The 72,089-nt window shown below is 34.5% G+C and overlaps 3 protein-coding genes, 1 long non-coding RNA gene and 2 other non-coding genes across 7 annotated transcripts; 4 read left to right on the forward strand and 2 right to left on the reverse strand.

Annotated features, from left to right (window-relative positions):
• The first annotated feature begins 4,677 nt into the window (after window positions 1-4,677).
• Window positions 4,678-37,414, forward strand: Gr32a (Gustatory receptor 32a). Its single transcript, XM_073968879.1, has 4 exons — window positions 4,678-5,837; window positions 36,812-36,874; window positions 36,935-37,024; window positions 37,095-37,414. Exons 1-4 carry the CDS (start codon window positions 4,743-4,745, stop codon window positions 37,239-37,241), a joined length of 1,395 nt encoding a protein of 464 aa, XP_073824980.1. The 5' UTR covers window positions 4,678-4,742; the 3' UTR covers window positions 37,242-37,414.
• On the reverse strand, window positions 18,857-28,517 carry LOC141393025 (endoplasmic reticulum transmembrane helix translocase-like). Of its 2 annotated transcripts, none has more exons than XM_073965975.1 (2): window positions 28,381-28,437; window positions 18,857-19,240 (listed from the first exon to the last, which is right to left on the reverse strand). In XM_073965975.1, the coding sequence occupies exons 1-2, from the start codon at window positions 28,402-28,404 to the stop codon at window positions 18,863-18,865; spliced, it is 402 nt and encodes a 133-aa protein (XP_073822076.1). In that variant the 5' UTR covers window positions 28,405-28,437; the 3' UTR covers window positions 18,857-18,862. The 2 variants fall into 2 exon arrangements, 1 of the variants encoding a protein (XP_073822076.1); XR_012409979.1 differs by lacking the exon at window positions 18,857-19,240 and adding an exon at window positions 28,206-28,317 and having other exon boundaries at window positions 28,381-28,517.
• LOC141394474 (endoplasmic reticulum transmembrane helix translocase-like) lies at window positions 37,239-43,246 on the reverse strand. Its single transcript, XM_073968865.1, has 8 exons — window positions 42,025-43,246; window positions 39,878-40,830; window positions 38,840-39,812; window positions 38,577-38,773; window positions 38,300-38,442; window positions 38,082-38,214; window positions 37,875-38,018; window positions 37,239-37,813 (listed from the first exon to the last, which is right to left on the reverse strand). Exons 1-8 carry the CDS (start codon window positions 43,037-43,039, stop codon window positions 37,694-37,696), a joined length of 3,678 nt encoding a protein of 1,225 aa, XP_073824966.1. The 5' UTR covers window positions 43,040-43,246; the 3' UTR covers window positions 37,239-37,693.
• Window positions 43,247-49,482: 6,236 nt separating this feature from the next.
• Window positions 49,483-52,616, forward strand: LOC141394480 (uncharacterized). The gene is made up of 6 exons (XR_012410440.1): window positions 49,483-49,664; window positions 49,835-49,929; window positions 50,819-50,860; window positions 51,046-51,088; window positions 51,274-51,347; window positions 51,693-52,616. It is a non-coding gene; the product is annotated as an uncharacterized lncRNA (long non-coding RNA).
• Window positions 50,667-50,743, forward strand: LOC141396011 (small nucleolar RNA Me28S-Cm2645). Its single transcript, XR_012411107.1, has one exon. It is a non-coding gene; the product is annotated as a small nucleolar RNA Me28S-Cm2645 (small nucleolar RNA).
• On the forward strand, window positions 51,132-51,209 carry LOC141396010 (small nucleolar RNA Me28S-Cm2645). Its single transcript, XR_012411106.1, has one exon. It is a non-coding gene; the product is annotated as a small nucleolar RNA Me28S-Cm2645 (small nucleolar RNA).
• Window positions 52,617-72,089: the final 19,473 nt, after the last annotated feature.

Raw genomic sequence — 72,089 nt, forward strand, 5'->3', positions numbered from 1 at the left:
CGTTGGGGGGCATTCAACTTCCCACCTAAATTTGTCGGTATAAGTCCACACCTTCATATAACCCCATAGAACGGTACCTCCCAATTTTCGGCACTTTGAATGTTGTGGCCTCAATATTCCACTGAAATTTGGTATTTACACGCAGAGAAAAAATATGATTCATGCCACCATATTTTGAAAGAAAAATATATATTATAGATATATGGTAACCTCTATCATATTTTAATAATACAATTTTTGAAATATTTTAAAATGATGTGGTAGCCGCCGAAACATGTTGTGGTTGGCTGTAATAAGTAGTATTTTTATTGGAATTATATGGCCTGTTCCCGTACTTTATAAAGTGGTAAAAGTCGTAAAAGTTATAAAAGTCGTAATCGATTTTCATATAAATTTGAATTTGAAGAATGTACGGGAACGCAAAATGTGTAAAAGTGGTAAAAATTGTAAAAACTTTTTAGTTCTGGAACAGAGCTATACTGTACCTTTGTGATTAATTGCGCATTAAAAGATTTTTCTAGATATTTTAAATAAAAGTTTTATTTATTTAAGAAAACTTTGGATATAATAGAATAAATAAGTATAATATATAATACACTTATACTTTATAACATTAAAACACTATGCAGTTCTCTCTGTTGTCTCTACGTTTGTTCCATACCTATACCGAAGACATGTTTATGTTGGAGAACATTACGGAACAACAACAGATGTTTATGTTATACATACATTCTTTTTCTTGTGATGTCGATCACTTGCATACGATTTTTATTAATTATTAAGTACAAAATGAAATAATGCGCAAACTTTGCACGAAACATTCGGAGTTTCCTTTTATTTAACTAGTAAAAGAAAATGAAACACAACTCAGGCACTGATATCTTTTTGTCACTTTTTGATTTTTCTTTCTACACATTTTCATATCTTCATTCACAAATAAATTGTTGTCATTAATACCGTCAACAAATACTCGAACTATTTCATTTTTTGTTTGGAATCTGTTTTTACTAATTTTATACCATTCTTTTAAATGAAAATTAAACAACATTTACAACCTTTTTACTCAGCGACAGAACAACTAATGAGAGAATATGTATTTGTTTTTGGCAGTGAACAGCTGTTCCTAGTTTTTGACACTTCATAAGTCAAAATGAGAAAGCTAAGCAGATTGTGATTGGATTGCCCATCAGATAATTATGAAAATGTTACCATATATCAAGATTTTGCGATTTGTTGTTGTTTTATATGGGGAACAGAATCAAAATTGGCAATATACATTATCGCCTTCAAAATAATATGTGCTCCACAAAAATTATTTGGTGCCAGCCAAAATAAAATTTTGCCCACCACCAGTTAAAAAAATATTTTTTCTCTGCGTGTAGTCTTCGTTTGGGGGTATACAACTTTCCCTCAGAAATTTGACGGTAAAGGTCTACGCCTTCATATAGCCCCCATAGAACAGTGGCTCCCGATTTTCAGTATTTTGAAGGTTGTGGGCACAACAGCCCACCGAAATGGCTAAAATTTGGTATTTACCCTACGTAGGAGGTAAGAATCTTTCCAATTGAAATTCGCCGGTAGAGGTCCTCGTTTCGGTATAGCCCCCATAGAACGGTACCTCCCGATTTTGCTAATTCTGAAGGTTGTGATGTCAATATTCCACAGAAAGACTGATATTTGTTATTTAGTCTTCGAAAGTGTTTTAAAATATTCCAGAAGAGAATTATCAGTATATTATAGCTGGCAAACTGTCGATATCCGTAACATTTGATAGTTTCGATATTTTCATTTCAAACTATGCAGAATTTGAAGAATCTATTAATTTTTACTATTTTTTCGAATTATAAAGAACAACAATTTTATCGTAGAAAAATTACCCATTCTTACCCCCATTATTATAAATCCCCTTTTGTTGTAGTTTGGATTTACCGAACAGATTTATAGCTTTCCGGTTAACTTAAAGTTAAAAGTGATGATTGAATTTCAAGGAGGAGCTTCTTGGCATAAACTTTCAATGTAAAAATCATATTTGTAATGCCTCCAAATTGGTTTATTTTGGGGTTTAAAATCCATGAGAGAGTAAAAGAACACATATAATAATGGCCTCTAGTCTGCTCTACTATTTTGAAAAAAAAAAAAAAATAATAATCTGGATCTCAAAACACTGATATGCATTCTGAGATGTTGTCTTATAGCATGTTTATATTATAGGTTTTTACCGGATTAACCTTCTTTTTGAGATTTATTTGATGTATACGCAAGGGAAATTTGAAAGCCAGTGGGTTTATTAAATCCGGTTAAATTTAAACGTGCTATTAGAAAAATTAAATACTAACACTTTTGGTTTGGGTGTATCCATGAATTCTAAATAAATACCATGGCGGAATGATAAATACCCAAAAAATACATTGGAAATTTAGCCAATTCAGTTTTGTCCGATAATATCGATAGTGCCATCGATTGTTTGCCAGCTCTACAGTATAGGTCCACGTCTTCCTATATCCCCCATAAAAGCGTACCTCTTGATTTTTGGTATTTTGAAGGTTTAGACCGACGTTTTTATATAGCCACCATAGAACGATAACTCCCGAAATTTGGCATTTTGAAAGTTAGTGAAATTGTTTTACCGAAATTGATGAAATTTGGTATTCAGTCATTTTTATAAACGAAATTAAACTAATTATTACATTTTACTTGAATACAACTCGTGGTTGAGGGTATAACAAGTTCTGTCCGACCGAACTTAACGCCTTTCTTACTTGTTGTAGTTACATATAAATATTAAAGTAGGTTATATCTAAGATTTAGCGATAAAAAACTAATTAACATAAAAGGTTATTTTGTTTGTACTAGTACATAGTGCAATAAACATGGCACTTTCATTTCATGGTATATGTTTAACCCTTTATATAATGAGTCTTCAACGGCTTTTACACCTAACAGGTTTTGTAAAACATAAATCATTTAAATTGTCAATTCCATAGTATACAATTCCATAGTATCTGTCAAATAAATGACGTAAAAACACCTTTTTTAAATGTAAGTGTAAAATGCGTCTTTCTCTTACAAATGCTATTATCGTGAGTTGTAGCCGCAACAACAATAGTTATTAACACAATTGTTATGTTATAGAATCAAGAAGAATTTAAATATTTTACAATTTGTACAATATTTTCCGTTAAATATTATTTTTTTTGCGTTACAGTTTAGTTTACCGTAATACTCACAAGTTGGAGGATATTGTTTACAACTTAGTCACATCCTAATAAAAATTGGTAAATAATGGAAACTATGTTTTGCCCTGCTCCAGAGAAATGTTATTAGTGTAAAGTTGTGAAAAATGGCAAAATCGGCCTACATTGATATGTTGGCCTAGCTCCCGATTTTAGCAGTTCTTAGTCACATTTTCTAAACAAAATTGCTTTTTCGTTATTTCAGAAAACCTCCTAATATTTTTAATTATATCTACTATGTCAATGTTTTTGTGCTAAAGCCCTCAAGTTACGTATTTTGTATTTTGAAGATTTTAAATACATGTTTCAACCGAATCAGTGGAAATTTTGCATTCTAGGTTTTCAGTAGTCAGAAAAATTCCCTACAGAAACTTGTCGACATAGATCCACGTTTTGGCGCAACACCTATATAATTATATCCATTTTCAATTTATAAATCGTTTTACGTCGACTTCGCTGTACTGTGATAAGGTCAGGCAACTTCCCAAAATATCTGGGTTCTCCATTGGTTGAAAGAATTCATGCAAAATCTTTTCAGAATAGATGGACTTTTTTAATGTTTTTAAGAGTCAGATCATACCATGGGTCTTAGATTTCCGTCTAGGGTACAATAAATTCAGCCCGGCCGAACTTAACATAGTTTTTTCTGTTTTGATTTTACCTTGCTTATGATACATTGTTACAAACGTTTTGCTTGGCTTCAAGTATGTATGTCATTCAGTGCAGTTTATCGTGTGAACAATCACATTCTTTTATTCCATATTTGACTACACCATTTTCACATGTAATTCGAATAATTTCAGTTGTAATTCGAAACAGTTCACTTGTAATTTGAGACTTCCAATTGTATTTCGAATTATTTCATTTGTAATTTGAGAATTTCATTTGATATTCAAATTATTTCATTTGTAATTTGAATTATTTCATTTGTAATTCGAATTATTTCATTTGTAATTCGAATTTTTCCATTTTTAATTCAAGTTTTTCAATTGAAATTCCAAATGAAAAACTTCGATTTACAAAAAGAAAAATTCAAATTACAAATGGAAAAATTCAAATTACAAATGAAATAATTCGAATTCCAAATGAAAAAATTCAAATTACAAATGAAATAATTCGAATTACAAATGAATTAATTCGAAATTCAATTGGAATTCTCAAATTACAAGTGAAATGTTTCGAATTTCAAATGAAATAATCAAATTACAACTGAAATTCTTCGAATTACTTGTGAAAATGGTGTAGTAACTGTTTTAACAAATGTGAGTACGACTATAATCAATTCCTAAAGACTTTATGGGACTTCATTGCTTAATTAATTTGAACTTTTGTACATATGTATGTACGTATGTATGTGTACAAATATTTTGATCCTTATCGCTCTCAAATAATAATAAACAGATACATACCTACGTACGTTATTCAACATTCAATTCAATATTATTTTTTCAAAAGTAGTTGGTTAATTCAAATCGTCTACAAAGCAAGCTCATCGTCATCGAAAAAATAATGTGTCCCGGGCCATTGAGTGTTACAATGAAAGGAACAAAAATGAAACCATCACCGATACTTCAAAGGCAGACTGATACAATTGTTTTGAATGACGCCACAACCAGAACTCCCAAGATGAAAAATTTTCTCAATGACATTACGAGTATACTGTTCATCCTAAAGGCTACTGGATTGATGCCATTGTATGAGACGGTATCCGCGTATGAATTGGCTCCACCTAAAACACTTAATCGACTATATTCGATTGTAGTACATTTCATGGTGCATGCGATGACAATCTTTAATATGTACAATTTATTCTCGGGCGGCTCCAATCAACTTTTCTACTCATACCGGGAAACGGATAACATCAACTATTGGATAGAAATCCTTTTGTGTATTGTGACCTATACTACAACAGTTTTTATGTGCTCCAAGAATTCTAAAGCATTCCTAAAGATACTCAATGAAACGCTCAAAGTGGATGAAGAAATAAAGGGACAATTTTCAGCCACCATTACTAATGACTGTGGATTTGCTGTAAAGTTTATTATCCTTATTCTGGTATTTCAGTGGTATATTGTTCTGCTAAAAATTCTACTAATAAACGAGCCATTGACTGTCACATCGTACATCATTATTTGTGTATATTCGATACAGAATGCCCTGTCGTCTATATTCATTGTTTATTCGTCGATATTGTTGCGATTGCTGTCAGTTCGGTTTGCCTATTTGAATTCAATAATAAATGGTTATACCTACAAGGAACAACAAAAATCCCGTAAATTCCGTACACGTATACCAAGTAAGGATCAGACGGCTCCACCACCTCCTATGAGCAATTTTCCCGAAGATTCGCTGTTTGCTTTTCGCATGTACAACAAGTTGTTACGCCTTTATAAATCGGTCAATGAGAGTTGTAGTTTAATATTGGTTGTCTATATGGGGTACGCATTCTATTCGATTACAACAACGACGTATAACCTCTTCGTACAAATTACAACACAGGTGGAGATGTCATTGAATGTTCTTCAGATATGCTTCGCCCTTTTGTTATCTCACACAGCCATGTTAGCGCTATTATCTCGGTGTTCAGGTGAAGCCACCGATCAGGTATGTATAATTGTAATACATATCTTTAAAAGCTGAAAGTTTGTAGAAGTAAATTCTTGTACCAAGGCCTGCTTGTGTAGACCTTTTAAAATGTCCTCCAACGCCTACACAAGCAATTAATTATGTCAATTACAAAAAATGTAAACGAGATTGCCATTACATACGAGCAATCTTTAACATTTCCAATACGTGTCTCTCCTACAAACAGAGACTTATATTACTTTTACATTTACGAAATCCACTCGATTTCAACTGTCAATTCCTTCACGTATGTATGTATATGTCAAATGAAGACTCAGCAATAGAACTGACAGTTGAAATCAAGTGGTAAGTAAACTTGCCTGTGGATTGGGACTTACTGCATGATCATGTCACCGACATTTATAATTTCATGGAAATTGTCCTCCTTTGAAATGTACGTAAAAACGGTTGTAAATGTTTATAGTACATTTACGAAATAGAGTGGATTTAATCTAATAGCCCATTTAGATATGACTTCATTAGCCGGATTTAGCACATTATCAGGTTTTATGTGCTAAATCCTTCCAAAATCTACCAGATTTCCCATACAAAAATAAATCCTCGTATTATACCTGTCTGCGTACTCGATAATTTGTAATAATAGCTGTTTCTTTTTACGTGATAAGTTGTAATAATTACACTGTGATACAAAAGTGGACAAAATTTTTTTGCAGGATTTCTGATGCACAAATTCGGTTTTGTGGGAGTCCATAGAAGACGAAAATACCTTTGGTTTCTTTGGGTCACTTCGGGTTTTGATTTTATAACGGTAAATGTAGTGAAAAATGGGCTTTCTTGGATTTTCAAATTTATACGGACATTACTTATTTTTCCACAACCGATTTGCACACACTGTCTTTCATTATAAAGGGGAGAGTAATGCCTTTCGAACAAGCCATAGATTTTTAAAATCGGTTAACAAATGGCTAAGTAATAGTGGTTTAAGTGTGACAAAAACGCATTAAAAATAGTAAAATGTTTTTCCTTGTGCTCTAGGCTGCGTAAACGACACCTAACAGTACAATTATTTACTGTTAACAAGTAGGAAATTTAGTTGGCTTTCCAAAATGGGAAAAACCAACGAAATCGGTTGAAAAATTAATGCGTTGTGACATTTTTTGTGTTTCAACTTTTTGGTTTTTTTCATATTGTTACGAATGTAACTGATAGGTTTAAGTTAGTTTAGTTTAATTTCCGTTAAAAATTTGAATTGTAACGTAAAGTTTTTATTACGCAGTTACTTTATTTAAGCAACAACAACTACCATGTAGAACTCTCTTCATTATTCTAGATGTTACTTTATCTTTCATTAATGTGCTTTTATTTTGTTTTGCCATAATCATGTAATTATTGTTTAGTTTGTTACTTCTTTGCACTTGTTTGTTGTTGTTACGTCATTACTGTGCTTGTCGTCCAATTGTATTCCCCCATGTATGTATGTGAGTATGGTTGTTCGCTTAGTGCGAATGTGCGTCTGTGTGTTCGCTGCACAGATTCGAGATGTTGCCATATGTGTTCTGGAGGACTCTAGAACAGGGAGACTTTGGGGTATAAATACCGGGGAAATGGCAATGACGGAGGAGTCGTGTTTTAAGCGTTGAACTGAACAGATCGGTAAAAGAGTAGCTGCGTGCTAACTAGAGACTTGCTGTGTGCTTAGTAATTAAAGTCGGTTCTGAATAAGTGTAATAAAGTAAATAAAGCATTGTAGAAACGTAATCTAAAACGAACCCTGTTTTATTTGGTACAAATCGTATCGGGGAATAAAACAACGTCTACACGGACATTAGTTAAATCTAATTCCGTAACAATATTTTCCTTTATAAAAGATGGGTATCTTAGCATGTATGATTCTAATTGTGATTATCCTGCTTAACAATTACGCACAAGGTATCAATGTTTTATTAAGGAAAATATGAAAAAAACCAAAAAGTTGAAACACAAAAATTGCGATAACGCATTAATTTTTCAACGGATTTTGTTGGTTTTTCCCATTTTGGAAAGCCACCTAAATTTCCTACTTGTTAACAGTAAATAATTGTACTGTTAGGTGTCGTTTACGCAGCCTGGAGCACAAGGAAAAACATTTTACTGTTTCTTAATGCGTTTTTGTCACACTTAAACCACTATTACTTAGCCATTTGTTAACCAATTTCAAAAATCTATGTCTTGTTCGAAAGGCATTACTCTCCCCTTTATAATGAAAAACAGTGTGTGCAAATCGGTTGTGGAAAAAAAGAAGGAATGTCCGTTTAAAGTTGAAAATCCAAGAAACCCCATTTTTCACTACATTTACCGTTATAAAATGAAAAACCGAAGTGACCCAAAGAAACCAACGGTATTTTCGTCTTCTGTGGACTCCCACAAAACCGAATTTATGCATTAGAACCCCTGCAAATTTTCACTGTAGCACAGTGTTATTACTAATGTTGCAGATTTTGACAGTTGCATAAAGGAAAAGTTGCTGAAAAATTGTTTCAGCAACATTTAGTAAGTAAAAAAGGCACACCTAAAACCAGCAAAATTTTATTGAAGTGGTTCCATGAGATGCTATGATTTCACTGGATCTTTTGCATTGGTTCAAATGAAGTCCTGAAAGATCCGATCTTTTCATCAGCATTAGAACCCATTCCATCGATCCAATAGAGATGAATTTTGTGTTTTTATTTATACACATGTACATATGTATACCTATTTTCTTTTACTTATCTAAGGTTTATTAAAGCTATGTAAGATTTATTACGCTAGGAAGTCCCTATCATTGACCAAAAAATAGAGTCGGACTGCAATCTTTGTTATTATAAAAGTTTCCTTGCCTCTAGAGAGCCCTGCTTTACAAGTCGATTTGTAGATCCCTACAAAACAAAAAACAAATATGTAAATACAGTTTTAACCCCCAGTTTTTGTAACTTATTTTTGTTCGTTCGTCTGTATTCGCAATAATTTAGGCATTCATAGCTCAGCCCCCAGATGACATACACATCTAATTTTTCGTATACCCGTTCCATATATCATTAAGGATTCATCATTTAAAAATCAGCGCTCTAAATTTGCGCTAAAGCGAGTAAATCGATCTACAAACTTTGACAATTCGTGTGAGAAGAATAAATATTTTTACAAAAACTGGGGGTTAGTCTTTGAAAAAAAATTACATTTCCAAAATGGTCGTAAACTAAAATTCACGAAATAGTAATTTGCAGTTAGAGTACACGTCGCAATCTGTACTGGTGATGGGAAATGAAAAACTTTTGTAAGATGAATCAATCAGTTGCGGAGAAATTAAACTATGTTGCGAGTAGCGGCGGTGCTTAAACTGCAACAGCTGGACGGCCGAATGTCAAGTATCTCTATAAAGTTCTCAACCTGTCGCTAGCTACACACATCGTTTCCGAAGTCTGGAAAATATACCAGCTAGTGAAGCCTAGCAAGGATGCCAGCAAAGTTGAATCGTGCAGACCAATTTCGCTTTTGTCGCCCTAAACAAAGGCCCTTGAGGCTTTAGTCCTCCCCAGCATCAGAAATAACTGTCTAGTTGCCGATCAATAACATGGGATCCGCAAGCAGCACAACAACTGCGCTGCACGCCATCTCCACACATATTAGTCGAGGACTCAATCAAAGTAAGCCGTGTGATAGAACAGTGATTGTAACCCTTTGAGACTGTCAAGAACAGACTACGCTCCGGCCAAGTTGGAAACGTTGGATAATAAATTATATGTTTGGACGCCTGTCGTGCGTAGAATTTAGGATCAATATGTCCGAGACCCGTAGAGTGAAACTTGGAGTTGCCCGAGGTGATATTGCAGGAACTGTCTAACATATAACGTATGCGGATGATTGTACAATCTTGGTATCAGGTGCCTTCCCTGATGAATGGCTGAACTCATTTTTGTCTGAACTTACCACCCTTTTTCACGCGAGGAATATACAAATTATAGCCAATAAATCTACGGCCACTTTGTTCACCACTTGGGCGGCAGAGTTGAGAACAATAGAGTTGAATGTCATGGTCGATGGGAGCAGAACCAGGATCAACAAGCCTATCCAGGCTTAAAAAGTATTCACATGAATGCAGTCGCAGATCCAATAAACAACTATCTACCGTCTGCATGCGGTCCTCGGAGAATATCCACCATTTATCTCAGCTGAGGAGCGTCAAAGCAGAGTTTTTTTTTTGGCTCAATAAGCTCGGGATGGTGCTGCCGTTTAAATTTCTATAGGGCAAGGTTTCATTACACAAAACGTCTGCTCAGCATCAAATCTACTAACAAACTTCAATATGTAGCCCCATTCATTAAGCAGAAAAATGAACTTATCAACTTCTGTTACAACAACAAACTGCAATTATAATTTTGATGATAATTAAATTATAGTTACTTCATAAGTTGCTTTGAATAAATAAAAAAGCCATGAAAATCATATTTCAGTACAGCATTTTCCGAACAAGACGTGAAAAATGCATGCCAAAGAGTTGGTGAAGAATAATAATTGCAGTTTGTTCTCGTTGTTGTAACAGTAGTTAATATGTTTGTATTCTTATTTTTCTGCTTAATCTGAATCTGGGTCTATCAGTCGTAAGAATGTGGCTATTTCGCTATTTATATGGTTTGTAACCACAAAGCTGCAAACTTAAGTTTCTTAGATTGGTAGGGCAATTGAAAAGGAGCAGTGTGTCGTGGGGGCCTGTGCTGTATGCTGGGCAGATGTTTTCCACGGTGTCATCAGTACTTGCCCTATAGGAATTTTGACGGCTGCACCATCCCGAGCGTATTGACCCAAAACTACTCTGGATTGTCCTGACAGCTGGCGCTTCTCAGCTGCGATAGATGGCGGATGTTTTCAAGGACCGCATTCACACGATAACTGTTTATTGCATCTGCGACTGCATTCGTGTAAATGCTACTTAAACCTGGTTGAAAGGCTTGTTGATCTAGAGGTTCTCTCTTGTAAAGTTAGACTTCTCTTTCTAGATTATGAAGACCCCCTGGCTGCCTGGGTCTGTGGTCCGAATTCAACTCTATTGTTCCCAACTCGGCCGCCCAGGTAGTGAACAGAGTGGCCGTAGATTTATTGGCTGGTATTTGCATATTCCTCGCGTGGAAAAAATGGTAACATCTGACAAAAAGCAGTGCAGTCTTTCACAAATGTCGTCAGGGAAGGCACCTGACGCCAAGATAGTACAATCATTCGCATACGTTACGATCTCAATGCCGTCTGCAGCGTTTGGAATTCAGAAGAGGTTTTCTTCACTCTACGGGTCTTGGACTTCTTGATCCTAAATTCTACGTACTACTGTCATCCACACTTAAAATTTAAGGGGCGATTATCGATAGCAATTATCGTTGAGTGGAGTTGCCAGTTGTCAAAATTACTTTATGTTTGGCAACCTTCAACTGAAGTTGCGAATCTCAGTTGACGAACCGGCTATTTTTCAGCAACCAGTTATTTTCAGTTGCAGTGAATATTTTCGAAGAAACAAGAAGTAAAATTGAAAGGAAATAAATATTTTCTTAACAATTGTTGATTATTTGCATGATTAATTAATTTTGTTTATCAAAAATATGGTGAAAATAACAACAAAACAGTTTGAAATATTAATTGATAAATTGAGTGCAAATCCAGTGTGCGCATGGGTTGCATCTATACAGCCGACTACACCAGGGAATTTCGTTTTTGAATAACAATGATTTTTGTTTTGTCTTTTTTCCTCCTCTGTCAACTTCGAAACGATCCAATTTTGTCCAATTTGTCCTCTATCAAGTGGACAACTTCTTTCAATACGTTCGACAATGTAGATTCTGGAAACTTCCCTCCGCAAAAAATTTCAGCGCAGAGCTCACTTTTAAAAGTGGGGTATTGCTGTTGATCTGTAACTTACTTTGAAGTCATCCTTTAAGGTTTCCACAATGTAAACTACGGCATCCTTTGGCAATCGAAAATACGCCTTAAACCTAAAATAATTTACTGATTATACTGATCTTTCCAACATGAGCTTCAACTTACAGTGCAGATGGCAATTCCAATTGATTTTACTTGTCCATCAAATTTCTTCTAATAGATGTCATGTCCTGTACATTTTCTTCATCATCAAAAAATAATTCCACTAAACTTATCATTTTAAATTTTTTTTGGCGAATTGTGCCTTTTGGATTTAATAGAGTTCACAAGTTTGAAAAAACACTGATCGATAACACGTTTATCGACAACCCAGTTGGGTTGACATCAATAATACAGCATTTCATCTCAGTTGTGCTGACAATTGACAACGCCACTTAAGTTTAGTGGCAATGCATAATCGACCCCTTATTATCCAACGTTTCAAACTTGGAAAGTGCGTAGTCTGCTCGATGACATCAACAACGAGGGTGCTTGACAATATCAAAGGGCTTTGCTAAATCAAGTGTCACTATCACTGTTCTATCACGGCTTGCTCTGAGTGAGTCCTCGGCTAATATGGAGATGGCCTTCAGCGCAGTTGTTGGCTGCTTACGGATCCTATGCTATTGATCGGCAACTGGAAAGTTATTTCTGATGATGGCAGAACTAAAGCCACAAGGGTCCTTGCTTCGGGCGACAAAAGCGAAATCGGTTTGTAAGATTCACCTTAGCTGGCATCCTTTTCGGGCTTCAGTAGCTGGCCTATTTTCCAGACTTCGGGAACGATGTGTTTAGCAAGCGACAGGTTGTAAATTTAAGTGAGAAACTTGACGTCCGGCCGTCCCAGCTGTTGCAGTCTAAAGACTGCCGCTGCACGCAACAGAGTTTACTTCCTCCGCAACAGGTTTTGATTCATCTTACAAAAGGATTTTACTTCCCATCAGTGCAGTGCAGATTTCGACATTGACTCCAACTGCAGATTACTATTTCGGGAATTTTATTTTACAACGTTTTGGAAATGTTTGTTGTTTTGTAGGGATCTACAAATCGAGTTGTTGAGCAGGGTTCTCTAGAGCAGGCAAGGAAACTTTTATAATTGGTCTGTTCCTTTACTTTTAAAAGTAATTGTTGCAAAAATAGTAAAAGTGGTGAACTGCTCTCATATAAATTGTATGCTTTTAAAAGTAAGGAAACACATTGCGGGTAAAAACTGGTAACCTCAGGCACGTAAAGGAACACGACTAATACCAAAGAGTGCAGTCCGACTCTACTTTTAGCTCAATGATTGGGACTTCCTAGTATAATAAATCTTACATTGCTTTATACGTACATATTTAGATAAATAAAAGAATATATACATGTGTAAAAATAAAAGCACAAAATTCATCTTCCTCTCATGGGAGGAGCATATGTTGTGGGATCTATAACCTCCTCCTCCTCCTCGCCATAAAAGGCTGATACGGAGGTACTTTCCCTTGGAGGACTGAAGCTGCTACTGGTGGTGGCAGGGCTAGCAGCAGTGCTTGTGGTGCTGGTAGTGTTACTTTCGGTACTACTACTACTACCTGAAGAGTAGTCGCGGCTTGAGGGCGTGGTAAAATATTGTGTCACAGGAGGTAGATGCTGGGAGGTAGATGCATCGTTGAATTGCTACACTAAAAATAATTTAAAATGTAAAAATTTGTAAACAAGGCGGAAAACTTAAATTTGTTTTTATACCCTCAGCCTTTAGGCTATGAAGGGTATATACACATTCATACGGGCAAAATGTGCCTCATCGAAATAATGGTTTTAGACCCCAAGTATGTTTGGACGAAATGTGTTTCAGACAATTTGGAGTCGATTGAGCAATGTCCGTCCGTCTGTCTGTCTGGCTGGCTGGAGCGCACGATAACTCTCGAACGGATGAACCGATTCGGTTCAAATTTTGGCTTTCGTAATATTTTGCCCAGTTTAAGTTCAGTTTAAGTTCGAAGATGAGCTATATCGGTCCACTCCTTCCGGTACCTCCCCCACAAAAGTTCGAAAATGTTCGGAAAATTTGTGCGGACGATAACTCTTGAAGGGATTAACCGATATGGATCATACTTTGCCCATCGTGGAGCGTGTACCAGACTTAGATCAGGTTTTAATATGGACTCAATTGGTCCACTCCGTCGGGTACCTCCCACACAAAAATTTGGAAAAGTTCAGTTTAGGACCATCTCTCGAATCGCTTTGATTTTTGCTTTAGCAACTTGTATTCACTGCCCTCCATACGACGGTATAAGTTTCATCAGGGGCAAGTCCATACTTCCTGAGAAAATAGCCTGAAAGTTGCAAAAAACCCCTATGACACCGTGTGAGGAGGTTGAAGGGCAAAATAACTCTCGAACAGGTCTGCCGATTCGGTCCAAAGTTTGGTCTTAGTAATATTTTGTCCAAACATAGTTTAAGTTCGAAGATAAGCCATATCGGTCCACTCCTTCAGGTACCTCCCCCACAAAAGTTCAAAAATGTTCGGTAAAATTGTGCGTACGATAACTCTTGAAGAGAGTGGCCGAATTGGACCAAACTTTACACATCTTAATATATTTACCAGATATAGATCAGGTTCAAATATGGACTATATTTGTCCACTCCATCCGGTACCTCCCACACGAAATTAAGACCTGCTTTCGAATCACTTTGATTTTTGTTGAAGCAACTTGCATTCGCTGCCTCAATTGCGATGGTAAAAGTTGTTTCAGGGGCAAGTCCATACTTCTTGAGCAAACATCCCTGAAGTTGTAAAAAACCCCTATGGTACCATATGTAGTGGCTGGAGATCCATTCTTTTTAGTATCTCCTCCGCAAAACTTTTGATCTCTAATCCTAATCAACATTTTTGTCAGTTCAAACGCCCAAAATTCCCTAAATACATGCGTTTTTTGGGAAAAAATTGTTTCAATATACACAGGCTGAGGGTATATCTCTGTCGGCCAAGCCGACTGATACTTCTTTACTTGTTATGTACAAAGTTGATTTTAGTCAACAAAGACTAATATTTACCATGTCTAAACGATAAAATATTAATATTAATTCGTTTAATTATTTTAGATGGGCAAACTGCGATAAAATAATTTATTATTTGCTCTTTAGTTAGCATAATGTGCATAAGAGTTAAAGCATAAATTATATTATAACATTTACTGACTTACAATATTTAAATCTACTGGCAAACCGCTGCTGGCAGCGTTGAGGAGAGCATCAAAGCCCTTATATATTTTTAGATATTCCTTGGCTTGTTCAATTTCTCCGGCTTTCTTGGCTTCCAATGCCGCCATTTCTTTTGTCTTTCAAGTAGTATTTTCATTTGTTGCTCAGCTAAATTCTGTGGTTTTCCTACATAACGACATAAGTCGAGTTATGTAAATTTTGAGTTATTGGCACCACGTCGTTGTACTTTCTGAAAGCTTTCCATATCACTACTCCGTATTTGAAAAAAATGTACCGTTTCTGATATATTTTTTGGCAAAACTACGTAAGTGGGCCTTTTTACAAAATAATTGTCATAATAAACGTATTATATCGACATTTGCTGCAGTATATCGCAAACATATTCATAAAAAAGAACACAAGGTGACTTAGGTCGTTTTGTATGTAATAATAATTAAAATATTTGTTGATTCTCTTTCAAGATAAAACCACGTAAAACTGAATGTGCTCTTTTGCATGCTCTTTTATCTTAATTTTCTGTTTTTTATGTCATTTACTCTCAAACATAAGTCCCGTTACGTAGATTTAATGAAAACAGAGATGCAAGTAGGGTGTCCAAAAAACCGGTTTTTCCAAACAAAACGGTTTTCGGTTAACCGAAATTTTCATTTTTTTCAAAAACCGGTTTTCGGTTTTCATCATTTGCCAAAACCGGTTAACCGGTTTAAACCGGTTTTGTTAAATAGGTACAAAATTGCTCATAATTTATAAATAGTTGATTAAAAATGTGCGACAAGGGGTAAATTAAGTATAACGACTTCGTTATTATATAATTATCTCAAAATATCCTTGTTATTTGGTATTCAACCTCGAAATGGGGGCTGCAAAATTAAGACAAAAATTGTGCTCTAACAATGGTAAACCATACAAATATAAAATTGTGTACCAAAGGAATTAAGTTTACATTTCATTAAGTCCGGATTCTTCGTCTCGCTTTGCCAACCTCAACTTATCATAATCACTTCCTTACGGTAGCGTAAAACAAACCACACGTATTATCTCTTTATTTCTCATTTACCATTGCTTAGTAATGGGGAGAGTGTTTTACCACTACTAATACACGAACTATTCTGAGCACCGCTGGTCTAAAGAAAGCCCCCTAGTGAGGCTGATCATAGTGAACATTTAATAATTATTATATTGGACTAAACATTGGTTTTAAATTGTAGCTACTACAGCTCTAGTTCCTAGTTCACTGTACTAGTTCCAAAACGTGTGAATAACGTGATACAAACTGCCGTGTGATATTACGTGTACGCAGTTTTCACATAAAAACGATGTGGGCTATTGGAACTGCGTAGTGAACTAGATTGGCACAACTTTACATTTTAAACAAAATATATTTCAAATTTAAAGGTTAACAGTTAAGTTCAGTTTACTTTCAAAGAAACAATTGTAGTGAAATATTAAAAATATCACTATTTTTTTAAAACCGGTTAACCGACACAAATAACCGGTTTTGTCGGTTAACCGAAAATTACGTTTTTGGCGAAAACCGGTTTCGGTTTTGTAACTCAAAACCGGGTAACCGGTTAACCGGTTTCGGTTTTGGACACCCTAGATGCAAGCCTCACAGCAAGAAAGGCTAGTCATTCATTTACCTGTTAAAGTATGTTAAAGTAAAAATCACATATAACACCGTAATGGATTACAATCCAGAGCTGAAAAATAATGAAAAAAATTTGTATTTCGCCTGAAAAAAAGAAAGATTTTATGGATTTACTGCCACTTATCCCCGATGTAATCCATGATTTCTATAAAAGTATTAAAATATCACCAAACGCTAAAAGCATACTATATGTCGATAATTAATAACTTATAATAGCGTTCCATTTCTAAAATATGAAAAATTTGCTGGTTTTATTCTAGTTTTTTTCCGTCACTTTGAAATAAAATTTTTTAATTCAAATTTTTAACAAATGTGTTTTATTTGAATTAAGATTGGGTAATAATTTGTAAAAAAAATATTCACAGAAAAACAACACAATTGTACATGTGTTATCCATTTTCCTCCGCTCTTTTTCATAGAATACAACATAAGTATAAATATGTCATTTTGTGAAAAAAATAAGACACACACGTAAAGATATGTTTTTAAAAAAATTTAATAAAAAGTACATTTATAAAAAAAATTTAAATTTTTTTATTCATAACGATTGTTTTTGGCATGCTCTATCCGTATGTAAGAAAAAACCAAAACAAAATCATCGGCATGTAGAAAATATTACAAAAAAATTTTTGTTTTCGCTCTCCTGAAAATTTTGATTTTTAGACTTATGTCGTTATGTAGGAAAACCACAGAATTATTTTTGTGTTGGTTTTTCAGAAGTACGAGTCGTAAGGTCATTTTTCTGTGGCGACTTTTTCTCTGTAGGCGGAGTGGGGGCAGGTTTGGCTGTTGCAGGTCCACTTGGTGATATTGGCTCTGCAGGTGTTGGAACAGATGGACTTGCTGCCGGAGCAGCGTTTTCCACGGGTAGAGGTCCGAATCCAGGTGGAACTGGTAATTCATCTCACGGCACAGGCCTTCCATTTTTATAGGCCCTAATTGCATCTGCGTATTACTTAACAATTCGCCCAAGCGTCGGGCTTTACTTGAATTTTCCTCCCCCTTTGCAGCTTCTTCAACCGACTTGTATTTTTCTAATCTTTGTTGTAAAGCTTCTAGCATGTTGCCAGAACTAGTGGGTGCTGTCGGTTCAGCTGGTTGGTTTGACGGCTGTGGTTCTGTTGGCAGCTGATTGCATTTTTTCCATAAATTCTTTGAACTGTTCCGGACGTGGGGGCATATCACTGAGGTCAACTTCTTGTCCGTCTTCATACATTTTTATAACAACTTCGAATTGTTTAAAAATTTTAAGAAACTGTAAGGCACTCCATGTGTCCCCTGAACGTTTAGACCGCAGCGCGGCAACTTTATATTCCTGTCGACGTCGCAATTTTTGAATTAAGGGATTTGCGATCTCAACGTTCTCTTCAATAGACACACCTTGGGGCGCAACGGTATGGGTTTCAGGCATCGGTTCTGGGGCGGTGGAGCTTTTCCCACTGGAGCAATAGGAACATCTTCCGATACATTGGCTGCGCCCGTTTCATTTACGGGTAGATTATTTTCATTTTTAGGTTTTACACTTACTTCTGGTGGGATGTCTTCAGACTTAATGTCCTTTCCTGCATTAGCTTGTTTCAATGAATCATTAAGGGTATTTAAACCTCTGCCAAATCTCCTGGCTTTGGCGCTTTCGCCAGAAGCCTTTGCATTCGATTCAGCAATCTTGTACATTTCTATACGTTGCTTAATAATGTCAACTGTACTCAAAGCTGTTGTTGGTAAAAATAACTGTGGCTCCTCAGGTTGTAAAATTTCGCTTTTCGTTGTAGCTTCAACAATTTTCAATTTCATCTTGTTCACCCTGTGCTATATCAACAGGATCAGCAATTTCGTGTAACTCTCCTAAAATATCCGAATCATTCTCTATGTCGTCATCGTCATCATCACTGCCAATGTCCTTCAGACTATCTGCAATCATTTTATCTAGATCGCTTGGTGCAACTAGTTTAGGCTTGGGCATAGTCAATTTCGAACTAGGTTGCCTTATGCACCTTCGCTTTAAATTTAAAAAAATCCGGAACAAATTGAATACTCTACCAGCTGGCGGAAAAAATCTGATTTTTTTTTAAATTTTAAGATTTTTCTAAATAGCCGGCCTTTGAGACTTTCTCTTATGGACAGGAGCCAATTTAAGGCAAGGGAACAACATTGTTTTTAATTTAATTTTTTTTCTTACTTTAACAAGGGAATTTTCGGAACTTCAGAGGCCCATATCTCGTAATCAGGACGTAAAGATCTACCTGTGTTAAATTATCCACCAGCTGGTAGAGTATTCAATTTATGCCAAAAAATTCCATTTATTGTTTCGATAGACATTAAGAGCGTATGGTTTATTGCCCATACGTCGGATTTCGGACATATTACGCAACATGAATAATGTAATCAGGGAATAGTACCAGTATTCATCTAAGCACCACAGTCCAACAGAAAATATTTGAAATAAAAAGAAAGGAGCAGTTGCCCTCTCAATGAAGAGATCGAAGAACTCCGGTACTACCATTTCCATGTCATTTCTTTCATAGGTTTGCTCAGCTAATGTTATAGATGAATCTGTTTCTAGACCACGTGACTTGGCATAGTGACTCAGTAGTTCATTAACGGGAAATTCAATTCCTCTAAAAGTGGCCTTGTCTTCGTCCCAAACATACTTAGTTTTCTGGAAGTAAAAGTAGATAAAAGTTAGATTTAGATTTGGATTGTGAACTTTTCAGCGGTATACAAATCAATTTCAAGCGTTTTAGAGATGACAATTCATCGTATTTGGCAAATATTTCTATTAACAAACGCCAACACAAAAATGATTCAGCCCGAATGGTATTGTCTGTGCTGCGAAATCCCAGTTCAACTATGGCCAGAAATGCATTTATGGTACTGGCTCCTTTCAATAGCTCCTTATCGAGCATACGTATCATGTAACCCCATACTCGATGCCAGTGGGAATTCCGTTCCTCCCTAAATTTGTGGATTTTTGGTGCCTATTCTAATCAGACATATTGGAGTAAAAATAGCTGTGTCTTTTTTGATAATTAGTAATAATTATTACTAATGTTGCAGATTTTGACAGTTGTATAAAGGAAAAGTTGCTGAAAAAAATGTTTCAGCAACATTTAGTAAGTAAAAAGACACCCCTAATATAAAACATGTTAGCTCACTAACTACAAGAAGAGAAACGTGATAAACAACGCATAGTTGAGAAAATATTATTCATCTTACCGAGAACAGCATAATGCCAATATTAACTTTTCATATTCTATAGGAAGATTTAGGCATGTGGATGTCGAATTAAAAGAGCTCCAATTTTATAATTTTTAAAATGGTTTTTTATTTAATTATTAATTAAATTTGTTTATTTTCCATTAAATTAAATTGATTTTAATATTTAAATTAAATTATTTTTAATATTTAAATTAATTTTAATACTTTAATGACTTTTAGTTAATGTTTAATTTGTTGTATAATAAAAACGTTTATTGAGATTTAAGGTACGTTTTTTAGTTATTTATTTGTTTCCATTTCGATCGGTTTGATATGTGAATGGCTCTGAAATTTTTTTAAAATATTAGTAAATTATTTTATATTACCTTACTTCGTATCGTAAATTCTTCTTGGTGCGCCTTAATCCTTTATTTATGTATTTGGCGAACGTTCCCAACGCCACTCATTCCCACCCCAACCGACCGAGGGGGCGACCTCCCCTTTTCGTGGGGATCGCGTACACACCATGATCCGGATAATGGTGGATATTTGTACTAGGCACACAGTAATTAGTAGTAGTAGTTGTAGGTAGTTGTACTTTTGATACTTTTAAGGACAACGAAATTATTCGGTCTTTGTAGCCCACAATAGTTCTCTATTTAATCTTTCAGTGCATATTATTACTGCATCATTTCTTGATTTGAAATACTCAAATTCGTCAGCAGTTGGTATTTTGGAAAACAGCTTTACATTATCGTTATTTGTTTTAGGTACCATTGCAACATTTTTTCTTTTTAGATCATCAAAGAAATGTTCTATATTGTTATGCGTTGTAAGTTTATTTAAGGGAACATCTCCATATGTTTGCCATATGTATAGCACTGTTGTCAAAGTCTTTATAAAATAGTGCTTATAGCTACTAAATTTTAAGTCTCGTAGCAATTTTATACATTCTTTGATAATATCTTTTTTCCGATCTAAAGTATATTCATGTTCATTTACAAACATTTGAATAAAAGGTTCAAAAAGATTTACAAACGTTTTTGTCGCGTTAAATACTGAGGCATCATCTTTTTCAGTGAGTTTGTGTTTGTCCAGTGCATCATTAACTTTCTTACTAAATATTTCACTTAGATGCTTCATATCAAAGGTATCATATCGATATCCATGTGAAAAATGTGAGGCTTTAGAGACATGGTCTTTCACATATTTAAAAGAAAGCTTATGTTTCAAGTAATATAAAGTATCGTTAACGAAAGTTCCCAATAAGTGGTGTATGCAGTGATGTAGATCAAAAGCACAATGTACTTCATGCCCAGTAACAATTTCAGCTAATGTGGAATCTGTGTTCATAAAGTTCGACATTAATGCTATATTGACGTTTGATGCATCACATACATTCAAGAAAATTATTAAGTTTAAGCGATCAGCAAATTCATAAATTGTTACCAACATGTTACGGATGTCCTTTGCTGCTGTATATTTTTCGGTCATAGCCTTAAGGCCAATTAAAAGGTTCCAATCACTGAGAAGACCGTGCAATTGGAAACCAAATCCGTCACAATTTGTATGACCGTTATGCGAAAGGTGGGTTGCATCAAACGTTAATACACACAACTTTTCTTGTGCGGACATTGTTGTAAAAATTTTCCTTTGAAATTACAAAATCTTTTTAAATATTCATACGAATATTCAGAAGAAAGTAACAGTTCTGTACATATTTTTATATGTTCGGGAGAAAATGGTTCAGAAATTGAACCAGAAATAATGTTACCGTACCTAATGTTTTTCTCATCCTGCGAAAATTGTGGCACCGTTATAACTATTGGAGAAGTTTGTGTTTCATCTTATAATAATTGAAGAAGATGGTGGCTAATATTACTAGTACTACTACTACTAATAATATTATTGTGCGAAATGTTTGATACCATTATGAGTGGAGTACTTAGTGTTATATCTTCTATTATTTGAGGAAGATGAGTACATTGTTGCTATAATTCCGTGACATGTGAAGCATGACTGTCTTCATTTTCTTGATCAATGCCAAGTTCCACGTCACCTGAAAGATGACTGGGCTCATGTTCTTCATCAGTGCCAAATTCCATGTCACCTGAAAGATGACTGGGCTCATGGTCTTGATCAGTGCCAAGTTCCATGTCACCTGAAAAATGACTTTGTTCATTTTCTTGAACAATAGCAAGTGGCAGGTCACCTGCAAGATGACTGGGCTCATGTTCTTGATCAACGCCAAGTTGCATGTCACCTGAAAGATGACTTTGTTCATTTTCTTGAACAATAGCAAGTGGGAGGTCACCTGGAAGATAACTGGCCTCATTTTCTTGATCAGTGCCAAGTTGCATGTCACCTGAAAGATGACTGGGCTCATGTTCTTCATCAGTGCCAAATTCCATGTCACCTGAAAGATGACTGGGCTCATGGTCTTGATCAGTGCCAAGTTCCATGTCACCTGAAAGATGACTTTGTTCATTTTCTTGAACAATAGCAAGTGGCAGGTCACCTGAAAGATGACTGGGCTCATGTTCTTGATCAATGCCAAGTTGCATGTCACCTGAAAGATGACTTTGTTCATTTTCTTGAACAATAGCAAGTGGCAGGTCTCCTGGAAGATGACTTTGCTCATTTACTTGATCAGTGCCTAGTAATATATCAACAATATTTGCTTGTTCTACCTCTGGTGGTAAATTATAAATTGGTTGAGCGTGTGGGAGAAATGTATTTCCGCCACATCGCATATATGATGGAAAATGTCTTGAACAAATATGTTTTAATTGGTTTTCAATTAAACCACATTTCTCAATCAACATTGTTTTGCAATTGGTCCTAACTTTGTGAAAAGTAACTACCTCGGGGCTGGGCTGACATTGTGTATCATGTCTGGCCCTTTTACTGTTCCATTGCGGAATGCAACAAATAAATTTGTATGAAATCTGGAAATTAAGAAAATAATCGTTTAAAATAGTCGTCTTCTTTGAAATGTTATCCTAGTAAAAAGGGTTCCGCTAAATTTTCGTCATTTTTTTAAGTTTTAGCTACTTTATACAACCGAAATGGCTGAAATCGGGTTCCAATGTAATTTATGGTGAAGAATATAAAAAGTTAGAAATGTTAAGGAATCAGCTGTTTACTGATGATGAGACAATTTGCAACATTGCAATGCAACATTTTGATTGCATGGATTCCACACCGAATATGGAATTAGAAAATGTAACTGGAGTTGCTCAAGAGCTTCTATATTTACGCTTAAGAATCCACTGGTCCTTCCGTCAACTACTAGTTTGCTTCACTGTATCGACACCACCTCGGGTTCCCCAACGGAAAATAATAAAAATTCAGTGGCCATTGTTGGTGTGTTAACGTCTGACATCTCAATGGAAATAGACCTGGATTTTCAACAGACTTTGAAATCAACAATATCTGCCATAAGAATCATAAATGATTTGTGGAAAGAAGACCGGCAAACCTATATTCCTATTGCAATAGAAGAAGCAAATCAGTCCCAAACAAAAGCTTCAAATGTGGTTTTGAAAGATTTTGCCACCGATAAAGAAACAAATCCTTTGCAATCAACGAGGGTAAATTCAAATTCAGTCTCGGCTGACACAAATATTAATTCTGGAATTACCCTACAACAACCCCCAATTGTTAACAAGTAAGCAAAGACTATAGTCGGACGGAGCCAATCATGTGATACCCTACACCACTACCCCTGGGAAATAGCTTTCAGCAAATCAAAATTCCTTTATGGAACAAATAAACTTATTGTAGGAAATAACTTTGTGGATTCTACCATTTTATCACTAATATTTTGACTGCAACTATTGCTATGTTCCAGAACCTGCAATAGTCTGGTATTTTTGAAATTTTGACACTTTACCAACAACGTATTTTGGTTGAGATAAACCATTTATCCTAAAACACTTAAAAAAACAGTTTCGACGGAATTGCGACGACAGATGTACTCCTTAAAATAAAAAGATCTATTAACAAGTTTGTTGTTGCCTTTAAAAAATATGAAAATGTAATTGTTATCTTAGTTAATTGACAAAACATATATACATATATATTTTTTTAATGTACCAAAAAATCTCTTAAAATAATATGTGAAATTGTTACGACTCTCTTTACCTGAATGAAAAAAGTAAAGAAATAAGGGAAGAAACCCCGTGACAATTTGCTGATTATTATTATTATTATTATTGGTCGACTGTAAAAACCTCAAACATTCCTGCATGTTCTGCAACTAAGAAATTTTAATTGCAGTGACAAAATTTCTAAGAAAATATTGAATAATTGATCATTCTAAAGGTTATTGCCACTTGTACATTTTTAATGTATCGCACCTGATCAACAAAAGGAAGCAACTCAAAATTTCTTACTTTTCAGTAGAGACAAAAACCTGTTCATAGAGGACATGAAGAGTGGAATAACTGTATTTTTATGAAAGAGTAGACAAAACAACGAAAAATCCAAACTATAACAAACAAGTAAGAAGTCGTTAAGTTCGGCCAGGTGTTGGTTTTTCGAAAATCGGGGACTGACATGCAGGGTGAAAACCACACTCAAATTTTGTAGTTTTTTTACGCATTCATTTACTTATCGACATACACATATGGCCAAAATAATAAGTACATCATTGTTTATGTTTGATTTTGTGCTCCACAATCAGTTTTTTTCTCAAAAAAGATGTGAACTGCTTTACATTTCGAAACTTTTATTTGTAATCAATGATGCAACAAGCATAATAACTGGTAGTATTTTGTTTCTGTGCCACTGAGGAGATTGGCGTCAAAATTAAGAAATGAGAGAAAGAATTTTCAATAATAGCCAAAACCCTGGAAAAGCCGGTGGGTTTTTTCTAAAACACATTGAAATCAAAACAAAACTAAAGAAACCCGGTGTATGCCTAAAAAGACAACAAAACCCAATCGATATTTCCATTGTTCCCCTCACTAAAGATACCTATTAAAGTCATCTTGGGTAATTACTGTTGGCATAGGTAATCACCCTTATTAGGTTGGCGTTGTCGCATCCAAAATTGTAAGCTGACGTGTCGTAACGTCTAATTGGTATTATGCATGTTTTTTACAAAAAAGCAAAAATTTAATTTTTTATAGAATTCTTTTGATAACAAACATTATTAGAATTATTAGATCATTTTTAAACTTTTAATTCAGAAGAAAAACTAACCAACCCTACAGTTTTTACAATCAAAATAAGTGTTTGGCGTAGACGTTTTTGTGTTCGTTGTCGTAGGGATATTTTTTGGTACCACGTAACATTTACGACAACGACAATTTTTTTCTCATACAAAATTTAAAAAATTTTTTTTTTTTTTTAATTTTTGCCTTATATATTTTTTAATTGTAAAACAATTCGTTTGAAATCTTCTTTTGAGGAAGAACTAAGAAATTTACATTGCATCAATCGTTATATGAGGACTCTTAACAGATTTTCAATAGAAAGTTTATCATCTGATAAAGACTCGAAATTTATCTTATGCAAATGAATCTAAGTAGTAAAATTTGTATATATTATAGTTATTCTCCAATACATTTTAATAATCATTGCCAAAAAATTCTTTAGAAATTAATTGTTTTTATTTTTATATGCTGTCGTTTACAAAATCGGTCACGACTCTTTCCTCGTATTTCAACGCCATACGTAATTACGCCATCAAAAAAAAAAATAATTAATGTTGTATTTAAAGCAAGAAATACGTTTTGGGAATTACAAATGTATTGCTTTCGATTTTTTAAGGATGTAAAATGCTATAAAAGACAAAAAATTTCGTTGTATATAATTTTTTATCATATAAAAATGTATCTTACGACTACGCCTACGACAAGGTCTACGTCACTTGTACGTTTACGACTACGCCAACCGTAATAAGGGTGAATGTTATATTCACCCGAATAGCTCGGAGAATACTAGGGGCTACCAAAGTACCAGAATAATTAAGGGGTAGTTTACACTATATGTAAATGTCATATGACATGAAATTCTCCATCGTTAAATATTCACTAATATGTGGAATATTGGATATTTTCCTTACGCCATATATTCTATGCGTCCACCCCAACAAAAAGATAATAAAATTACGTTTCCACATTGCCTCCGTGGGTAGATATGGAATGTTTTTATTTCGTGTCATATGACATTGATAGATAGTGTAAACTACCTCTAATACAAGGCGTTCAAATGTTTCGGGAAAAAGTTTTGTGGACGAGGTCTTCCGTAGCTAACAATCATATGGGTTCATGGTATGGTGTTTATCCAATATATCACATTACAGATGCTGGGACCCATTTCCAAGACAAAAACATATTGGTCAACACATTGTTGCTACTAACAGAACAAAATTTTCTTTTTATATGGATTTTTTCAACAGAACTACGGTCCAAAACATGCATTCCCATATGTCAAGGAAGGGTTCCAGGACAATATAATAAAGTTACTTGACTCGCCTATGCAGTAATCGGACATGAATGTAATAGTAAACCTTTGTGGACACTTAAAATAGCTGCATTGGTACACAATCGATCCAAAATAAACATCAAATTTGGAATTTTATTCCAAAAATTTGGTATTAAATAACTTTTGAAAATTGCAGCAAACTTTAAAGCAATATGCCCAAAAGAATACAAAAAGTAGGTCAAAATAAAGGCGGAAGCAGCAAATATTAATAATATAAACATCCTAAATTACAATATATCCTAAAACAATACTAATACAATACAATACTAATATTAATTAATGATTTCCAAAATGTACGTATTATTTTGTCCATAAATTTTTATGACTTTTTTCTTAATATCGCATTTAGAAGTTTGTTTATCTTGAAGATCTACGCAAAATTATTTTTTCAAGTGTCATTTATGTTGCAAAACTTTAATTTAAACTGAACTTTGTCTTACAGTGAATACATTTTCTGAATTGAACGAAAAATATGCATACTTATGTTTGCACTTATTATTTTGGCCATATGTGTACATAAACAGGCCCTTATTATTTTCTAAAGTATTCTTCTGCATGACTTATAAACTTTTGCAAGCGCTCAAACATATTGTCGAAGCAATTTTTCCACGATGGTTTGAACGTTTCATCATTTTCTGGTGAAGAAAATTTTTGACTACGCCTTTTTTCTTGACGTGCGGGAATAAAAGGAAGTAATTGGGTGCCAAGTCAATGCTATACGGCGGTTGAATCATCAATTCCACGTTTTTTTTGCCAAATTTCTATTGAATCCGTATACAATTTGAATTGAAATATCTTCTTCATGTACAATATTAAGTTTACATCTTAAGTATTATATCTAATCTATAACAAATGGTCAATAATTGAAGTTACTTGAAAAGCCCGCGACTATTTGATAACACCAACCCTCAACCTGCATAGTATATGTAATCTACTTTTGTGTTTCCCTGTAACTAAAAAAAGAAGCCTTATAGAAGCTGGTATACCAAACATATGGACGTGTTACATACTTTTAAGGTTTCACACAGATGCTGTTACTGGTTCTATAAACAATTATCATGTTTAAGTTTTCCTTGGAATACACTCATCACCTATTGTCGATGAAGAACATTAGAAGCATATCTCTTTTTAACAGTTTTTCTAAAATATCTTTCGGTTCCAAAATGCAAATAAAATGCAACAGCAGACTCCAAGTGTATGCCATTTTGACGACACATCAGAAATTTCAACGGCACCGAATCGCTCATTCCGCGATGACATTCAAATATTCAGCATTAAATTAGAGCATTGGAAATCCCAGCGATAGTATTTCTTTTTTAAGCGATAGCTTTTATTGCTAGTGCTTTTTGTAATTTGTCTTTATTATAATTTATAATTATAATAAATATATTTAAATAAATAAAATAAATAAAAATAAAATATTTCTTTTAACATATGAAATGGATACATTTCATTCCCTAAAAGTTGTCCCAATCCCATCTCAACGAAAAAGGATCCCATCGGAGTTTCCGAATATCAACTATAACAATGATTATAAATTTGATAGCAATGGCGACAAATGTCATCAAGTTCAATGCCTAACACATCGCGAGACGAAGTTCGCCTGGTTTTCTGTCTATAGAAGCCCTCAAGGGGTCTTTTGGCTATAGAAAACCTCTTGAGGTTTTTGTAGACATAACACCTCATGAGGTCTTTTATATACAGAAAACGGGAAAATGGCGTAATTCCAAATTTCAGGTTTCCAAGCTATATCCGTTCACACAAATCCAATTTATACTAAATTTTATATCATTTACCAGTTTTTCTACAAATTGCCCAAACCATTTCCTTTTATAAAAACGACTTCCTAACCTCGATTTCCATACCAAATTCCATGCTTATACATTTCCATACCAAATTCCAAAATACCGAAAATAGAGAGATCTTTTCCCGTCAAGTTTCAGGTGAAAGTTTTATATCTAACGTGGACTAATCAAATTTCAGCCATTTCGGTGGGACGAGACCACAATATGTTGAGACCAAAATCTTGAAAATTCCGAAAATCTGGAGGTAATTTCCTATGAAAAACACTAAACCCCTCAAAAAAAAACGAAAATAAAAACATACCTTTCCCGGTGGAAGTTTTGGCATCTTGATTATCCTTTGGAAGTCCTTGGAAGCTTGAAAAATTGCCTTTCTTGAATAAATTCCAATTCTTTCTTGAACGACAGAATGCGTCGGAATGATATTCCATTTTGAAAAATTGTCTTTCTTGAAAATTCGTAATTCTTTTATTTTTTTCTTGAAAGGCAGAATGTGTCAGAATGATATTCCTTTTTTTTAAAAAAAAAAATATGTGACTGAGTCGAAAAAATAACTTGACTACTACGACTACAATGTAGAAATTTAAAGTATATTCCAAAAACAAATAAATAAAGAATATACAAACGAACAAAGCGCGACAAAACTAATTAGTTGTCAAGGATAGCTGTACCTAAAAATTCTGAAAATCGGGAGGTACTGTTCTATGATGGACCTATACCGATAAATTTCAGGTGGAAAGTTGTATATCGCCACGAACACTAAATATCAAATTTAAGCCACTTGATAGGATAAGGTAAAACCTAAAAAAACGAAAATTGGGTTTTTTACCAAATATTGCAAACTATGTTTTGATTTCAGCTAATGGAAATCGCTATATTTTCCTTTTTTGATATTGTTCCAATCTATATATATAAATGGAAATGATGTTAGTTACTACGCTTATAACTCAAGAACCGCTGAACTGATTTTGACAATTCGCATCAATTTGGAATGGTCTTATGGCAGAAAAGGATATAACCTAAAAAAATCGCGAAAATCTGCGAAAACTTTGTAAAAAATATTTTGAAGAAAGTCAATTTTTCCAAACATTTCTCTCGAGCATTTGCGTTCGGAGTATATCATGTCGCGAAAATCTGCGAAAAATTTGCAAAAAATATTTTTAAGAAATTTAAAATTTCCACACATTTCTTTGTAGTCCTGTCAAAATAGACATTGAAATAGCAAAACTTCCCACAAAGCTGAATTTTGGTGGAGAGCAACGTCCTAAAAGTCCCCATCGATCCCATGTGTGCAAAAAAAATTATTCGGGGTCAAAGGTCAAAATTTAAGGGTTTGTAGGTTTTCGGATTTATTTTTTGAAAACGGTTGATCTAATCAAAAACTGACTAAAGTAAATATTGTAGACAGAAAAATTATCTACAAGTTTGACCCTTATATTTTTTTCTTAGAAGGAACCATTCTTGTGATATAGCTGTTCTAAAAAACACATGATTTTTATGCACTTATAAGGGAAATATGCACATATTCAGACGAACCGGCTAAAATAAGAGAAGTAATCAGGTCTGTCCCCCAAAAATATATATTTTCTTGAAGAGCGAAATTATAGCTATCTTCTAAAAAAAATTCCAACAAAATCGGAGTGTGTTTAGTAGAGTTATTCAATGTTAGAGTCATTTTATGCAAAAATAGCCCATTTAACCCACATGTATAATCGAAAGCCCAACGGGAACGACCTCAAAGAAAACTCTCTGATTTTTTTTTCAAGTTTTGTCCGAAGGTAGGGTTTGCTGCGCTGATTTCGGAAATGTATAATTTTCAACGGACGCGGATCCGGTTCGCCGGTTATTAGACCAAAAAGGCCAAATTTAAAAACGGGGTTAGACCCGGCTCTACTGTACCGATTACTGCAAAGTGGATATCGTTTGAAAGCTTACGGAAGTATCTAACACATACTGTCGTTACTTTAACCGGTTCGCCTCATAATGTACTTACGCGGCTAATTTTTATTTGACCTTTAGATCGAGATATCTCGAAAATGATAAGTCTTTTTTAAGAATCGTAAAGACCAATCTTGTAGATAATTATTGAATCTACAACTTTTACTTTAGCGGGCTTTTGCTAAGTATTACCGTTTTTAAGAAAAATTAAAAAAACTGAATAATGCCTCCAAAAATGACCTTTGACCCCGAATAACTTGTTTTGCACACATGGGATCGATGGGGACTTTTAGGACGTAGCTTCTAATGGCCAACCCTAGCTCTCCACCAAAATTCAGCTTTGTGGAAATTTTTGCTATTTCCCCCTTATACGCATGTCTATTTTCACCGGACTATTGCAGCTTTTTATTGTTGATTACTATGTCTTTGCCCCCTTTTTGTCGTTATTAGCGAAACCTGTATATGCACAAACTATATGTGACATTTTATATTTCAGTTTTGTCAAGATTTGAATGTTCTAAATTGAAATTTGAATTGAATTTTTTTGAAAGAATATAAAAAAATCCAAATTGCAAACTATTAGATACATTTCAGTGTGAATGATATATTTTAAAACTGTAAATAACGAAATGTAACAAATGTTTTTAAATAGTTGTGACATGTTTTCACGTATTCCAGGGCCGCGAGACATTTCGAATAAACTCTGTCAACTGTATTAAAATATAAAAATCTGCAATCGCATTATATCAGTTTCTGTTGTATAAAAGCTACCACCAAAATAAGTAAAAATGGTGACAAATGGCCCATTATCCTAAAATTTTCAAAATACAGGAAGGTACAATTCTGTTGAGACATTATAAAGTCTACATACTGAATAGTACCTATTTCTGTAGATTGACGCAGATAAAATCTTGAAAATAAAAAAGAACGTTCTATAGTTCCGGTCCACACTAGCATGAATTTCATTAAAAAATTTCATGAAATTAGGCGTTTTTAAATCGAATTCCCCACTACAGCAATCTTATGATTTTACTCTACTATGGAAGTCGATCTAGAGACGCATAATTTCATGCAATTTTTTCAATGAAATCACTCTAGTGTGGACTGGGACATAGGGATTATATCTAAACGTGACCTGTACAGACAAATGTTTGAAGGAAAGTTTTATATCACTAACGAAAATTAAAACCAAATTGCAATTTTCGAATTTCGAAAAAACAAAAGTTGTGCTGAATTGTGCTCATTTGTGCTGCAAAAATTTTTTCGATATCTCCTACCATTTTCGAAAAAAATCGATATTTTCGAAAATACGATAGAATTGCAATTTTCGAATTTCGAAAAAACAAAAGTTGTGCTGAATTGTACTCAGTTTGTGCCAACTTGTGCCCATGGTACAATAATTCTTAGGTAGGCCACAGCTAACAGCTGATTACAATTTTTTTTTGTTATGGCTTAATCTGTCAAAACCGTGTTGACATGCAGAGTTGATATTTATTATTGATCAAAAAATTCAACTCTGTTTTGTTTTCATTTCAACATTTCGTTCTTCTTCTTCTTCTTTGTATACTCATCCGTTATCATTCATCAAAACAATTTTGACGTTTTAAGCCATAGCGACAGGGTTGTATTTTTTTGGCGATTCTCATACCTGGCCTACCTATGAATTATTGTACCATGCTGGTGCCGTTTAAATGTTTTCAATATCTCTAACGGTTTTCAAGATATGGTAATTTCGAAAAACCAGTATTTTGTATGAAAAATCACTGTAATTTCTGCAATAATGCAAATATCGAGATGATCTTTTTTGTGCTGAGTTCGATTCGCTGAGAACAATTTTTCGTCCATACATTGGAAATTATCAACTTTACTCGTTACTCGCTGAAACTGAAAAAAATCCTATCACTTCCGTTTAAATAGGATTTTTTTAATTCTGTAAATTGTGCTGGATTGTGCTTGTCTAGCACACACTTTTCGCTTTACATTGCAAATTTCCATCTCTACTCGTTACTCGCTAAAATCGCAAAAAATGTTTTTCAACGAAAAATCATTGTAATTTTTGCAAAAATGCAAATATCGAGATGATCTTTTTTGTGCTGAGTTGGATTCACCGAGCACAATGTTTCGTCCATGCATTGGAAATTTCCAACTTTACTCGTTACTCGCTGAAACTGAAAAAATCCTATCACTTCCGTTTAAATAGGAATTTTTTAATTCTGTAAATTGTACTCGCCTAGCACACAATTTTCGCCTTACATTGCAAATAAATCTATCATGTTTATTTTTTCGTCCATACATTACAAATTTCCAACTTTACACGTTATTTGCTGAAAAAGAAAGTTAAAAAATAAAAAAAATATACAATCAAAATTAAGTCGGCGAGATTTGAACCCAAGACCTCTATGCCCCAGCGGCAGATGTCAACCCATTCAACCATTAACGCTCATTGGAAGCGTTGAATTATATGCGTGATATTTCCTACGTAATAAATCTAATAATTGTTGTTTGCATTATTCGTACCTTTCGAAATGATAAGATTTTTTTCATTTTCAGCGAGTAACGAGTAAAGTTGGAAATTTCCAATGTATGGACAAAAATTGTGCTAGGTGAATCCAACTCAGCACAAAAAAATCGTCTCGATATTTGCATTTTTGCAAAAAATACTATTGAAAAACACTATTTGCGATTTTAACGAGTAGAGATGGAATTTTGCATTGTAAGGCGAAAAATGTGTGCTAGACGAGCACAACTCATCGCAATTTACAGAATTAAAAAAATCCTATTTAAACGGAAGTGATAGGATTTTTTTCATTTTGAGCGAGTAAAGTTGGGAATTTCCAATGTATGGACGAAAAATTGTGCTCAGCGAGTCGAACTCAGCACAAAAAAGATCATCTCGATATTTGCATTATTGCAGAAATTACAGTGATTTTTCATACAAAAACGGTTAGAGATATTCAAAAAATTTAAACGGCACAAGTTGGCACAAATTGAGTAGAATTCAGCACAACTTTTGTTTTTTCGAAATTCGAAAATTGCAATTCTATCGTATTTTCGAAAATATCGGTTTTTTCGAAAATAGTAGGAGATATCGAAAAAATTTTTGCGGCACAAATGGGCACAAACTGAGCACAATTCAGCACAACTTAAATTTTTCCGAAATTCGAAAATTGAAATTCTGGCAACATTTTTTCGAAAAAAATGTTTTGTCGAATATCTCAGCCATTTTTTCGAATTTCGAAAAAATTTTTTCGGCACAAATGGGCACAAACCTAGCACAATTCAGCACAACTCAACTTTTTTCGAAATTCGAAAATTGCAATTCCATCGGATACCACATGGCAAAGCTGCAAATATTCGGTGCTTTTGCTAATATGGCGTTAGCATTTTAAACCCTGGCTAACTCTATTAATTGTACGTTAATACTCATATTTCCTTGGGGCGTACGTATACTTTTGTAAGTATCATTTTTTGGTTTTTGTAAAATTTACCTTTATTTATATTATGGAATATACTTTTCTTGTATTAAACTTTGTTTAGAGGTAGTTTACATTATCTACCCACGCAGGCAAGTGGAGACGTAATTTAATTACAATTTTGCTGATGTGGACGCACAAAGTAAATGGCGTAAGGAAAATCCCCAATATTGCACATATTAGAGACTATATAATGATGGCAAATTTCATGTCATATGACATTTACATATAGTGTAAACTACCCCTTATTAGTGAGAAGAAATATAACTGTGTACTTGGAATTTCATAAATATCATTTGGTCTGTTCCTTTACTTTTGAAAGTGGTAAAACCGGCAAAAGTACCAAAAGTTGTAATCTGCTTCCATATGAATTGTATGGTGTCTGAAGTAAAGGAACGCTTTTCGAGTAAAAAGTTGTAAAACTTGAAGATTCTTGCACGTAAAGGAACAGAGCTATTATTTATCCATCTGCTTCCATATGAATTGTATGGTGTCTGAAGTAAAGGAACGCTTTTCTAGTAAAAAGTTGTAAAACTTGAAGATTCTTGCGCGTAAAGGAACAGAGCTGTTATGTATTTCATTGGAATTTTGTATGTACCTATGTGTCTGTTGTTGTTGTTGTGCCTTTCAATAAACAAACACACCACCATTTGTGTGTATATTATAGAGATATCAGGTCTGTCTGGTTACGCTAAAACGTTTAACAATTTGCAGCCAAGATCATCCATATACGTTAACGTGACTACAACAACAACACACGTTCTCTTTTTTCTCATCTGCCGTGGTTTAGCAACGGAAAGACACTCTCAGAGAGACTAATGAACAAAATATTTTGAGCATCAATGCAATTTGTACCAATTGTTGCTGGAAGTCGTCTGTTAACACAAAAAACCAGCAAAAGAGAGTGATTCGAGAGAGACAGTGACAGTTCTTTCACTGACTTGCTGGACAAATTTCTTCTAGCAGCAACTAGCAATTCTTCTTCCCCAAAACAATCAATCATCTGTTTTTAATTTGTTGTTGATTTATGTTTGGGAAAATTAAAAACAATTTTATTATGGAAATAACATAGTGTAATTGTATTGTTTTATGGAAAACAAATTTGTAAGTGTACTGTAGTGAGATTCTGTAACTCATTTTTGCTGTTATCGATAATTGTCGGTAAAATTAAAATGCTTATAATTTCGATAATTAACGAAATTTTTCGGTAAGTTAACGATAAATAAAAAGTAGTCGCTAGCCTCTACCGACACAAACAGTGATGCCAACTTTTCTTTATGTTTTTAGTCATAATTTTGCGATTTAATTTTACCGATTTTTGTCGGTAACAGCAAAAATGAGTTACAGAATCCCACTACAGGGGTGCTCACTTTGAAAATGTTGCAGGCCAAACTACGACTGAAGCTTACTCTCAATTTACGCTAACGTGAAGAAATGAGCAGCCCTAAACCATGGTCAGGCAATTAGGCGCCCGTGTGCGCTCATTTACCGTTGCTCTCTCCACACACACAATTCAACCCATTGAAAAAGCATGCACTCACACAATGACACCCCGTAAAGTGTGCAATAGAAAAGTATGGTGCCTGACCCTGCCCTAAACCAGACCATTGATGCTCAAAATAAAAAAGAGAGTAAAGTAGTGAGAGAATCACAAGAAAGTTTGTATCAGCATTCAGTGGTTGCTAGACCTGTGACCAGTAAACATGTGGCGGGTGTATGCGGTTTTGTTCAGTGTCCCCACTAAAAGTATGCGTATATCCATGCACATGTTTACTTGTCGGCTGCTCAACGACGACTAATTGTTATTCTCACATACGTTAACGTATATCAATGGTGCACAAGAAGAGAATGCTATTTTGGGGTTTTGTATGGGAAAGAGAGTTGTAGTTAATTTTTTCGTAAAGACGCGTGCATGGCTGACGTATATGGATGATCTTGGCTGAACCAGACAGACTTATCAAGTGAGCTCTTACTGAGAGCAAGAGAGCATACATTTCAAAGAGTTTTACATTGAAATTTACGCTCCCTTACTCTCAGTAATCGCCCACTGGTGCATGCGTTTGTTTTTTTTTTTGTGGCTTTTGGTTTTGTATTTGTTTGCACCCAAACATATAAATTGTTTGCAGGACCCAAACATATGTTATATTTGGGACTGTTGCAAACATATATTTGTTGTATGGTCGAACTCAACAAAATTGGGTGTAATGTGTGTTGGAGAAACGCATTGGGTGTGTACTTTTAACTTGGACGGGTGAGATGAATGCCAGAACAGGCCCAAATATTTCTACCAGAGTAGGTCATGTTCGAATATGCCCACACAAAATTTCGAAAAAGTGCGTTTTAGGCATTCTCTCGAATAGTTTTTTACAGCAGGATGTTTTTGGGCCCCCGAGGATAAAAGTTTTTTCAGGAGCAAGTCCATACTTCCTGAAAAAACGGCCCGAAAGCTGTACAAACCCACTACTGCCATCTTGTGTAGCGGCTTCTGTGCACGACACCTTCCGAACCGGATACTGCGTTGATCATAATATTTCTGCGAAACTTATGGGCCGATTCCGTACAGCGAGGCGAGTCATGTCGCGTCGTCTATCGTCTCTGTGACAAAATTTAAAAAATGCACTACGTACAGCGATAGAAAATAATCGTCGATAACATGTTATTTTTATTTTTTTTTATTTTTAGTAAAAATGAACGGCGACAGCTAATATGTTGTCGCCGGAAAATGAACATTACGGCGACAAAATTTGACGGCGTCAGGCGAATATTGCCGTACGGAATCTAAAAATTGCAGTTGGCAACGCGACACGACTCGCCTCGCTGTACGGAATCGGCCCATTAGAAACATATTGGTCCAAAAGCTCAAATTTGGTCGCTAAAACAGTACGCTCGATATTTCTTTAACGGTGAAATCTATTTTCTATTGAAAATCTGTTATGAGTCCTCATCATGGCACAATTACGTTTTTGAATTATTCACCTGTGTTTAGTACTATTTCGTTTTCTATCTGCTGTTGCGGAGTTGAGAACTTTTCGCTTTTTGTAATGTTCGCACTCTCGAACGTAAACAAAACGAAAATAAACAGCGAGCTCGGCCAACGAAGGTTATGTTTCATTTTGTATTGTTCCTACGGAAATACGAAACGAAACCATTGGAAATGTTTTTAAAGTATTTTACGTACGCTGATGCACATAGGTCGAGGGGATATCTTTGTCGACAAAGCGGACTGATATTTTTCTACTTGTTTATTTATACATCAAATTTTGTATTGAAATTAAAAACTGTGATTTTGACATTAATACTTTTTCGCTTTCTTTATATTTTCAGGCAAATTTAACTTCACAGATACTGGCACGAGTGTATGAGAAATCTAAGGAATATCAAAACATAGTGCGTATACATTTCCACTTGTTTTATTAGGTGCAAAGTATTTCAGTTAATGAATTTCAGGTCGACAAATTTTTAACAAAGAGTATCAAGCAAGAAATGCAATTTACCGCCTATGGATTCTTTGTAATTGATAATTCGACGCTTTTCAAGGTATTTAATATAAAATATATTCCTTTTTAACAAAGTATGCTCCATTTATACTTTGTGTATCCTTTTGCAGATTTTCTCGGCTGTAACAACGTATCTTGTTATATTGATACAGTTCAAACAGTTAGAAGAATCCAAGACGGAAGGTTTGGTTGGTCAAACTACCACTACCTCTCCTATCTCATTGCATACAACACCAATGAATGAAACTACACAATGAGCGAGACAAGACCAAAAATAGCCATATATTTTTGCTTTTCTTTACTTTCAGATGAATTACGTACGTACATATGTATGTAATTTGTTGTATGCTATATATACATGTTGTTTTGCCTGATTAATTAAATACTCAATAAATAAAAAAATATGTATTTGCCTTATTAAACATACAAATGCTTACATTTGCGAATAAAAGATATCAACACAATGAGGAGTATGTGATTTTCTCAAAAAAAATTTAATTTAAAAGAATATCAAACGATTATTATGGTATCAAAGCACAAATAAAGAACTCCGTCACGTGTAAGATAACACATACATACAAAAAAAAATACAATAAATCCATAAAACAATTTTAAACCAATTCTATTTTTTTTTTTATCACCGTAGTGTATCTTTCTTTACTATTTGACTATTTGATTAAGAGAAAATTTCTTTGGGATGAGTTTCTATTCAAGAACTCAATATACTAGATTTTCTTCTAGTCTCGCCGAAGAGGAATGAACAAACTTTGTCAAGCAGATATGCAACAATCGTATCTGCTAGCAGTACATATAATAATATTTGTCGGAACTGAAAGAGAAAATAGACACCAGATTATGATTATGTATATAAGTTATGTATTGCTACTTACATCACTGGGAAAATCGACAATTTCAAATGTGTTTGTAAGCTCAGGTGATAGACCTAGGGCCAACATGAAAACTAAACCGGTTGATATTAGAATGGAATATAGCAGTAGGCGATTTTCTCGTAAACTCTCCATAAAGGGATGTCCCTACGAATAACAAAGCAATTACACATAGGTATATTTAATTCAATAGTTTTATAGAATATTTACCTTGTAATTGACAGCAAATGTAGAAACTTGTAATGCCAAACAGATTATGTAGACAGTACTGTTTATGATGTTTGGTTCGAACTTTTGCTTTTCCTCAGCATCCATATCAATGTAAAGCTTTACTTTACCCTCTCTAAAATAATTTATAAAAATATAATGACAGAAAATTTCAGTATTATGTAGATACATAGTCATACAAATATGCACATTTTATTTACCTTGGTGGTGCTCTGGCAGTAGCTTCTTGGGTTAGATAGTACAATGCTGTGAAGTGAACAGCAAATTGGCACAGTATCGTAGAAACGGTGTAAAGGTTAAAAATGTTTGGCAATGGTGCTGTCTTAGACAAAGTTTTTAGTGGCTGAAAGAGCAAACGTAGAAAAAGTCAGTGTCATCTCAATTTTTCTCCAGTATTGCAATCAAGTTATGATTCGTTAAGATTCATATTTAATTATGTATTTCAAAGGGCAATAAATTAATAATATTGATACCAACCTTAGATCTTGTAATGAAGAGGAAACATGCAGCAATGAAGAGACCTTGTAATGTAGCTTGGGTATCACTGAATTTGACACCATCAATATAGAGTACAGACTGACAATAAGCTGATATGAGGGCATTTAAGGCCAAAATTTTGAACATTTGCAAAGTGGTGACCAATGTGCACCTGCCTTGTTTAATGATGTGGTTAACTGCAATGGCGAAGAAAATTTTGTTTGCATTTTATATGTTTACTACATACCTACGTTAACACTTACCGCAAATAATCGAGGATGATTTACTTGTAAAAGGTGCAGCTATACTAGCATCTCCCAATTTAACAACGGACACTTGATCCTCATCGATTTCGCGTAAGACGGATTGTAGTCTTGCTTGTGTCTGTGCCAATTGTTCTCTTCTCTGTTGCAGTGCACGTTCTCTCGGCGAAAGTGCCGCTTGATTGTTCTGCTGTCTGGCTCCTGCCCTTTCAACAGTGGCATTACGATTCATTGGTCTTTGGTTAGTTTGGGCTACGGCGTTTGTGCTATCCGCACCCGCAACGGGTGCAGCGGCAATAGCAGCTCCCGGGGAAGCTGTCGAAGAAGTACTTTTCTTAATTGGAGCATTACTGAGCAACGATACACCAACATTAGCATGTTTAAGAGCTCCTACATCGTTTGTGCCATCACCACACATAAGGGTACAGAAGCCCAAATGTTTAAGAGTGGTTATTACATATTCCTTCTGTTTGGGAGCAAAACGAGCGCATACCGTGATACGCGGCAATATTTTCAACATTTTTTTGTACTCAAAATCTTTCAAGTACTGCAGTCCTTCACCGGTTATGCATAGATCGTGATCAGCTAATGTTACCTTCAAATCTCCAGATAAATCAAACACGGTTTCTCCGTCAATGGATTCCCATTGCCAAATGCCCTTTTGTTTCTTAGATTGGGATAATATCAGCAGTTTCTTTCGGGTGAAACGCAACTCTTTGGCAACATGACAAGCCGTTAAAGGATTATCACCAGTAATCATAACTACTTTGTGTGATGCCTGAATGAGTTCTTTAATAACACTCTTAGAATCGGGTTTCATCGGACAGGAGATTATAACAAAACCAGCAAACGTCAAATCGCACTCCACATCTTCCCGCTTTAGTTCACGAACTTGTTGAGAACTTAGTGTACCGAAATCTTTAATGCCCAAAGCTAGTACACGGGCTCCACGGCGAGAATATTCCAAGAACGTCTATAATTTTATAAAAAATAAGATTTATTAAGCCATAAATTAGTGTGTGCCTCATCGTATCTTACCTTTTCGTAGTTTTTAGGTACTTCTTTAAGCATTCTCATCAAAACTTCTGGCGCTCCCTTCACTGTACCAATGTAATGTACATCATTACTGAATTGTCCCAAGTGCCCTGCTAAGACTGACATACGCTTAAGGGCAGATGAGAAATAGAAGCGTTGGTAAATACGCAATGGTTTTAGTTTTCCACGTTTAGGAATTACACTTTCTTGTTTAGTTAAATTCCAGTCTACAGCTGTCAATGTGGCTTTTTCAAGGGGGTCTCCAACCAGGCCATCATCTAACATAACCAGCGAGTGACATGTGGCCAAGACCTGTATTGTACTATCCTCTGCTTTGTCCATCGGTATAATTGCTCCATCATCGGTAAGTCCTGCAACACCTTCGACCATTAAATTGTCAGACGTTAGAGTACCCGTTTTGTCAAAGCAACAAATTTGAACTTTGCCAGCAAATGGAATGCGGAACGGTTCAGTACAGAATACAAACAATTTCGACAATTGCATGAGTGAAGTATTCACAGCCAACGTTAATTCGATTGGTAGATCGGGCGGTATAATTGATGTTAAAATAAGGGTACATTCCAAAAACAACTTGTATCGGTTCCTCTCGGGATCCTCACTGCCCTTGATCCAAACGTATGCAGCGGCGGCAATAGCGAATATCATTAAAAACACAATAAAGGCAAATGTCTCCAAATTGTTTTCTGTTACACGTTTAACGCCAAATAATATGGTACGCAGAAGTTTTCCTTGGGATGTGCTGAAGCCATTGCGAACGACATAACCAATACAACCACCGTCAGGAGCACGCATTGCATCCTTTGTCGGTGCAGTATGCTGCACAACTTTGGTGCCACCGAATAGCACAAACAACTTTCCATCGCCCTCTGCATCGAGTTCTGTATTTAAATTGTCCAGTGATTCTAATGATTCCTTCATTTGTGGTACGGATTCACCTAGAAGATTGAAATACCGATTAAAATCATGTCTCGGATAAGCAGTTAAAAATATACGTGCATTCCAGTATTTACAGTTAAATCACTTGCATTATGTGTACGAGTACATAATTAGGGCATGACGATAAATGTTTGTGATATTGTATATCGTTATCTTAAATGACAAAAGTCGTAAGTAAAAATTGCATAAATTTACAGTTATAAAATGAAAATTGTTTTATGGAATATTAATCTTATTAGGGCGAGTTTTTGGGATATTATCAATCATAACAAAAACCGCGGAAATGCTTGGTTTTGGGATCCGTCATTACAACAAAATCTGCAATATTATACCATTTTCCGAAATGCCATTTCTTGGATAGCATCGTTATTTTTTAACGTAGAAGCTTGAAATTTTGCAGGACCATGAAGAGGTTTGAAAATTTTTCTTTTAATATGTTAAGGTCTCTTCAGCTGTGTTTGGATTACAGGTCCGTAATATATAATTTCTGAGAGTCCAATACTATGCCAACATTCACAAGAAAAATCATAACGGTGTTGCCATATTTTCGGAAAATATCCTTGTTATAATAAAGATGTACCAAAAAAGTGCTCAATTTTTTGGCTCATCTCATATGAATTTGGTAAAACGGAATATTTCGGTAAATCCTTAATCCATTTTGCTAAACTAAAGCAAAAAAACTGAGCAAAATTTGCATAGGTAGTACCTTTCAATTTTATTTGATTCAAACCTATTCAGATGAGCCAAAAAATTCAGCACCTTTTTGGTACATTTTTATTATAGCAACAATATTTTCCGAAAATATGACAACATAGTATAGGACTCTCAAAAATTATATAGTACGGTCCTGTAATCCAAACGTAGCCAAAGACGCATTAACACATAAAAAGAAAAATTTTCAAACCTATTCAGTTGATCGGGAAACCGAATTTGATTTTTTTGGAGATACGACTTCGGGCATTTATGATGACGATATATTTGACGGATGCTATTCTTAATTGGTACTACATACTTTTGTAAAGTAATTTCAAGTTGCCCTAAAGACCTAGGTACATAGGGGGCTGGCTTTAAAGGCCTAGCTTTCTTGTTCCGCTTCATTCTGATGAAAGAATAAAGTAGGCCTAGTCAATTTCGAACTAGGTAGCCTTATGTACCTTCGCTTTAAATTTAAAAAAAAATCCATTAAAACTTACCCGTTAACATGCTTTCATCGACTATACAACTGCCGCGTAATAGTACCAAGTCGCAAGGCACTAAATTCTCATTCTGAGATCGTGTTATGGATACCAAATCACCTGGTAGCAGATGATTCGATGGTAAGAGTTTCCATTTATTGTTTCGATAGACATTAAGAGCGTACGGTTTATTGCCCATACGTCGGATTTCGGACATATTACGCAACTGTTGCTGGACCAGAGTACACTCAAAAACAATCAACATGAATAATGTAAACAGAGAATAGTACCAGTATTCATCTAAGCACCACAGTCCAACAGAAAATATTTGAAATACAAAGAAAGGAGCAGTTGCCCTCTCAATGAAAAGATCGAAGAACTCTGGTACTACCATTTCCATATCATTTCTTCCATAGGTTTGCTCAGCTAATGTTACAGATGAATCTGTTTCTAGACCACGTGACTTGGCATAGTGACTCAGTAGTTCATTAACGGGAAATTCAATTCCTCTAAACGTGGCCTTGTCTTCGTCCCAAACATACTTGGTTTTCTGGAAGTAGAAGTAGAATACTTCACGACCGTCCTCGTATTTGGCGCTTTTAATGGCCACAAACTCAGACGAGCCATTGTTAGCTGTGGGCACGACTTTAGCCAGAACACCTGTTTTTGGTACTTTGACTTTACGACAATTCAGGAATGCTAAGACGTGTACGCTCCAATAACAACACAATAGTGTTAGGATATGTACAAATGCTATTGCTGCTACTGACACTAAGCCGGCTTCATAATGTTCCTCAATACCGTACACAGCAATCCATAAATAAAATGCTCCAAAATACAGGGGAACAAATGGCAGTATAAGCCCGCTCAATACAAGAGGATTGCGCACATAGAGTCCAACATACTGAACTAAATCATCCAAACTCCCAACATGACCACCAACTTTTTGGGCAGCCACTTCGTTTTGTCTTTCTTCTTTGAGCTCCTCCAAATGTTGACGCTCTGTGCTTTTATCGTTTTTACCACCACTCATTGCAATGGATATCGGAGGACTATATTCTAATCTTCATTGAATTAATTAATGCTTTATTCAAATTTCATTCCAACTGGATATAAAAAAGTCTAATTGCAAGATTGACAGTCAGTGTGTGTGACGTGTGTGAAAAAATCATTCCATCAAATAAAATGAAGACGGTTATCGTAAATACGTCATACGTCTCGTTATTAATTTTTACCCAGCAAAATGTTCGATGACAAATTATGAGTTGAATCATGTGCTCTGTTCCAGAACCTGCAAGAAGTTACTACTTTTTATCGAAAAAATAGTAAAAATTAGTAGATTCTTGCAGTGACATGGTATCGAAGAAAATTCGGGTGAATCACCGATTAAATCTACAAGTAACTTGTACCAGTTCATTGTCATGACATCTTGCGCCTCTTATTTGTCATGACATTTTGCACCAATGCATTGGATCTGGATTTCCAACAATCAGAAACAAAATTTGAGGACCAATTATGTCATTTGCTGAATACAATACACAGATGTCATTTTTCTTTATTTTTATAGCTTTGTTCCTTTACTTTTTAATGGTAAAAGTGGTAAAAGAGAAAACTGTCAAAATTGCTCTCTCATGAACATTTTTACCAGAAAAGTAAAGGAATAAAAAAATGGTAGCAATGTCAAAAAAACATAAAAATTCAATTTTCTTCTTTTATTTCACAGTTTTTAATTTTGTTTTGTCAGCGTTCGCCTTTTTATTCTGCTTTTCGTTCATTTTTATTCATTGTGAAATAATCGTCAAACAAATGTCAAAAAATCAGTTCTACCATTTTTTACCTGTAGAAATTTGTCTGGTAGCCTGTGGTAGAAGAGAAAGGAAAACTGTCAAAATTGCTCTCTCATGAACATTTTTACCAGAAAAGTAAAGGAACGAAAAAATGGTAGATCTGTAGTGCGATTCTCTAACTCATTTTTTGAGTTACCGACAGTTGTCGGTAAAATTAAAATTCTAATAATTTCGGTAATTACCGATGTTTTTCGGTAAATTAGCGACAAATAAAAAGCAGTCGTAAAGTTCTACCGATAGCAAGAGTGTTGTCAACTTTTATTTGAACTTTTCATTCATAATTTTGCGTTTTAATTTTACCGATTTTTGTCGGTAACTCAAAAAATGTGTTAGAAAATCGCACTACTGGTAGCAATGTCAAAAAGAAACATAAAAATTCAATTTTCTTCTTTTATTTCACAGTTTTTAATTTTGTTTTGTCAGCGTTCGCCTGTTTTTCGTTCATTTTTTATTCATTGTGAAATAATCGTCAAACAAATGTCAAAAAATCATTTCTACCACTTTTTACCGGCAGAAATTTGTCTGGTAGACTGTGGTAGAAGAGAAAGGTATTTGTGCACTCTCTCACTCTCTTAAAAACTGCTGCCAGTTTTACCACTTTTTTAGGTTAAGGAAAGCTTTGCATGTTAAAAATGGTAAAAATGGTAACCTCAGGTAAGTAAAGGAACACAGCTTATGTAATTTTCAAGATTATTGGTCTGTTCCTTTACTTCTGAAAATTGTAAAACCGGCAAAAGTAGTAAAAGTTGTAAACTGCTCCCATGTGAATTAAATGGTGCCGGAAGTAATGGAACGCTTTTTGAGTAAAAAGTGGTAAAGCTTGAAGATTCTTGAACGTAAAGGAACAGAGCTATTGTTTGTGTTTTTTAATATATTTGGCCTGTTCCTTTACTTTTGAAAATTGTAAAACCGGCAAAAGTTGTAAACTGCTACCATATGAATTGTACGGTTTTCGAGTAAAAAGAGCAAGTAAAGGAACAGGGCTATTATATTGTTCTGCCAAGACCATGGTAGAACAAATATAAGGTAAAGTTAATACTACAACAAATACAACTCGAACAACAACCACAAAGGAATTTGTTTTTGTTTGTAACGTTACTGCCAGTTGTATTTGTAAACAAAACAAGGAAATGTCTATAAATTATTGGAATTTAAAAAACTAATCATTTTTTGGTTGAATATTTTGGAAAACATGAATAAAAATTCGTTACATTTTCAATTTTCCACATCATTCCACTAAATGCATAAATTCTCGCAGAAAGTAGAATTCTTGCAGACAAGTTTGGGGTCGCTGGAAATTCATAGAAAAAGGAGAAGCTGTTTCAATGTTTTGTTTTAGAAATCAAAGAAGCACATGTTTATTAGGGCTTTATTTTTTTTAATTTTAACAAAATACCTCACATATTAACAAACGTTGTATCGCCTCTACAAGCGAGGATTTACTGCGCGGCTTATCGTTCGAACTTGGAGGAGGTTACATATCATTGATATGAAGAAGTCTTTCTGGGAAATGTTTTTTCCGAATGATATATTTTTTTTCTCAAAAAATATATGTCCCCAATGTACATCGAAATAGAAATAAATGTATAAAATGTCATATGAAATTTGACACTAACGTTACAACCCAGTTCAGTCAGCTGTGTATTGCTGCTACCTTTTCTTATTCTACCATGTGCCAAGACCATGGTTATCTCTTCCCATGGCTGCAAGATATTTCATTCAACTTAGATTTCCGTTTTTTCAATATTCGACCAATTATGTGCTAATCTCTAAACCAGGCTCATCATTTGGGCAATCTAGTATAAATTGCAATTCTATTATTTAAAAAAAAAACGTATTCTGTAATAGTTACCATGTTATTGTTTATACTTTTTTATATGGCTTTTATTCTAAACAAAACATATTTGGTCTGTTCCAGTACTGCAAGAATCTACTCATTTTGACTATTTTTTTGTTAACATAAAGGAAAAATTGTTATCGGAGTAAAAATTAGTAGCTTCTTGCAGGTTCTGGAACAGAGCAGTTAGGTCTGTACGATAACTTCGCAAGTAAAAGTACTTGCAAGTACTCAGCAAGTTCTCAGTAACTTCTCTCCACTATCGAACAACAATTTGCAAAAACTTCTTGCAAGTCAGCTGATTTGACAAACAATAAGTTTGGCGGATAAGATTTAATTTAACAATCGAAGGTTGTTTACGAAAATAATTTGATTATCCACTGCTACAAAAATAATTCACTTTCCATATCATAAATTAATGGCTGGCCGTCCATATAGTGTTCCTCCTACTACATGGATGCACCGCTTTTTGATGGGATTTGATACCTTAGAAATAAAACAGTCATCACAAACTACAAAATAAGTTATTTTACAAAATAAGTAGTTTTCCATAATTTATTGAGTTATATCTTCACTTTTTATCTTGTAATTATTTTAATTACCAAATGTTGTTTATGTTTTTGCCCAGAATTGCAAAGTTCGCCACAAAACATTCGAATTTAAATCAGCTGATCAAACTTGCAAATTCTTACAAGGAAAAATTTCCTTTCAAAAACTTGTAATTTCTCAGTAATAAAAGTCTCCAAAGCTCTCTCACGATTCTCTCCAAATTCGCTCTCTTTTACTTTACAAATTTGTTATCGAACAGCATTTTGTAAAAACTTTTGGGTTATCGTACAGACCTACTGTTACATAAGCCGAACTAATACCATGTTTATATTTACGAAATCCACTCGATTTCAACTGTCAATTCCATTTCTAAAACGTCAAATGAAATCCAATCGATTTCAGATGAGTTTTCATTAAGGCCCCCACTCATTTATCAGCCTGTGCCGTCAGTCCGATGAACCCTTTCTGTATCTGTGACTGACAAGTGTGTAGCACGAACCATCAGTCAAGTCTAAAAATCTTGAATTTCTCCTCCACAAATGAATGATTTCTACGATTTTTGTGTTCCAACACCAACATTATTTTCAGTTTTTCAAAATTATTTATTGACAATTTGAAAATAAACACAATTCACCCAGACTGATGGGGGTTCATTTTGAAATCAAAACTATTTTGATTTTCATCAGTCTTGGAAAACTCACACATATGGTATGTTCCAGTACTGCACATTTCTACACATTTTTACTCTTTTTTTCAATAACATAAAGGAAAAATCGGTTATCGGAGTAAAAATGTGTATAAATGTGTAGTACTGGAACAGACCAATACATTCTCAAAATTTCAAAAATTTACACATCCCAGCAAACCAATCGTACCGATATCGTAACGAAATCGGAACAAAATTCGGACATTACGTCCGATATCTGATCCGAAATCGTAACGATATCTTAACGAAAGTTGTATGAAGTGGTTGACATAATTTCGGAACGAAATGTCGGGACGAAATCGGATCGATTTCGGTCAGAATTCGCAACGAAATCGGAAGAAAATCCTTGGGAAATTCGGAATGCGAATTTTTTCCTCCGAATTTTCGTACAGATTTCTGAACGATTTCGGAATAATGTCGTATGAAAATCTGGCGTACCTTCCGAACTTTCGTAAAGATTTCTGAATGATTTTGGAATAATTTCGTATGATTATCGAAGGAAAAAATTTTTCTCTGATGCCTCTTTTTTATTGATAAATTTTCTTTGTTGTGTTTTTTATTGGAAGATTATAATTTAAAAGTTATCTAATGATTTTGACTGTTATCATTTTGTATAGTAGAACAATGTAAACTTTGTGTACGAATAAGTTGAGTCTATCAGCACTAGCTTGAATTATTATATGTTGCATTTATATTTAATATATTAAAAAAAATGTATATGCGAATTTTATAACCAACCATTTTGTTTTTCGACAACAAACTAAAATGTTGCTTGTTAGATATATACAAAAGGTGGTTGTTGTGCGAAGGGAAATATGTTTCCGACATATCGATCCGAATTCGAAACGAAATCGGAAGAAAAACATTAGCATATTCGAAGGGAAATTTACTTCCGACATTTTCTCCGAAATTGGAACGAAATCTGTAGTGGGATTCTGTAACTCATTTTTGCTGTTATCGATAATTGTCGGAAAAATTAAAATGCTTATAATTTCGATAATTAACGAAAATTTTCGGTAAGTGAACGATGAATAAAAAGTAGTCGCTAGCCTCTACCGACACAAACAGTGATGCCAACATTTCGTTATGTTTTTAGTCATAATATTGCAATTTAATTTTACCGATTTTTGTCGGTAACAGCAAAAATGAGATACAGAATCGCACTACTGAACGAATTCCCTTACGAAAAATCGTATAGAAATCTATACGAAATCTGAACGATTTTGCTTCCGAAATTGTTCCGATATGTCGGACATCCGACATTTGGTTTGCTGGGATGCTACCATAAATGCTGGCAGTCAGACTGACTAATGAGTGGGGGCCTTTAGAGCTGGCAAACCATCGATATTCCCAACATTAGATATTTTTGATATAATAGTTTAAAAAATCGATTGCTATCGATATTATCGTTAATTTGTCACCACCATTAATTTGGAAATGAAAATGGTGGAAATGTCTACCCTTTTGTTGACATTTTGCACAAATATTTCACAGAAATCAAAAAGGAGAAAAAACAATTGCTTTTATTTAATAAAAATACATTTTACTTTTTCGAAAAATTTGTACGTGTGACTACCAACTTACTTTCTTACATCCACAAAAACGAAAAGCCGCGAATTTCTAGTAATTTCAATGAATTTTAGGTTAGTCCCGGTGCACACTACACTGAATTTCATTAAAAAATTTCATGAAATTAGGTGTTCTCAGATTGAATTCCCCACTAGTTCCTCTATGGAACTCGATCTATAGACGCATAATTTCTATCAATATGCCTCTTCCAGAACCTGCAAGGAGCTACTAATTTCTACTACGATAACAATTTTTCCTTTATGTTATCGAAAAAAATTGTAAAAATTAGTAGAATCTTGCAGTACTGGAACAAACCAAAAATTTTAGTGAAATTACTCTAGTGTTGCCTGGGACTTAGGGGTTTTTAATCCGATAATATCGATAGAAAAAACTATATATCGATATAGGATTTTTAATAAATATTCGATATTATCGATAGTGCCATCGATTTTTTGCCAGCTCAATGCTGGAAAGTTTGACACTTATCGATAATTCCGAAAAATCGACAGTCAAAACTGATCGTGTGTACTAGAGCTGGCAAAAAATCGATGGTACTATCGATAAAATCGATTGTTTTTTAAAAATTAAATATCGATAGATAGTTTTGCCTATCGATATTATCGGAACAAAAACCCCTAACCCAAAACTCATTAAAATAAATAGAAATTTCGCTGCTTTTCGGTTTTGTGTGTGTGAGAAAATAAGCCCGTAGTCACACGTACATATTTTTCGGAAAGGTAAAATGTATTTTTTTAATATTTTTATAAGATAAAAGCAATTTTTTATTCTCCTTTGCATTTCTGTGAACTACTTGTGCAAAATGTCAAGAAAAGCATTGACATTCCCGCCACTTTCATCTCCAAATTAATGGTGTTGACAGCTTACCGATAATATCGATAGTAATCGATATTTTAAACTATTATATCGAAAATATCTAATGTTGGGAATATCGATGGTTTGCCAGCTCTAGTGTGTACCCCGCTTTAAGTCGACCAACGTAACCCTTGATTTCTCTTAATTCCTAGTACCAACACTGATAAACTAGATGACTTCTTCCAAACACGTTTTTTCGACCATCCATTTTGTGCTGAGAAATGGTGGTTGATAGTTGGTTGTTGAAAAATTAAATTATGGTGAACAAAATAAGAAGGTAAGAAGAAAAACGCATATATTGCTTTAATATGAATTGATGATAACAATGATAGGGACATCTGATAGAATGACGATTTATCAAAGTTTTATATTCTCTGAACAGCAGCATTTCTTGGTTATAAATACTTTGAAGAATTGCAAATTGATTATATTTTCTATATTATATAGGGAAGCTAAACGTTTTGATCATGGAAGAGGGTCACTATGAGAGCTAACGATGAAACTCCTTGCCAGAGTGGTTATAAATCTGAACTTGATGGATGGTAAGATTTTCAACATGACATACTATTTCATATAAAATATTTTGGGAACAAATTGAATACTCTCCCAGCTAATGGAAAAAATACGTCTTTTTGTCCTGGTTACAAAAATATGAACTTATTCTGCGGAAGTCTATACTTACCTAGATATCGCAACTGTTCAACAAATAGGTAGTAACTCGAAATATACTTTTCAGTAGAGAAAAAAACGATTTATGTTAATGTTAAAGGCATAATATACAAAAAAAAACTATGCCATCGTAAAGATATCTTTTTTTTACTACACTACATCACTGGATTTCTTTTTATTTCATTAAGTATTTGGTCATATTTCTAACCATTTTTCGAGTTACTACCATTTTGTTTGTTTTAGTAGAGAAATTATTTCGACGCGCGATTGATAACATAAAGAGGGAACAATTCGAAATACAACTCTTTTGCCGAAGAAATCGCGATGTAAATGCCTGAAACATGTGGGCGCAACTTGAAATAAGTCTCTTTTGTCGATACAGAGTAGTTATTCTGAAGAGATGACAATTGACTTACCGGTATTATTTTGACGAAAGAGTAGACAAAACAATTGAAGTTTTTTACAATAGGTGGAGTTTATTATGTATCGTTTTTTGATGAAAAGTGAATATTTCAAAATTTTGAGTTACTACCCTTTTGTTGAACAGGTGCGATATGGTCCTTTGAAGTTCCGAATTTTCTACCAGCTGGGAAGTATTCATTTTATGCCATATTTTGTGATGATAACCTTGATAGGGACATCTGATTTACCATGACTGATTTATCATAGTTCCAATGTTACTGAATATGTTACATGTTATATTGAACTTTCGAATCACACAGGGCTATCTATACTAATTTAATTAATTTGTTTCTTTTGCAGGCGCGAATAGATAGATATTGTGAGCTCAACATTGATGAAAATGTATGTATAAATTCCAAATTCCTAATATGAATACAAATGAATATATGATGAGACTTACTGATAGGGACATCTGATTAATAATGATCGATTTATCATATTTCCAATTCTGATTTTGTATAATGCATTATGTAGTGGAATGTGTTTGTATCTTTCTACTGGAAACTAACATAGTTTTTTTGTTTTAGGACATCTCCGGATAATTGGAAATTGGCGCCATTGTGGAAATTGGTGGGTAAAGAAAATAATATATATACATATAAATATTTTATTAAAATATCTGATGAAAACTTTGATAGGGACATCTGATAAACCATGACAGATTTATCATTTCTATAAGACTTCTGATTATTCATTAACAAACTTTGCACAACAGACTTTTTTTCGGCAATAATTAATAATATTTTTCATTTTAGGTACGTCTCCCAATGTGCCACTGATGATTAAATACATATATCCTGATGAAAACAATTTCACAATTGTTACAATGGTAGGTGGAAATTGTAAATGATATACACAAACAGCAAATCTTCAGAAATGTACAATCTTATTACTGTTGCTTTGATCTTTGGTTTCATAAAGTTCCTGACAATTTTGAATGAATGATAGTGAAATCTAATAATAACACAATTTGTCAAAAATCAACATTAATAAGATAAGCTCTTACAAAGAGTCATAATTCATGATGATAATTTTGATAGGGACATCTGAAACATAATGAATGATTTATCTTGTTTCTAAAACCACTGACAGTTTAATGTTTATGAATGAGATTATGTTTATGGCATATACAGAATATACATATAATAATATTCATATTTTTTTGTACTTGCAGGTAATATACCATCTCTCTGGAATTTATCAACCAATGCCTTTATTATTTATAATTTTGTAATGTAAAGAATTCCATAACAATTGGAAATATAAACTTTATTTGTATGTTTAACACGTTCGCGGACGTGAATGCTATAGCATTCCGATGTAAAATGACGTGAATGCTATAGCATTCACATGGTCAGCCAAATTTTGTTCATTTACTTGTATACAATCTTAAATTTTTGTGAGTCCCAATTTACATTAGGCGAGTTTACTTGCGGCAATTGTCAGTTTGTGGGTGAGAGAGGGTGTTGAGAGGCAAAGGGTTACCATATACCTCACCTCTCTCTCCATCAAACTGACAATTGCCGCAAGTAAACTCGCCTAATGTAAATTGGGACTGATTAATATACATAATACGATTTATTTCAAGAAGATACATTCTATAATAAATAAAAAATAATAATAATAATCAATAATTACTAAATAAAAACAAAAAAACTAATTTCGAAAATAATTGGGTGTCATTTTTTTCACTTCTCCGAATTTGCTTGCGTCCTCGAACGTGTTAAGACTTTTGCTATGTTCCAGAACCTGCAAGAGGCTACTACTTTTTACTACGATAAAATTTTTTCCTTTACGTTATCGAAAAAAATTGTAAACATTAGTAGATTCTTGTAGTACTGGAACAGACTATTTGTCTTTTTGGGCTATAAGGTCTTTTGCTTTTCAATGAAAATAAGACTATTTATTTCATTTTTCTACCCGACGTTTCGTTGGGATTTTCCAATATCTTCAGGGATAATTTTTATACAATAAATAATCTTTCGTCAGTTTTACATTTATGCTTGTCAAGTTGAGGGTTTTATAAAAAATAAAATATCACAAAAATTAAACTAATGTATAAATGCAAAAAATAAATAAAATTAATGTAAAAACCACAGTTTTTTTCTTAATACTAGCTATCAAAGTGGTTGAATACGTCGTATTAGAAAAAGTTATCGGATATTGTCGCCAAATAGGCAGTTACAGATTTCCACAAGCAATACCAAAATTTTAACAACTGGAGTAAATTCTCCGAAAACGATATCTTTATCAGCTGAAGTTGTGGAACTAGCATATATAAGGGTTTACTATCAGGGAAATCATGAATATTTCCCTCGGAATATTCCGCACAGAAATTAAAATTCTTTTAAGAAAGTGGAATTCTTTTAAAATAAATATTTTAAAGCGTTGAAAACTACTAAAATCACTTAATTGTGAAATATTCTCGTCGAATAGAAAAATATTCCCTTTTCGGACATAAATATGGAGTAGTGTATTTTTCTCAGTGTTGTATATAACGTAACCTTTTAAATATTTTTTATCTCACTAAATTTTAGTATGATTTTTAGTAATAAATATAGGATTATTTTTTCCCGATTTTGGAGTAGTGAATTTCTCAAAGTTATGCATAATGTAATCATCTCTTTTGGCCGTATGGCTTTGTTTACATGAAAGAATTTTAAATAAATAAATATGAAAATAAAAAATTGTGAAATTGCGAACAAACAAACAAATTCCCCATGGACTTTTTATTCATGATTGCGCTGTATAATTTTATCTGGATTTCAGATATCTTCACAGTAATTCTGGAAACAAATACATAGGTGGGTGTGACTTCATATGTGAGTCAAATACATATTGCAAGTTCCCTATGCAGATCTAAGAATGAATCTCTAGATGCCCCGTCCAAAGTAACATCTGTAGATCTGGCTGACTTCCGTATAGTCATTGCCTTTGTGCTGTTTAAACTTCGTCAAAATATTTCAGTTGAACACTCATACATTGTTCCTCGAAATTCCAACTAAATGTATCCGAAATAATTGCATTATAGCTGCGTTGAAAATGCGTATTTTTGACGTTTTGAAACACGTAGCTTCGCGGTTGTCGCAGATTTTCAGTCATTTGTAAAGCAACTGACGATACGGAAGTCGGCCACTCCTTAATCAAAAGTTACTTAATAGGCCATTTAGATATGACCTCATTAGCCGGATTTAGCGCATTATCCGGTTTTATTTGCTAAATCCGGCGATAATCTACCAGATTTTCCATACAAAATCCTCGTATTGAGTTGATTTGTTTTAAATCCGGCAACAAGTTGCTAGAAAATAGAGTTGTATAGTACATAAACGAACTAGTTCAATTGAACGATTCATTAAAAAGAGCGTATGAACTAGATCAGTCGATATAGTTCATTATAGTTCAATCAATCTAAAGATGCAATAAAAATGCAATCCATTGCGAAATATCCAAGACTAAATAGAATGCATTTATTATAGCTCTGTTCCAGAACTAAAAAGTTTTTACAATTTTTACCACTTTTACACATTTTGCGTTCCCGTACACAAAATTTATATGAAAATCGTTTACGACTTTTACAACTTTTACGACTTTTACCACTTTATAAAGTACGGGAACAGGCCATATTTCTGTAAATCAAGAATACAAAGAGCTTTATTATATACACACGAATAAAAAAAGTTTCCATCAAATTCAATCGCATTTGAGCTTACTTCCTCCGTTCTCTATTTAGTCCTAGCGGATTTCATTTTGCTTCATCATCCTAAAGGTTTTTTCAACCTAACGTTGGGTAGGTTAGTGACGACTTACTTGCCATTTTACTGATACAAGCTGTGTTCCAGAACTAAAAAGTTTTTACAATTTTTACGACTTTTACACATTTTACTCGAAAAAGCGTTCCCGTACACAAAAATGTTCACTTCTCTTTAAACAAAAATGGCGCTGAATGACGCTCTCTTTAAAAACTTTTTACACGACAAATTTGGGCGAGTAAAAAAATAGTAACATGGTTGCCGGCGTCTGATTGGCTGATACGCCGACTTTGACATTTGTTCCAGTTTTTGTTGACGTATTTTCCATTTTTCCGTTCCCGAACTTTTTGAAAAAACTTTTTTGTGACAACAATTTTTCTCTCTTTCTCTCTTTTACGAGTTTTACTATTAAAAAGTACGGGAACGAAGCTACAGTTTACCAGACTCTTTTGAAACATTTCGATGTGCTCTTGAGACAAGAGATGAATTGCCAACCCCCGAAATATTAAGAGTGAAAATAATGGATGAAGACGAATCAAGGAGAGTTAAATCTAAAAGAGACGACCAAAATGCCCTTTATGCGTTGATGTACACGCGTTTACGTTGTCGTAACAACAGAGAATAACAAATCCAAATGAGAGCCATGTCAGCCGTTGTTTAACAAAGTGACATTACTCTCCCAACAATTCTCTCTCATTTATTTTGGACATCAATGCCTTTATGCGAGAGGGAATGGCAACAACAAAAATTACTCAAGAGAACATAAAGACCCAAGGTGGAGTAACAAAAAGAAGAACAAGAAACAAAACTTTAGTTGTTTTAGGGGCGGTAAGCCAGGCCATTTTGCTGTGAATTGCAGATCAAAACAATAATTATCACAGAGAAAAAGATACAACAATTGAGAAATATTTGTTTATTGCTTACACCTGGGGCTCAATTCTGTTTCTATGAACATGTGAAATGAAAACTTTTATAAAGGAGAAAACTGTCAAATGACAAAAATTATAAAGGAAATATTTTTCATTTCAAATTTCCATACAGGTATGTCACAGAAACCAATTCCGATCGAAAGTGGAATTGATTCCGTATTTAGCTTCTTCAGAAACCGAAAAATTCTTTCGGAATGAAACCACTTTTAGTTTATCAAGTGGAATTGTATTTTTTGGTAACATTTCACTTTAAAACACTCCAAAAGCACTTAAAAATAATAAAAAATATTGTTTTATTAACAAAATCACATTTAATTTCATATTTTTTTTTATCATTTTATTGGAAAAATTCGCAAATTTCCATTATTTGTCAATCAACAAAACCAATTATTAACAAAGTGTTGCCACATAATTTTTTTTTCGTAAAAATCACGATTTTCTTCGAACAAAGATTTATCGTTTCTAAAAACCAAACAATCTGGCATTACGAATGATAACTTAAAGCAAACATAAAAAAGAACAAAATAAGAACGAACTCAAACACGGTATTTTTCAATGTTATGTTGATTTTTTGCGCCTCAACTATAGTAAAACTGAAAATCCAATAAAAATTAGCAATCTTTTCGCACAAAAAATCTTTCTTTAAACACAATATTTTCAGAATTCCCACTTCTGCAGTGTTTTCTAATCATATGTTTTTCTTTTCTTTCTTTTGTTTCGTCTAATGTTGCCATATTTATACTAAAAAATAAGATTTTCGGAATTCACCAAATCGATCGAAATCTGGAGAAGTTAAAACAAAAACGGTCGAAATGAAATTACGGAATTGAAACCATTCCGATCGGAATCTGTGACATGCCTGATAGAACAAGAATCCAGCCCCTGTACTGACGTTTCAAACAGCTGGTGCTTAGACAGTGGCTGCACGTCCCACATGAGCCCCATTTTAAACGAATTTCGTAATACATATAAACAAAATAAAGAAAACACTGTGTTTGGCAAATGGGCAAACGAGCGATATATCGAGAATAGGTGAAATGAAATTAAATGTTGTGGAAGACAATAAACATATGTATTTCAATGTAAAAAAGTAATGTAACTTAATAGGTGTGTACGATAACTTTCCCAGCAATAATTACTCAGTCAGTTCCAGCAACCTCTCTCAGTGAATTGTACTCTCTCAAACAAGAAAAATTGCAGAAAGTTATCGAACAGCATTTTGCAAAAACTAGCAAGAAAGTCAGCTGTTACCGAAAATGTATGAAATTTGTTTTTGTTTCTTTCGATATTTTAAACCAAACGGAACAAAAACATAAATTTTATAATTGCAATTTACTTATTTAATGCTTTAATCCTATCCACAACGCTTTAGAATGTAAAAAAATGTGCAATTGTGAAATTTTCTTGGTCAAAAATGTTAACATTCCGAGTTGTTTACATTGAACAGGTGATTAAAAGTCAGCTGATCAGACTTGCAAATTTCTGCGGGACAAATTTTCCCAGCAAAAATTTGCAAGTTCTCAGTCACAAAACTCTCCAAAAATCTCTCCAAACTCGCTCTCTTTTGCTGGATAATTTTGTTATCGAACAGCATTCAGTAAAAATTTGTACGAATTTGTACAAATTATTGGGTTATCGTACACACCTAATGTCAATTTCAAAACTGGATAAAGGTTACCAGGTTACTAATTACACTGTGCAGCAGCATTTTTGGGGGGTGGAAAATTTCTTTTGGATATGAAAGTCCTTGATGAGTATGCTATGAACCCAAAAGGAAATTTTCGCCATAGGTCAAGTTTCTGAGATATCGCGCGATTAAGTTTTTGATTTGTTCCCTATAATACTTGGTAAAATAGCTCCATATCTCTGTTTGGCGTTGTTGTAGCTTCATTTTGAGGTGACATGTCTTCAGTCAAATCGATTGGCGAATCTTTTTGTAGAACATTTCATTCTTCTAACTCAGTGCCTTTCATGTCCTTTTCGTCCTTTATTTCTTGAACCGTAGTGAAAGTACCAGAAGATGAGATTTTTCAGCATCCAAATATTCTACAAAAATCTTGCTCAGAAGATTTAAGGTACGGTTCTCTTTGGCAACTAATCAATATTGTCCCGCTTTCCTTGTCCTTTTTGATGTTTACTCAGTTGTGGTTCAGAAAAAAACTATGTTTGATTTTTCTGTATTTCGGCATTGGTTATTTATTGGTATGTAGACTTACCAATTAGTTATTGCTTATGTAGGCATCTGGAGTGCTTCTGAAATATTTACCACAAATAGCTTTTGTAATGATGAACACGTTAATAACAAATTTTCTTGGAGGATAGATCAGGTTATCTCAATTTTTGAACCGCATATTCCGACATTAAAACGGATTTTTGAACCGGTTTTAAGTAACCGATTAAACTTATATGTATACCGTTAAAAAGCTTATAGAGTTGTCAATCAAATTTAATTAATTCGCTTCTGAAAACTTTGTTAGTTGCAGTTCTAGAACAAAAAACCGTTTTCTTAAACCGTTTTAAAGGAAAAATATCAGTACGCGCAAATATGGTGATCAAAGGCTGGGGGGCGAACAATTCTTTTTCGCGATGAAAGTCTATGAAGATAATATTTCGAAACCGGAAGGACAGTTATGCCGTAGGTCAAACTTTTGAGTTATAGCAAAATGAATTCTTTCTTGACAAACTATACGTACCTACATGACAAAACATAACGAAATTTGATCGCGCCATAACTTAGAAGTTTGACCTACTTGTTTAGAGTTCGCAAAAAATTTAAAATTTTTTCTTGTGCAGTTATATGTAAATTTTACAACCAAATTAAAGTAAAATCACCAAAATTTTGATGCAGCTATGCCGAAAATGCTGCTATTGAATGTGCACTAAAACATAATATCTTGAACGGAATCTAGAGAATAGATTTTTGGTCAGGTAACGCCAAAATGCAGCTATGAATGATGCAGGTAACCAGAAATTACTGTACTTTGTGACATTCATTGATGACTTTTCTCGTTACTGCGAAGTTTACTTTATTAGGCAGAAGTTCGACGACTTTGAAGATTTCAAACAGTTTAAAAAATTCGCGGAGAATTTTACTGACAAGAAAATAAAATGTCTACAATCTGATAACGGCTGCGAATGCATAAATTCCTCGTTCAATGAATATTCAATGGAAGCAGGTATTAAAAGGAGATTAAGTGCACCACATACGCCACAACAAAATGGAATTGCAGAACGAAAAAACCGACCTTGCTAGAAATGGCTAGATGTTTGATCAAGCAAGCGGGTGTAGCAAACAATTTTTGGGCCGAGGCTGCGAAGGCGTATGTACTGATAAAAGACAAGTACACAAGAAAACTAGATTCAAGGTCGGAGGAATGCATTCTGGTGGTCTACTCCGACGTAGCAAAGGCATATTGTGATGTCAAATTCATGAGCAAAACTGAGATAAAGCAAATAAACGAAACATGTGGAGACGGAGAAAAAGAAGAAGAGAATATTTGGATTAAGAGGGAATCTTAGCTAAACTATGATGAATTAGAAAGCAATGAAATACCTAATGAAAACAGAGATGGAGGTAAACAAAATGACATGGAAGAAGACCAAAGAAAATAAAAACAATGAAAATAATGTTGTGCTGGCTCCTAAACTCAATATAGGCAGACCCCGCATTTTAAGGTCCGGTAGCAGAGGTCGTCTAAGAAAGGTGAGTGCGCAATCAAATGTGGAAACATGCAACAACGAGGAGGAGAAAGAAAACAATTTAGAGGATTGTGAGTATGTAAATATTGCCGTAACAGAAGACCCCACCACATACCAGCAAGCAATGGGCTCAGTTGAGAGTGACAAATGGGAGAGGGCCATAGAAGATGAGTATTTGATTGGTAACAGGTTAGTATTTCGTACCAAAGACAGCAACAATAAGAAAGTACGTTTTGTTGCCAAAGGGTTTTGTCAGCGGCCAAGGGAGAATTTTACAACAACGTATTCCCCAGTTGTACGCACATCAACCATTAGACTGGTATCAGCCATAGCAGCGGCGCAAAACTTGGAAATACACCACACCGATTTTGTGACAGCGTACTTAAACGGCGAACTCGAGGAAGGTGTGTATTCAGAAATACCCGATTATTTACCAACCTTTTTAGAAAAAATGGACAAAAACAAAATGGTGGGAACGAACTCCGAAAAACAAAGAGAGGCCAGGAAAATATCACAAAAATGGAAAGATGATTTAAACAATGTACATAACCCAGTATGTAAGTTGGTGAAAGCCTTATACAGATTATCTTGTGTTTTATGGTACAAAAAGTTGACGGAAAAACTGCATGAATTAGGACTCAGAGCATCCCAACAAGATCCATGTTTATTTGTGAGTATGAACCACCACAAAATTATGATTATCACCATATATGAGGACGATTTATTAATCGTCATAAATGATTTTGAATGGAGAGCTTTAATCAAGAAATCACTTGCTTGAAGGTGACAAAAATATTGGGCATTGAATTTTATTCTTAAGCCAGAAAGAGTATACCAAATCTATTCTGAAGCGATTTAAAATGGAAACATCGAAACCCGTCAAAACTCCATCGGAACAGAATTTAACAGAACAGAATTGAATAAACCACCAGAACCAAATTTGAATATAATAAAAAAAATACCCATACCAGAACTTAATTGGCTCTTTAATGTATTTAGCCATATCAACTCGGCCTGACATAGTGTATGCAGTCAACTTTCTCAGCCAATTTAATAGTAATTATAATACGGAACACTGGTTAGCTGCAAAGAGAGTTCTTCGTTATTTAAATGGAACCATTGACTACGGATTGCTTTACTACAAGGACAATTCCGAACATTACAGTTTATCTGATGCTGATTGGGGCAACAACATGGTCGACAGCAAATCTTATTCTGGAAGTGCGTTTATTATGAGTGGTGGCGCAATTTCCTGGTAAGCTCGAAAGCAACGCACAGTAGCCCTATCAAGCACAGAAGCAGAATTTTTAGCAATTACGGAGGCAACGAAAGAGACGCTATATATAAAGAAATGACAGCTGATGTATTAACAAAGGGATTAGGATCAATCAAGCACAATTATCATATCCGAAAACTTGGTTTACATAGCGAAGCAGATTTGGCTCATCACTTCGAGCGGAGGTGTTCGAATTTGTTCCCATGGGAAAAAACGTATGCATCACAGTTTATACAGTTGGCCATTCAGAGTTCTGTTAACAACTTTTGACAACAAACATAATAGATTGTTCATTATTGTGATTTGATTTCATTTGTATTTTATGTCACAATAATGTATTTGACAGCAAACTAAATAGTCAGGGCTAACTAGTTTGGGCTGAATGGCCAACTGTATAAACTGTGGTATGCATTCTCTATCTTGAATTGTGGGAGAATTTGTTGTCTTTTTGTGGGAAAAATCTCCCCAGCAAACAGTGTGGGAGTTTCAAGTCATTTCACATTTTTTTGAAAAGTAGAGATATTTGGTCTGTTCCAGTACTGGAAGAATCTAAAGAATCTACTAATTTTTCCGATAACATAAAGGAAAAAATGTTATCGTAGTAAAAATGGTAGGTTCTTGCAGGTTCTGGAACAGAGCAATTGCTTTTAAGACATACAAAAATTTTGCAAATATTTACAAACTGCATGTGTTTGCTTGATAAAGACACACACAATATACTGTAAAACAGGGGTGCTCAGAATAGTTCGTGTATTAGAAGTGGTAAGACACTGGCAAATGAGAAATAAAGAGAGAATACGTGTGGTTTGTTTTTACGCTACCGTAAGGAAGTGATCACCAATGCTGTAAAATATGTATGTCAATAGTAGACTTCGGATTTTGCATAGGAAAGGAATTGACATTTTATTCATATTCGTAATATAAGGCCATGTTTATATTATAGCCTTTTGAAGGGTTAACCTTCTTTATGAGGATTTATTTGAAAAATAAGCAAAGGAATTGACATTTGAAACCCAGTGGGTTTGTTAAATCCGGTTATATATAAACGTACTATAAACCTTTGAGTTTTTAGCAGATGACTAACTTTCTATTGAAAATCTGTTACCCTGCGTTTATACATGACAGGACAGCTGAGTTCATATATTGATTGTCAAAAACCCAAAACTTGCCGTGTGACGTAGTCGTCCAGACAACTACAAGGACAGTTGTAAAATTATGAATGAAAATCATCGATTTCTTTTTGTTTTCCGTTCACCTAGAGTCTCCTCAACGACAACGATCATACAAACGTACATACATACATATACATATGTCAAATTATTGTTTTGATTGAAAATGTTGGATTGGCTTTTCTTTTGGTTTAAATGTATACAAATGATCTATTAACACATCTATTTTTGTTACCAAAATAATTTTTAAAAACTGATGTTTTTGTTTTTCATAATTCTGATTATGCCTATAAAATATGTCAATATAATAAATGTGAATATTGGTCTGTTCCTTTACTTTTGAAAGTGGTAAAACCGGCAAAAGTAGCAAAAGTTGTAATCTGCTTCAATATGAATTGTATGGTGTCTAAAGTAAAGGAACGCTTTTCGAGTAAAAAGTTGTAAAACTTGAAGATTCTTGCACGTAAAGGAACAGAGCTTATGTAATAATACGCAAAAATATGAAAAATAAACTTCATAAATCTTTATATATAAAACTCAATTGTCGTTTGTTGGTAATTGAATCAGTTGAAAACGGCTGGAGCGATTTGGATACTTTTTTGTGGAAATGTTAGTCATAGTCCAGTTTAGGTTTTTATGCAAAGAAAAATTGGCACGCCCACTTTTCCGCCACTTTTATAAATATGTTATATCTAAGAAACTACCCAACCTCCCCTATGCCCTATTTTTGTAAAAATTCAATATTTGCAACAAATACGAATGTATCGGTTTCGGAATTTATTTGCGAGTCAAAGGCGATTGTGTCTCCAACCTTACGTACTTATTTTGGGACTTAAGATCCGACCACGCTCACTTTCTAATTAGGTTATATCTACAAAACTACTGAAGGGATTTTCAAGGAAATCGCAATTTGTCTAAACTTTTAAATCTTTAAAAATAAAAATCAAATGTCGTTCGTTGGTCATGGCATCAGTTGAGAACGGCTGGACCGATTTCGATATTTTTTCTGTAAAATGTGCGCCATAACCCGACTTGGGTTTTTATGCAAAGAAAATTTACGCCCACTTTTTTAAATTTTATATTTTTATCATTTCTACAAAAGCTACTGAACCGATTTTCCTGAAATTGCCAGGGAATGTACAAGGATGGCCCCGCTTAAAAGAGGCTACAAATTCAGTTGAATTTCGGAAGGGGCGGGGTACTTCCCCTATACCCTACTTTTTTAAAAATGTTATATTTACAATAATTACGAATGTATCTATTTCGGAAGACCTTACCCACTTTTTTAGGATCCAATGACTTGGCCACACCCACTTTTTAAAATATGTTACATCTACAAAACTACTGAACCGATTTTCCTGAAAATATCAGGGAATGTACGGGCATATTTTCTTGAATTTTGAAGGGGGCATATTTAAAAAAAGCCTTACCTTTATGAATAAAAATCAAATGCTGTCATAACCCAACTAAGGTTTTTTGGAAAGAAAAGTTTACCACGCCCCCCGAAAACAGGTTACATATTTTATTGAATTCCAGAGGGAGTGGGGTACCTCCCCTTATGCGATATTTATAAAAAACGTTATATTTGCAAAAATTATGCATGTATCGGATTAAAAATTTACGGATTAATCTACAATCTAGGTACTTCTTTAGGGCCTATAGGCCCGACCACGCCTCTTTTTTTAATATGTCATAACTCCAATACTACTGAAGGGATTTCCATAAAATTTGCGACAAAAGCTCAATCTTTGCCGTTGTTATGTATATTTTTTGAATTTCGGAAGAGGTGGAGTACCTTCCCCATGCCTTTCTGTTAAACGCTATATATAAGCCAAACGTACGGTTTCTGCATACATTTTGGTAGGCAATGAAGTTGTGTGCACCCTAGGTACATATTTGCAGCCAAAATACCCGACCAGGCCTACTTTTTTTTTTAATATGTTATATCTTGAAAACTGATGACCACGCCCACTCTTTTCAAAACATTATTTTTCCAAAACTACTGAACCTAATATTCAGAAAATGTTCAGGAATGTCCCGTGGTCCAAAATGCTATATATTTGTAGACGAATTTCGGGGCCTATTATTTTATAATCGCTATATTTGCTAAACTTATGAGTGCCTCTGGACGATAATAAATCCTAAATAGCATAAATTGGCGAAAAAATCCAACAAAGTCCGTAAGAGAAAAGAAAGGCTACAGACAAAAAATCCTTCTCGGTTTGACAATGGACCGAAGAAGTGAGGTAGAAAATACCTATTTTTGAATTGTCCAGCATAAAGTCGATAAAAAGTTGTCATTAAAACTCTTTACGACCGTCCAGCAACGCAGACCGGGGTCTGCTAGTATTTATATAAATAAAAATCAAATGTCGTTCGTTGGTAATCAGTTGAGAACGGCTGGACCGAAACGAAATGAAATGTTCGTCATAACCCGACTTAGGTTTTTATGCAAAGAAAATTTGACCACGCCCACTTTTTTAATTTTAACCTTTTCTACAAAAACTACTGAACTGATTTTCCTGAAATTGTCAGGGAATGTATAGGGAGGCAATGTGGTTGTGTGTACCCTAGGTAGATATTTAGAGCCAAAATGCCGGACCACGCCCACTTTCTTAAAATTGTTATATCTTGAAAACTGATGACCACACCAACTCTTTTCTTTATTTCTTTATTTCTTTATTTCATAATAGTCAAGAGAACATAGTTCCTTACAGACTAACAGTAATTCAATAAATAATATGTAAATTATACATAAATACGTATATACAAAGAAAAGAATTAAACAGTATTCATAATTACAAGTTATGTTGTTTCAAAATTGTTTTAAATGCATACTTTGTTGCACTAAAATCAATCGGAAAAGATCTATAAAGAGTATTAATGTTTAATAACGCCCTATTTATTGGGCTATTCAAAACATAATTATTACGATTAGCATCTACGTGAAACATGTTAAAGTGCCGAAGACTTCGACTTGGAACTGTAAATCCAATTTTATCCAAGAGAAATGAACAGTCGATATTAGAATTAATTATATCATAAGCAAATAAAATTGAAAGTAATTTTCTTCTGCTTTCCAAAGTTTCTAATTGGATTAAAAGACACCGAGATTCATAATTAGGCCAAGGAAGAGTAAAGTTTAGATAAGCTAAAGCAAATTTGACAAATTTTTTCTGAATTTTTTCAATGCGATTTATATGAATTTTAGAAAAAGGGCTCCAAATCAGAGCACCATATTCTAATTTGGATCTAATGAATGATGAGTACAATTGCTTTAGTGTATACGGATCTTTAAAATCCGTGCTATTTCGCTTAATGAAGGCAAGTAAAGAATAAGTTTTAGGAATTAGATGATCAATATGTGAAGTGAATGTTAATTTAGAATCAAAAATAATACCTAAATCTTCTTTTTCCTCAACCATCTTTAACATATGATTACCCAAGTAAAAAGGCAATTGAAGTGGATTACGGGATCTATGAAAAGATAAATGGAAACATTTATCAATATTAAGATGCAATTCATTCAATTCGCACCATCGGATAAGGTTGTATAGATCTTCTTGTATATTTAGAAAATCCATAAATGTTTTGACCTTCAAAAATACTTTAAGGTCATCGGCATACAGCAGGAATTGTGAGAATTTAAAACAACTACTAATATCATTAATAAATATATTAAATAATAACGGTCCCAGGACACTCCCTTGAGGAACTCCTGATGTTTGGTAATATCCATTTGATTCATATTCTCCAACTTTGACAACACATTTCCTATTGCATAAGTAAGATGTTATCCACCTCTGAAGTGATGAATGAATTCCTAAATTATGTAATTTAGATAACAACAACGAATGAGAAATGGTGTCGAAAGCTTTGGAAAAATCTGTATAAATTGTTTCCACTTGGTATCCACAACTTAGAGACATTAAACAGTATTCTACAAAAACTGCAAGATTTGATATCGTTGATCTACCTGCATAAAACCCGTGCTGTTGAGGAATAATATATGCTTTAAGGAAAAATTTGAGCTTTTCACTAATAATATTTTCAAAAATTTTTGCCACTACTGTTAATTTTGCTATAGACCTATAAGAAGAAACATTTTGCTTACAGCCTTTTTTGAAGATAGGGTTAATAAATGTAAATTTCCACTTATCAGCAAAGACTCCCTCGATGAGAGATTTATTGAATAATTCCGTGAGCGGAACACAAAGTGAATCTACACAAGATTTAATAAGAGTGGATGAAATTCCATCCGCATCAAGAGCATTTGAATTCTTTATATTATTTATGCCTCTCTTAGTATCATCCAAACAAATAGTTATGTGATTAAAATTTGAATTACATAATAAATGTTCATAATTATTATTATGGGAATTTACTTGATTCAAATTTTCTTTGAAATTAGATTTAAAAAACTTAGCAAACAACTCAACAATTTCATCTGGTAGATCAGATGTTTTGTCCTCATAATACATAGAAGATGGAATATCTAAAGTTTTCTTTTTAGATTGAATAAATTTCCAGAAATACTTAGGATTGGATTTAAGCTGATCCTCAATTCTTTGTATATATTGACTGTACAAGAATTTATTTAAAAAGTTAAATTCCTTATTACATATAGTGTATTCACGATAAATAGCAATATCTAAAGACTTTTGATAACGCCTATGTAGTTTATTTCTGCGATTTTTTAATTGTTTTACTGCCTTGTTATACCATGGATGAGATATCGACTTTACAACTTTCCTTGGAATTGAACTGTTAAAGGTGTTTACTAAAGTACGTATAAAATACTCATAACTAAGATTTATGTCCAAATTTGAGTGAATAGGGGACCAATCTAAATTTCCGATAAGAGAATTTAGTGCCACAAAATCTACAGAATTTAAATTATAATTATTTAAAGTTAATGGTTTATCCTTCATATAAATATACGAATCAAGAACTAGAGATATTGCTGAATGATGAATTGTTGTTGGAGAAAAAGGATGCAAGCATTCACATATTTTGTATTTCATATCAGAAGGAATAAACAATAAATCTAAAATTTTGTACAATTTATTGTATACACAATTAACTTGTATTAAATCCATACTGAGGCATGAATCAATAACGTTCATTTCAAAATCTTTATTAATATTTGAAGGTGTTGAAACATTATCACAAAATGTCCAAATTACGCTGTTTAGATTAAAATCTCCAAATATGCAAAATTGTGTGCTTCCATCCGAACTCTCGTACAGAGATAATATGTTTTGTAGATGATGCGAATAAATATCATTACTACTATTAGGTGGAACATATGATACTCCAAAACATAGATTAGTATTATTGTTTTTAGATTTAATCACAACAAAAATTTGATCAAGCATATCGACTATTTGTATAGTGTTACATAAAAATGAATTAAAAATCTTTTTTACAGCAATAAGCACACCCCCTCCACGAGATAAACCAGTAGCTTCCAAACTTCTATCTTTACGATAGACATTAAATTCATTTATATCAAATAATTCACCATTACAGAAATCTGAATTTAGCCAAGTTTCAACGATAATGTACACGTCATAATCAGATTGAGAAGAAAAATTGAATAAAGAATTACATTTTGAGCGCATGCCCGATACATTCTGATAATAAATTGATAATTCAGAATTATTTTTTATGCTATGTTCGGTAGTGTTGCTGGTTTTTTTTTCGAAAAAAATAAACGGACGAATACTAACATTAACAGGCCATAACGTTGGTTTAGTGAGATCTGCATAATAGCTGGGAGAGACACCAATCTTGAAATTTACATGCTTAAGAGTATTGACATCCACATCTTTTTTCACCAGTAACTTGCATTGAATATGTTGCTTGGGTATTTGTGAATTCTTCTCAATGTATGAAATAATTTGCTCAGGCGTAACACTTGTTCGAAATGATGATAGATGTAGATATTTCAATTTAGGCATCACATTCAACTCGGCAGTTTCGTTGCAACCTACAGCAATTATACGATTTTTGCGCTTACGCCTATGGCTTGTAGCCCAATCAGACTCATGCATGTTTGACCTAGCATCCGTCAAATTTGTTGAGTATGAAATGGTAGAAGAAGCATCATCTTCTCGCTGTTGTGTTTCTTGTGAAACTGACTGCTGAAGAACATTAACATCACTACGGATGTTCGAGGCAACAACTCTATTAGCACTTGTATGCATTTTCTGTTTGCAAATCTTGTCAAGGTTATTACTTAGTTCAATAACCTTTTCCTTTACCTCCTTTACATCATTTGAAAATGAGAGAGTTAGTGAATCTTTAACTTCTCTTATGTCTTGGGATAGCAATGAAAGCATTGAAATCATATGCGACGAGACTTTAAGACAGTCATCACAATTGTAAACAATGTTTTTGTTGTCAGTAAAGATTGAACCGATTTTATTTGCATCAAGTTGAACACACAAAAAGTGATACTTCGCCTTACAAATATGGCAAGAAATGAAATTAGATTTTGCCGGCTTATAACATTTTGCACACAGAGTATTAGGCGGAGTGGTCATCTTTAACCAACAGATTAATTAAAATAGTAGTTTAGCAATATGCAAACGACAACAATGCAGAAATGACACGTCTGTTCGTAACGAGTGCTACCGACTGATTTTTTCCAAAACTACGGAACCTAATTTCATGCAATTTTCAGAAAATGTTCAGGAATTTCGGGGGCCTATTGTTTTATAATCGATGTATTTGCTAAAACTATGAGTGTATCGGCTTGCAAATTAATTTTCGATCAAGAAAAACGATATATTTATAAATTTCCTTAAATGGTGAGGCTCAACGGTCCATCAGGCATGAAAAACTAAAACATATATGTAAGTCTCAATAAGCGGGACAATTCGACTTAACCATATAAAAAAACTTTTAGACGGCTTTACAACATCTATAGGCGAAAAAAAATCTAGCAAAGTTTGTAAGAAGGAAGGTTACAGACAAAATCTATTGATAAATGTAATATCCTCCTCGGTTTGGCAATGGACCGAAGAAGTGAGGTAGAAAATACCTATTTTTGAATTGTCAAGCATAAAGTCCATAAAAAGTTTCATTTAAAACTCATTACGAAGGGCCAGCAAAGCGGACCGGGGTCTGCTAGTATTTTTATAAATTTTAGTTTGAGTGAAGAGAGTAGGTTTCACTCAACCCGTAATCAATTGTCTGCAACATCTATTGCATCAATTCTTTTTGAAGATAAGAGCTGATAAACATTTGTAGTCTATACGTTCATTAGTCTATGCGTCGTGTAGAATATGGAAAGCGTGGGAACGGGGAATTTTGGTCCCATGGGAAATAGCTCCCATTCATTATTTTTCCAAATACTTTCTTCTTGTTCTTATCTACACATATGCTACGGATGAAAATATAAAAATAATGAACAATTTAGACTTTCTTTTAATGGTAATTTTAGGTTAACGGTAGCCTTACTGAGTTCACAACAATACTTTCTTTATAATGCTTAAATTAAAAAAAAAACTGTAACATTAATTCTTCATGTTTCACCACAGTGATGTCCATTAAGATTATTTTCAAGTGGGCTCCTGCTACAAATTTGCTTTACTTCGAATAAGTTTCCGATATATAACCGTATTTTGCACTATCTCTGCTAAAATGTCAGCATAGAAACCCACAATGATTGTATTTTGGGTAAAATAGGGCGTAGTTAAATAAATAGTACTTCCAATGAATGCATTTCTAGAAATGTTCCTACTTCGGCAAAGGAATTTGAGAAGACAAAAACAGGCTACATAACCAAAATCCTTTTCCCCAATAATTATGTATTTTAAACATTTTTAGAATTTTGTTGCCCTTTTTGGTCTTATGAACTTGCCGACAAAATATGGATTTGGATAAATGATCAGAAGTTTTGCGGAGAAGGTACCTGAAGGAATGGACCGGACCGACATAGTTCATTTCAATAGATTTTGCGTCAATAGTAACTTCAGTCGGTCACTGTATAATTTCGTCGAACCAACCCCGACGACCCCAGAGTCAGGGAGCTGACACTGGAAGTTAACAGGCTGGTCGGACATAACATAAGCGGAACAAGTGCTTAAATCATCTGAAGAGTTGCAACATTGGAGCTGGTATAAGTAAATTGTGGACAACGGTTAAGTCACTCTCGAACCCCGGAAGGAGGGATGACAGGACCTGAGTCACGTTTGGCGACGTTACGGTGACTGACCCGAAGAGGTGTGCAAGTCACTTCAATCGACTGTTTGTCGAGCACCCCGAGAGTGACAGGGCGAAGAGAAGAGTCTTAAGTCGCATTAGATCTCTTCCTGCCGAGGATGAACCACCACAGTTTACAATGGATGATGTTGCGAATGCCATCAGGAACGCTAAATCATCCAAAGCGTTGGGCCCTGACGGAATTTCCATGGCAACGTTGAAACAGCTGGATGAGCCGGGAGTGAAGTATCTCACTAAAGTTCTCAACCTGTCGCTAGCCACACTTATTGTTCCCGAAGTCTGGAAAATGGGCAGGGTGGTCCCGCTACTGAAGCCAGGCAAGGATGCCAGCAAAGGTGAATCGTACAGGCCGATTTCGCTTTTGCCACCTGTAGCGAAGACCCTTGAGGCCTTAGTCCTCCCCAGCATTAGAAATAGCTATCAAGTTGCCGATCATCAACATGGATTCCGTAAGCAGCACAGCACGACAACAGCACTGCATGCCATCTCCACACATATTTGTCGAGGACTCAACCAGGAGCGGCCGTGTGATAGAACAGTGATGGTGGCGCTTTACTTATCAAAAGCCTTTGATACTGTCAAGCACTCCACGCTGTTCGAGGACATCGAGCAGACAACCCTCCGGCCAAGTCTGAAACGTTGGATAATCAACTATATGTGTATTCGCCAGTCGTATGTGGAATTCAGGAACAAGAAATCCAAGCCCCGTAGAGTGAAACAGGGAGTTCCCCAAGGAGGGGTGATATCTCCGGAACTGTTTAACCTCTACCTTTCCTGTATTCCGCCCCCTCCAGACGGCATTGAGATCGTAACGTATGCGGATGATTGTCTGATGACATCTGACATCTGTGAGAGACTGAACTCCTATTTAACCGATCTTACCACCTTTTTCCACGCGAGGAATATGCAGATATCCGCCACTAAATCGACGCCACTCTGTTCACCACATGGACGGCACAGTATAGAAGAGAGTTGAATATCAGTGTCGATGGTAGCAGAATTCCGACCACAAACTGCCCCAAAATTCTAGGGGTCACATTCGACACCACTTTCACGTTGTCCGCGCATGTCGCAGCTATCTGCGATAAACTGAAATGTAGGAACGAGGTCCTCAAGTCCCTAGCCTTGTTGACCACGTATAAAGCGATAGGTCGGTCTGTGGTAAGCTATGAAGCGCCAGTTTGGTCCCCGAATTTATGTGACACGCAGTGGGATAGGATTCAAATTTGTCAGAACGCCGCCCTGAGAACAGGGTGCCTCCTCAAATCTATAGTGGGCCATCTACATGAGTAGGCAAAGATTCTTCCAGTACGACAACATAATGAGATGCTATCGTTGCAGTACTTGCTCGGGTGTTACCGTGAGAGCCATCCCAATCACCATCTGCTGGCCACCGATACACCCAGGCATATCAAGAAGGATATTCAAGCTCTAGAGACGACGTTCCAACAATATATGAGAGAACCTCTAGATCAACAGGCATATCAGTTGCTAAGACCATAAGCAGTTATTGTGTCAATGCAGTCATCGGAGCACATCCCACATCTATCGCAGCTGAAGAGCGTCAGCTGCCACGACAAACCAGAGTAGTTTTGGCTTAATTACGCTCGGGATATTGCAGTCGCCTAAATTCCTATTGGGCGGGAATCGATCACACCGTGCAAGACATCTGCCCAGTATGCGGCATGGGCCCGCACTATACTAAGCACCTATTCAACTGCCCCGCTAAGCCTACTCATCTGACTCCAGTGGATCTGTGGATATATCCCATCGAAGAGCCAGATTGAAAAGGAGAACGAACATACAAACGTAATAATAAAACACTGTTACAACAACAACCGTATAATTTAGAGCTTTTGCACCATAACGTCTGGAAATATGGACTTGTTCACGAAAAACATAATAGTACCATCGTTTAAAATTTCCAAAGGATCCTCGAACATACATTTAACCGCACTAAGACAAAATTGTTTAACTTTTGCGATCGATGAACAAGTGGAAATTGGTAAAGAAGTCTTACGCCATTTTAATTAAATGATAGTAATAAAAATGATTTCATCAGTAATTAAAGTCTAAAGCAAGGGGTACATCATTGTTAAATAATTTTTTTTTGCCAACATGAACTTTAAAAATGTTGGTCCTGGCTACGTCTCTGGCTCAGGCACGTAAAGAAACACGACTCTTGAAAATAGGAAAATCGCAAAAATATTTTTGACAAATGTGCGTACTAAGTTGCGATTGCCTTTGAAAATTTTTTACATATGTGGAATCCTTTATGCACGATTATAATATTTGCAAAAATCATGTGATACACTTACGGGAGTAGGCCTATAGTAAACTGTATGAAAACAAGTTAAAAAGTGTCAGTCGGCTTTGCCAACAGATATTTGTATACCCTTAGCCAATGTGAAGTGAAACTTTCACCTACGGACAGATCGAATGTATTTAATGTCTCGTCAGAATTTTGTGGCCCTTTTTGGACATTTGAACTTGCCGACAAAAATGTGGATTAGGAAT

This window comes from Musca autumnalis, unplaced genomic scaffold (assembly GCF_047663935.1).
Source record: "Musca autumnalis isolate F117 unplaced genomic scaffold, ASM4766393v1 scaffold_2, whole genome shotgun sequence".
NCBI lineage: Eukaryota > Metazoa > Arthropoda > Insecta > Diptera > Muscidae > Musca > Musca autumnalis.

Excerpts from the sequence above, each read along its gene's own strand:
- Gr32a (XM_073968879.1), top strand. The coding sequence starts at position 4,743 with ATGTGTCCCGGGCCATTGAGTGTTACAATGAAAGGAACAAAAATGAAA. Across the intron at positions 5,838-36,811 it reads CAGGTGAAGCCACCGATCAG|GCAAATTTAACTTCACAGAT; the intron begins GTATGTATAATT and ends TTATATTTTCAG. Across the intron at positions 37,025-37,094 it reads ATAATTCGACGCTTTTCAAG|ATTTTCTCGGCTGTAACAAC; the intron begins GTATTTAATATA and ends ATCCTTTTGCAG.
- LOC141393025 (XM_073965975.1), bottom strand. The coding sequence starts at position 28,404 with ATGCCAAAACTTCCACCGGGAAAG. Across the intron at positions 19,241-28,380 it reads CAAAACTTCCACCGGGAAAG|AAAACTAAGTATGTTTGGGA; the intron begins GTATGTTTTTAT and ends TTTTACTTCCAG.
- LOC141394474 (XM_073968865.1), bottom strand. The coding sequence starts at position 43,039 with ATGAGTGGTGGTAAAAACGATAAAAGCACAGAGCGTCAACATTTGGAG. Across the intron at positions 39,813-39,877 it reads TACCTAAAAACTACGAAAAG|ACGTTCTTGGAATATTCTCG; the intron begins GTAAGATACGAT and ends ATAAAATTATAG. Across the intron at positions 38,774-38,839 it reads ATCATCCTCGATTATTTGCG|TTAACCACATCATTAAACAA; the intron begins GTAAGTGTTAAC and ends TCGCCATTGCAG.